We start from the raw sequence: 69,095 nt of genomic DNA on the forward strand, positions 1-69,095 counted from the left end.
CTAAACCTATGTCCCATCCCCCAGCCCCACCTCTGTGTGTGCTTCATTCCCCCTCCCCCCGTGCCAGGGGTCTATGTGCCCCCCATTCTCCCTGCTCAGCACCCAGAAGTCCCTGCTACCTTCCTTCCCCAGAGTGATTGGCTCATTGGCTGCTGATGCTACTCACCAGATCTAAATGGAAATTGGGCTTTCCCGTTTTCCAATTTCCCCCGCCCCCAAGTCAGTAGCGTTCTCTCAACTGTTGCCCAGCGTGTCCCCTGAAATTTGGGAATTGATCAGATGTGGTCTCAAAAAGTGATCACGATACAGACAAAGAGAAATGCCATCCGGTTGTCTTTTAGGCCTTTTACTTCACTTAGCCAATTAACTAACTTGTATAATTGGTTATTTTATATTCATTAATAGCTGCCAGTTATTGATTATTTGTGAGTCACTACTGGCTATTAGCTGTTTGTTATTTCGTACCCACCATTAGTTGTCAGTTGATTTCATAGTGACCATGTGGGGAGATGGAAAATAAAAGTTTTGTTGAAAAATGGAAAGCTGACAAAATCAGAATGTTTTCATGCCAATTTCCACTATCAAAGAACAGCCAAATGTTAGCATTTCTTGGGTTTCTCTCTGCACGTTTTTGGGTTCCACTCATTGTTTCTCAGGTTTCGATCTATGATTTTCAGCCTTTGGTTTTCAGTTCTCGTTCATTGTGTTTTGGTCCATGCTTGTCAGTTTTGTGGCTTTAGTTATCACCACTCCCATTTCATTTATTGGGTTTCATTCTTTGATTGTCAGATTTTGATCTCACTGGTTTGAGGGGAGCGGTTCATTATTGGTTTTCTGCTTTTTGTTTATTGGTTACAAGATTTCAGTGTTTGTTTACAGAGCTTCATTTATTAGTGTCTCTCTACTGATTACCGGCTTTTAATTTTTCTTGATATATTTGGAGTGTTTAAACTTTTTTTTCATTTCTGCTGTTCACTTATTGCTTCTTTATACTATTGGTTTCTGTCTTTGACTATTCATTTTCTAACTTTGACTTGGTTTTGTGACCTTGATCTGGTTTTCATACTTCAATTATTGGTTTTCTGTTTTGGCTATTGGTTTTCTGATTTTCATGACTACTTTTCTGGCTTTGATGATTGGACTTCTGCATTCAGTTATTGCTTTTCTGATATTGATTACTGGTTTTCTGTCTTTCACTTTGGGGTACAGTATTTTGACTTTGATATCTGGTTTTCTGACTTGCATTGCTGGTTTTGACTCTTTGACTACTGGTTTTCTTATTTCAAATACTTATTTTTTATTGTTGGCTTTCAGACGTTAATTCCCCATAAGTTGCTTTGATTACTGTTTTTCTGACTTTGATAAATGCTGGTTTTCTATTTTTGACCATTGGTTTCTGGCATTAATTATTAGTGTGTTGATTTTGTTAAGTGATTGTGTGATTTATTTCACTGCTTTTCTGGTTTCAATCATTGGTTTTCTGATTCCAATGACTAGTTTTCTTCTTTTCATTATTTCTTTTTGGTCTCCAATTGTTGGCTTGATGAGTTTGATTTTTGGCTTTCTGTGTCTTCTGTGACTGCTTTTCTAGAACCACTATTGGGTTTTCTGAATTCAGTTATTGCTTTTATATCTTTGATTACTGGTGTTGAGTTATTGTTGTTTGAAATGATGTTTTCTCTCTTCATTTTGTCAATTTTTCTCTCTTCAATGATCAGTTTCCACTGAATGTTGTCTGGGATCCCTTTAGTTTCAGTGGCATTTATTTCACTCATTTATTTTGCATTGCCAATCTTGATTGGTCACATGTGCGGGGATGGTTTGTTCAAGATGGAAAAATGTTGCTCGCTCTCTCTCTCTCTCTCTTTCTCTTTCTCTTTCTCTTTCTGCATCTCAGATGTTTATTCAGGTTGCGAAGGAGGTTGGAGGGACCTGCAATCTGGCCCCAATCCAGGTGGATCCTTGTTTCCCATCACCCCCCATATGAGGATATAATGCTTGTTCCACCCCCCACCAGTCCTGTTATCCCACCTGATTCTTACTATTCCTATTTACTGTCTCTATTGCCAGAGCACCTCAGAGCCCCCGTCCTAGACCCAGACCCCATTGTGTCAGATGCTGGACAAAGAAACAGCCAGTCCATTGTTCTCCCTCCACGCCCACGTCATGTCCAGGGTCTCAGTGTCCGTGGCTGGGTTGGACAACAGCTTCCAGCTCTGGTCTCCTCTCTGTGCCCCCAGCCCCAGTGTGACCCTTCTCCTGTGCTCTCTGTTGCAGCGCCTGGACCTGTTGGTGCGAGATTGGCAGCTCTCTGGAGCCTACGGCGCGGACGCGGGGCAGGAGTATCTTGGAGAAATCACACAGGTAATGATCAGATACCACGTGTGTTCATGGAAACAGCAAACTTTGGGGCGGAGCTGAATGTTTCCACAGCGGGTCTGATTCCCTGCTGACGGCCACAAATGTTGCTTTGACTCCCGCAGGACCTGGAGGTCTCTGCTGAGCAGCCCCTGGTGTTGGAAGCCCTGAGGGCGAGCGGCACCCGGTGCTATCTATTGCCCCACCCTGGCACTCAGTTCACCAGGAGCAGGGCAGGGACGCCAGATGGTAAGAGACCCTCATCTTCTCCCCTCTCAGGAAGCAGTGGCCATTGGGATTGGGGCCGGGGTCTTTGGCCTGATTGGGGGGGTTGGGCACTGGCCGTGGGCCTGGTTTGGACAGAAGATGGCCCAGAACAAGACAGGCACCAACACCCCAGGTCAGGGGAATGAGCTGGAGAGGAGGGCAGGGGGTTCAGATTTGGAGCCCCTGCTGCGGGAGGCAGATAGTGGGAAGAAACCATCACACCTCACTCTGGGTAAGGGTCTGTCCCAGCCGTCAGCACTGGGAACCTCTGTATGCAGGGGATAGATAGATATGAGGATGTTTGGGGATAGATAAAAACAAACTTACAACAGGTAATTTTGCGAGATTACAAAAGGACACAGAGGTTGACTGATTTACAGCCGGGTCACCGAGATCAGAATCCAGCCCAGATCCCATCGACCTCAGTAGATAAATAACATGGGCGTAGATCCTGTGCTCCGAGCCACCCCCTGCATCCCTCGGTCACAAGTTTTTTTGGTTTTCATTTTCAACAAGTGGAAGAAAAATTGATTTTCATACTTTATGTTTGTTTTAAATATTTTCTCCTCCCCTGATTCAGTGCGTGTGTAGAGGGGACAATTTGGGGGCATTTCCTCTCATTTCCCCACTGATTTTAAAACAATCCTAAGAGGTTAGGGAGGTTAGAACACCCCCAAATCCCAAACCAACAGTTTCAGTTTATTCGCACCCCAGATCCTCCTGCCATTAGCCAGTTGCAGTAGGCCAGGAGGGGGCACCACGACAGCCCCTGCAAAATGTCCTGATTGGGGCTCCCTGACCCCAGCCCCTGAGAGATAAGGGAACCCCCAGAGACCCAGCCGGAGAACCAGCCCCCTCCACAGGGGTGATGCTAATGTGGCCCTTGCTGTGATGTTGGGGGACTTCAACTATCCGGATATATGTTGGGAAAATAACACAGCGGGGCACAGACTATCCAACAAATTCTTGGACTGCATTGGAGACAACTTTTTATTCCAGAAGGTTGAAAAAGCTACTGGGGGGAAGCTGTTCTAGACTTGATTTTAACAAATAGGGAGGAACTCGTTGAGAATTTGAAAGTAGAAGGCAACCTGGGTGAAAGTGATCATGAAATCATAGAGTTTGCAATTCTAAGGAAGGGTAGAAGGGAGAACAGCAAAATAGAGACAATGGATTTCAGGAAGGCAGATTTTGGTAAGCTCAGAGAGCTGATAGGTAAGGTCCCATGGGAATCAAGACTGAGGGGAAAAACAACTGAGGAGAGTTGGCAGTTTTTCAAAGGGACACTATTAAGGGCCCAAAAGCAAGCTATTCCGCTGGTTAGGAAAGATAGAAAATGTGGCAAAAGACCACCTTGGCTTAACCACGAGATCTTGCATGATCTAAAAAATAAAAAGGAGTCATATAAAAAATGGAAACTAGGACAGATTACAAAGGATGAATATAGGCAAACAACACACAAACAACTTGCAGGGGCAAGATTAGAAAGGCAAAGGCACAAAATGAGCTCAAACTAGCTACGGGAATAAAGGGAAACAAGAAGACTTTTTATCAATACATTAGAAGCAAGAGGAAAACCAAAGACAGGGTAGGCCCACTGCTTAGTGAAGAGGGAGAAACAGTAACAGGAAACTTGGAAATGGCAGAGATGCTTAATGACTTCTTTGTTTCGGTCTTCACCGAGAAGTCTGAAGGAATGCCTAACATAGTGAATGCTAATGGGAAGGGGGTAGGTTTAGCAGATAAAATAAACAAAGAACAAGTTAAAAATCACTTAGAAAAGTTAGATGCCTGCAAGTCACCAGGGCCTGATGAAATGCATCCTAGAATACTCAAGGAGCTAATAGAGGAGGTATCTGAGCCTCTAGCTATTATCTTTGGAAAATCATGGGAGACGGGAGAGATTCCAGAAGACTGGAAAAGGGCAAATATAGTGCCCATCTATAAAAAGGGAAATAAAAACAACCCAGGAAACTACAGACCAGTTAGTTTAACTTCTGTGCCAGGGAAGATAATGGAGCAAGTAATTAAGGAAATCATCTGCAAACACTTGGAAGGTGGTAAGGTGATAGGGAACAGCCAGCATGGATTTGTGAAGAACAAATCATGCCAAACCAATCTGATAACTTTCTTTGATAGGATAACGAGCCTTGTGGATAAGGGTGAAGCTGTGGATGTGGTATACCTAGACTTTAGTAAGGCATTTGATACAGTCTCGCATGATATTCTTATCGATAAACTAGGCAAATACAATTTAGATGGGGCTACTATAAGGTGGGTGCATAACTGGCTGGATAACCGTACTCAGAGAGTTGTTATTAATGGTTCCCAATCCTGCTGGAAAGGCATAACGAGTGGGGTACCGCAGGGGGTCTGTTTTGGGACCGGCGCTGTTCAATATCTTCATCAACGACTTAGATATTGGCATAGAAAGTACGCTTATTAAGTTTGCGGATGATACCAAACTGGGAGGGATTGCAACTGCTTTGGAGGACAGGGTCATAATTCAAAATGATCTGGACAAATTGGAGAAATGGGCTGAGGTAAACAGGATGAAGTTTAACAAAGACAAATGCAAAGTGCTCCACCTAGGAAGGAAAAATCAGTTTCACACATACAGAATGGGAAGAGACTGTCTAGGAAGGAGTACGGCAGAAAGGGATCTAGGGCTTATAGTGGACCACAAGCTAAATATGAGTCAACAGTGTGATGCTGTTGCAAAAAAAGCAAACATGATTCTGGGATGTATTAACAGGTGTGTTGTGAGCAAGACACGAGAAGTCATTCTTCCGCTCTACTCTGCTCTGGTTAGGCCTCAGCTGGAGTATTGTGTCCAGTTCTGGGCACCGCATTTTAAAATAGATGTGGAGAAATTGGAGCGGGTCCAGAGAAGAGCAACAAGAATGATTAAAGGTCTTGAGAACATGACCTATGAAGGAAGGCTGAAAGAATTGGGTTTGTTTAGTTTGGAAAAGAGAAGACTGAGAGGGGACATGATAGCAGTTTTCAGGTATTTAAAAGGCTGTCATAAGGAGGAGGGAGAAAACTTGTTCACCTTAGCCTCTAAGGATAGAACCAGAAGCAATGGGTTTAAACTGCAGCAAGGGAGGTCTAGGTTGGACATTAGGAAAAAGTTCCTAACTGTTAGGGTGGTTAAACACTGGAATAAATTGCCTAGGGAGGTTGTGGAATCTCCATCTCTGGAGATATTTAAGAGTAGGTGTGACGTTATTGACATAAACTGGGATCGTCTAGATCATTGTTGCAACCAAGGTCCTGTAGTGGCACCCAAATCTTGTATGAAGGGGGTCAAATGGGGTGTCTAGGACAAGGTTATGGTTTACTGGTTATGATTATGCTGTCTATATGTGTGTATCAGTTTTGTAGTTAAAGTTATGAATATTGGCTCTATACTGTCTGTATGGCAAACTTATGCTGTGCTTCTGGGTGACATCCCAGACAAACTGAGATTAGCTCTGCCTAGCCTGCTTGATGGCCCATTAAGGACCATCAGCTGTACAATGGATCCCATTGAGAGAAGGCAGATACGCCTTGTAACTCAGCGAAGTATGCAGGGACTGGCCCATGTGACTCCAGACTCCATTTTGCTGTAAGGAGGTAACAAAGAGGTGTTCTTACTCCTGGAATAGACTATATAAGGCTGATGCCTCATCTCCATCTGGTCTTCAATCCTGCTTCACACCTCTGGAGGAACTTTGCTACAAGCTGAAGCTTTGAACAAAGGACTGAGGACCCATCCAGCGGGGGATGTATTCCAGAGACTTGATTTGAACCTGCAGTTTATTCCATCGCTGCTGCAAGCCTGAACCAAGAACTGTGCCATTACTGTATGTAATTGATTCCATTTAACCAATTCTAACTCTCATCTCTATCTTTTTCCTTTTATGAATAAACCTTTAGATTTTAGATTCTAAAGGATTGGCAACAGCGTGATTTGTGGGTAAGATCTGATTTGTATATTGACCTGGGTCTGGGGCTTGGTCCTTTGGGATCAGGAGAACCTTTTTCTTTACTGGGGTATTGGTTTTCATAACCCCATTTGTCCCCATAACAAGTGGCACTGGTGGTATTACTGGGAAACTGGGGTGTCTAAGGAGATTGCTTGTGAGACTTGCGGTTAGCCAGTGGGGTGAGACCGAAGTCCTAGTCTGGCTGGTTTGGTTTGCCTTAAAGGTGGAAAAAACCCCAGCCTTGGGCTGTAACTGCCCTGTTTGAGCAATTTGTCCTGAGTTGGCACTCTCAGTTGGGTTCCGCCAGAACCGCATTGTCACAGTGGCGTAGTCGTGCTTGGATCCACAGAACCAGGTCAATCAAGCTTTGGGTCAGAACCCCACGCTGTCCAAATTTGAATTTTGGGATTGAGAGTTTGTTGGTTAAAGAGCTGCTGCAATGGCTGAGCAAAGAGCATATGAGGGACTTGGCAAAAAAGCCCTGGAAAATTTGTGTTCAGAAAAGAGGATATGCTTTAGAAAGAAAGCTACAAATCAAGAACTGAGAAATCTGTTAATAGCCAGTGATCAGGGGGAAGAGCACAGCCCTTACCTGAGGCTGCAGAAGAGGCAGAAAAAATTAGGATGCAAAGGGTGACAAGTAAACTGCAATTTGAGCATGAACAGAAGCTAGCAGATCTTCGATTGCTGGAGAAGCAAAAAATAGCAGAATTAGAGAAAGAGGCTGCTGAGAGAGAGAAAGAGGCTGCTGAGAGAGAGAAAGAAGCTGATCAAAGAAAGAAGGAGGCTGATGAGAGAGAAGAGAGAGCTCGTAAGGGACGTCTAGAGCTGCTCGCTGCTGAACAGGAGACGGCCAGACTTCAGCTCCAAGTAATGGAAGAGCGGAGAAAGTCATCCCCACCTGGTACTCCACTTCCCCCCCGCCATGAGAAAAACTGGGAAAGGATGTGTCCCATTTACAATGATACTGAGGATATAGAGGAGTTTTTGTCTACCTTTGAACGCCTCTGCAATCTGTACCAGATCCCTGAGGGTCAGCGAATGCCTGTCCTGCTGACCAGACTGACTGGAAAAGCCAGGGAGGTGTTTAATGACTTGGGGGAACAAGAAGCCTTAGATTATGAGCGGTTTAAGGATTCTGTGTTAAGGCGGTTCAAGGTTACTCCTGAATCTTACAGAGTTAAGTTTAGAGAGTTTAAAATGTCTAAGGATTGTACTTTTGTAGAATGTGCTCATAAGCTGATGGGTTTTGTTAAAAAGTGGGTTATGGGAGCTAAGGCGCATGGGAGTTTTGAAAAACTGCTGGATTTAATAACTTTGGAACAGTTCTTAGACATTGTGCCTGACAATGTGAGAGCAGCTGTGTGTGACAGGGACCCTGAGTCAGTCCTACGGGCAGCAGAGATTGCGGATGCCCATACCCAAAACAGGGCTCGAGAAGGGTGTAAAACCCCCGGGAAAACTAATCACCATTCTCCCCAGTTCAAGAGGAGGGAAGGATTTAAAAATAAACCTGACTCTTCTAAAGGAGTTCAAGGGAGCCCCGAGGGTAGGAACTCACATCCCCAGCAGGTTACATGCTATCACTGTGGTATGCTGGGCCACATGAAACCAGACTGCCCGACACTGAAGGGCAGCCCAAAACCAGCAACCCCAAATGCCAGGGCCAATGCTAACCCTGTTGTTGTAAACTCACAGGCAAGCCACACAGAGCCCAGCATTGGTGCCCTGTGTGCAAATGCTGTTTCTGTGGTCTCGGAAGAATTCAACCTTAAAACTCACGTTAAAGCTAAATATGGGGGAAATAACGCAGAGTTTATTAGCAGTGCAGAAGTGAATGGAGTGAGGTGTATGGCATGGAGGGACACCGCAGCAGATATTACTCTGGTTAAAGCAAGTCTTGTCAGGAAGGAAGATTATTTGCCAGGTGAAGATGTAACTGTTGTAGCCTTATCTAAGTATTTTGTCAGGGTGCCTTTGGCTACAATCCACCTGAAATGGAAGGGATTGGAGGGCACCATGGTTGTGGGAGTAAAAGACATAATCCCTAAGGATATTATGATTGGAAATGATATTAAAGCTATGGTCAGTCAAGTTAATACAAACCAGGCACAGGAGAGGATTGATCCTAAGGTTGTGCCTATGGAGGGTTTCTCCAAAGGTTTGTCTTTGGAAAGTAGCTGTTTGGCTGTGAATGAAGTTTCTGAATGTCTATCTAATGTCTCAGAAGTAAATCTGGAATTAGATCAAGCGAAGGGAGAGGAGAACAAGAAGATTTTGGATAAGCCTAGGCAGTCTTGTGAGCTGATGGCTTTATCTAGTCAGCAGTTTGGGAAGGCAAGGAGAGTGGAAGATGAGTGTCCCTATACCTTATCTGTTTCCTGTGCGAAGAATAGTGACAGTGAAGGAAATGTGCCTGTGTCTGTCAGGGGTATTGACTTGCCTATGGAGGAAGCTACCCCAGTCTCCAAGCAGTTGTCTGTGAACAGCCCGGTGTGCTGGGACAAGGGAAATGAAATCCCAAACCGTATGTCTAGTAAAGGAAAATGCGTCTCCAACTCTTCTTTGTCTGTGGGGCAGACAGAAGGTGCCTTTCAGCCTGTGATGGTTGAGAATAGTGCAGTTGTCTCAGAGTTGGTTCTGGATTCAACTAAAGCCCAGGAAGGGAATGGTCCTAAGTTTGCATCTGCTGGGGAGAATGGCACCGTAACTAGGTTGCATCCAGTTAGTGTCTTAGCAAAATCCCAGAGATCAAACAATTCTGGTGCTTGTATTTTGCCTGTTGCTCATGTGTGGTTGGAGAAGGGTGTAACAACTCTGTCTGATCAGGGTGATACCCTAGCCAGGGCACAAGGAGAGCAGAAAGGTAATTTGGTTGTGGTACCTACGGACAGTTTAACAACTTGTAGCAAAAAGGAAAAAATTCCTAAGCTGGTGTGTGGCAAAGAGAAGGGAAGTATTTCTAACCTTTTATCTAGGAAGTCTATGGGTTCGCCTGAAAGGGGATTGTGTAGAGATCTGCCTGATGGGCCAAAGGTGATCCTGAATGCGAGTAAAACCCAGACAGAGTCTGTTGTTGCTCAGGAAAGTGTTCCTTTAGAGCAAGCCCTAGGTGAAGAGGGTAAGGGCAGAATTTCTGTGAGGGGTGAATTGCTGCTTAGAAAAGCTCCTGGAGAAAGGAATCCTCATGGTAATCTGGGCAAGCAGTTCCCTGCAACTGAAGGGTGTGAAAGTGATTTAATCAAGGAAGTTTCAGTTCCTAGCAGCCAAAAAGTGTCTGTTGTGAATGGATCCACTAACTTTCCTTGTAAAAGATCCAGTGTGGGTAGCTTTGAGAAGGTCTCAGAGGAAGTAAAAGTTGTTAAGGAATTGAGGCATCCCTATAACCAAGTGGTTGTGTGTGGCCAACTTGTTGGGGAGACAATGGTGTTGGAACAGGAATGTCTCCTTTCTGATTCTTTAAATGAGCAGTTTGTGCTTCAGGGTTTGAGGACAGATTTGGTTACTGATGTGTCAGAGCAGAGCAGTTTTATGGCTAAATGCTTGAGGATGCAGGGGAGAGCAAGCAAACTCTCACCCGCAGACTCTTTGGATTTGTGTAGTATCTCTTTAAGACAGAGTCCAGCCTTGAAAATGATAACAGGTACGAATATGAAAACTGGTGGACTGGCTCTGGTCTGGGGTAGTGCAAATTACTTGCCTGGCTGGGAAAGGAAGGACTTGCTAATAGCTGTTAGCAAAGAGGGCCCACCCCATCAGCCAGTGAATTCTGTTGAGCAAGAGAAATCAGGGTTTGATCCTGCAGGACAAGGAGGAAAGAGAAAACTGAATTTTGCAAAGGGAAGCCACAGGTTAACCCTAAAATGCCCAAACTCCAATGGTATTGAGCCAAAGGGGTGGCATGACAAACATGATGTAGATGGACACTTGCAATGAACTTGTTGTTATTGCTAAATTTTGTAATGAATGTGTTGCTATTGCCACAAACTGTAAAAATGTACAATGTGTCTAATCTTTTGGAGAATCCCTTGAACATGTTAAAAGGAATACATGAGAACACACGTTATGTTAAAAGGCCTTGTTACACTGGTGTTTCACAGGTAATGCCTATAAACAATATGGGAACTTTTCACAGGGAAAAGGACATTCCAGACCTAATGTGCTGTATGAAAAGGAAGACGGAGGCACACTACCATATTGCTTTCATGGCTAAATGCCAAGATTCCTGTACTATGAAGAACATTAATATCTGCATTTATTCGATGTTAATGGGGTTCCAAACATTTGCCCGAGCTGGTATGGATAAAGTAGCTGTTTTCTTTAGCTCTTGGCAAGATCACATGAGACATACAGGAACCATGCTGCCAGAGCAGATCCAATCCACTATTGTTCTAACTAAGTTTTACCTTGAGGTTGTAAAGAGGTTCACTCATGTGGTTGAACATGATTTTGATAAACCATTTCTGTTATACACTGGTATGGCTTCTAACCCAATACTAGCTGTAGTGAGACAGAACCCAGGATGGGGAGCTCTTGGGACGCAGTCAGTGATGTTTGTGTCATCCCTTCCTGCATCAATTTTGTGTTGGGGGTGTGACGTTATTGACATAAACTGGGATCGTCTAGATCATTGTTGCAACCAAGGTCCTGTAGTGGCACCCAAATCTTGTATGAAGGGGGTCAAATGGGGTGTCTGGGACAAGGTTATGGTTTACTGGTTATGATTATGCTGTCTATATGTGTGTATCAGTTTTGTAGTTAAAGTTATGAATATTGGCTCTATACTGTCTGTATGGCAAACTTATGCTGTGCTTCTGGGTGACATCCCAGACAAGCTGAGATTAGCTCTGCCTAGCCTGCTTGATGGCCCATTAAGGACCATCAGCTGTACAATGGATCCATTGAGAGAAGGCAGATATGCCTTGTAACTCAGGGAAGTATGCAGGAACTGGCCCATGTGACTCCAGACTCCATTTGGCTGTAAGGAGGTAACAAAGAGGTGTTCTTACTCCTGGAATAGACTATATAAGGCTGATGCCTCATCTCCATCTGGTCTTCAATCCTGCTTCACACCTCTGGAGGAACTTTGCTACAAGCTGAAGCTTTGAACAAAGGACTGAGGACCCATCCCAGTGGGGGATGTATTCCAGAGACTTGATTTGAACCTGCAGTTTATTCCATCGCTGCTGCAAGCCTGAACCAAGAACTGTGCCATTACTGTATGTAATTGATTCCATTTAACCAATTCTAACTCTCATCTCTATCTTTTTCCTTTTATGAATAAACCTTTAGATTTTAGATTCTAAAGGATTGGCAACAGCGTGATTTGTGGGTAAGATCTGATTTGTATATTGACCTGGGTCTGGGGCTTGGTCCTTTGGGATCAGGAGAACCTTTTTCTTTTACTGGGGTATTGGTTTTCATAACCATTTGTCCCCATAACAAGTGGCACTGGTGGTATTACTGGGAAACTGGGGTGTCTAAGGAGATTGCTTGTGAGACTTGCGGTTAGCCAGTGGGGTGAGACCGAAGTCCTAGTCTGGCTGGTTTGGTTTGCCTTAAAGGTGGAAAAAACCCCAGCCTTGGGCTGTAACTGCCCTGTTTGAGCAATTTGTCCTGAGTTGGCACTCTCAGTTGGGTTCCGCCAGAACCGCATTGTCACAGTAGGTTAGATAAATGTCTATCAGGGATGGTCTAGACAGTATTTGGTCCTGCCATGCGGGCAGGGGACTGGACTCGATGACCTCTCGAGGTCCCTTCCAGTCCTAGAATCTATGAATCTATGAATCATTAGGGGGCTGTCCCTGGCTCTGGGGGAATGTGGGGGGTCAGGGGGCAGTGGGGAGATGACAGTAGCGAGCAGAGCCCTGGAGGAATGTGGAAATGGTGAGTGGGGGGAGAGGGGTTCCCAGTTCAGAGATGGTTCCATCCCCATCCCCCACCCTTTTTCCCATCCCACCACAGATGGCAGCGATGATGGAGGAGGAAAAGAGAAAAGCAGTAGAAGCCTCCAGGAGGAAATATGAACAATTTGTGCAGCTGCTGGTGATCACAGAAGGGCTGCGGGTCGGGAGTGAGGGTCACCGGCAGAGCTGGGGGGGCGGAGGGGCAAGGATGGGATAGCACGGGGCTGTGGTGGGTCGGAATTGAAGGGGCTGTGGGTGCATGACATGGTGGTGCCCCCTGTGGCTGGGAAACACTAGAACCCGTCCCTAATGGCCAATCTCTCCCGCTCCCCACAGGACCGTAGCCACCAGAGCATGCGCCGCTGCCTGAGTGTGAAGCCTGCGGAAATGCAGCGATGCCTGGAGGGGAAACGCCAGGAGCTGCTGGAGCGCTGCCGGGCGGAGCTGCGGGGTGAGGACCCCCAGAAACAGGCGGCCCTGGAGGAGCTGAAGGAGGAGCTGGACAAGCAGATGGACGAGTTCCTGACAGCCCATGTGCAGCGCTTTAATGTGAAGAAGGCCGAGTGGTTGGGCCTGGCCATGGGTCGGGGGGTGGTTCCTGGCAGTGGTGGGTGTGGCTATCGGAGTAGGCATCAGGGCGAGTGTAGTTGTAGTGGAGCTGGAGGAAGCAGTGGCCATTGGGGTTCTGGCTGGGGGCTTTGGCCTGATGCGGGGGAGGGTTCGGCAGCTGGGTGGGCCCCAGTTTGGATGGTAGGTGGCCTCGAGCAAGACAGGCACCAACACCCTAGGTCAGGGGGATGAGCGGGAGAGCAGGGCAGGGTGTTCAGATCAGGAGCCCCTTCTGTGGAGGGACACACAGCGGGAAGGAACCATCACACCTCACTCGGGTAAAGGGTCTGTCCCAGCCCTCAGCACTGGGAACCTCTGTATTCAAGGGGATAGATAGGTAGATTGATAGATAGATAGATGGGGCGTGTGGGGATAGATAGATAGATAGATGGGGTGTGTGGCGATAGATAGATAGATAGATAGATAGATAGATAGATAGATAGATAGTGTTGGAGAATAACAGAGTTCTCACTTTTTGTTTGGGTACAGCAAGTCAGATACTTGATTTTCTCTAACAATTGCGTAGAGGGAGAGAGCTAAACAGGTCTCTCTAGTGGTAAACAGTTACAGCAAACCTTTATACCTTTCATTACAAACAATAATAAGCAACAGCTGCATTTCGTTTATACATAGGCCATCTTGATATCTTATTTTTCTCACTTGTTTTGACTCTAGTCTACATACAATATTTTCTACACATTATCTACACAAGATCGCAACAACTTCTCACACAGTTCTTTCCCACTCGCCTCACACAATCCTCGCGTCTACAAATCTCGCGTTATTAGGGTTACAGTTAGCCTGACTCTTGCTAACAAACTGTCATGCTTTGCAATCCCCTTCCTGTCAGTTTTTTCTCTGCTTCCACAACCCCCACTTTTGTACTACTAGTACAACCAATATTTTTCAATTTTTATTTGCATTAAGTTTTGGAATTTAGATTTTACATTGGATGCTTTAATCTTAGAGGGTTTGATTGGATGTAATGATAATGCATGATGAGCATGGACATGAAAGGTATTATTATTATTATGTTTTCTACAATAATAATAACATACTTTTACACTAGCTAACAACAATGCAAGCAATAACATTTTTATAGCGAGAATATGATGGGGTTGTTGTACATTTTTAGTTATAAAACATAATATATTATATTTAGTACATAAGGTGGACATTTTATAAGCTGTATGAAAGACATACTTTTTAACTTGATATATATTTTGAAGCATGTGAATTTGCTTCTGTACTTTAGAGATTTTTTGAACCTTTGGTAACAGTGAAAGCAAATTTTGAAATTGATTTTGGTATTAAACTAGTTTAATTAAAGGGTCTTTGGAACTTAAGGGCTATTTGCAAAACTTTATTTGCAGGCCAGTAGATAATATGATTGCTGCAGTGGTAGTGAGATTAAAATATATGTCGTGCAATGTGGTGGCATTAATATACACACAGTTATTATTAGCTTGGAAAAGTAAATGTTTTGTTAGGGTAGTTTTTTGTTTTTTATTTTTTTAGCAAACGTAATTATGAACAGTGACAACTTTTTTTGGTTTTAGTTTACGTATACACTGAAGCTGTGGGGGTTTTAACGGCCAAAATGTCCATTGACTTTCTAACTTTATTTAAATGTCAGGTGTAATTTTAGGAGCACTGACTAAAAATTGATTGGGCATACCAGGTAGTTTAATTTTTTAGATGTTTTGGTGAATTACCCAATTCCACATGCATTTTTTTCATGGACCCGGCAGGATTCGGTATGTGGGAGCCCACACCCCCCTAACCGGTTCATATGCTTGGAAGGAGCACTGAGAACGTCCGCACTTTCACCCAGAAAGTCTCCAAGTATGTTTTTATGGCCACAGATTAGATGGTACTTCTGATGTGTCTGTAAGGGCAGTGGGCCAAGCCTGATGCTCAAGATCATTTTGAATGGCCATTAGCTGGTTATTTAGGAAATTCTGAATTTTTGAACTTGCTAGATTTTACTGCAATGCCTTTTTAGCCTTAGTGATATTTAATATATCACTTTTAGACTCCGCACCCGAGACTCATGGAGTCTCTTTGTCGCTTTCTTTTACCAATAGACAAATTGCTCCCACTGAGTATCAGAGGCTTTTGGCGAAGCCAGGGTTTTTCTGAGATATGTAAGTTTATTTAAATTGAAGGTACCTTCTAGTGGCCATTGTTTAGATGGATTTGCACGCGTGTAAAGATTTCAATTCTCTAAATACCTGCAGGTTTTCGGACCATAATGTACGTACATGAAATAAGCTGGGGTACCCTTAGGGGGTGAGAGGGAATGCTTAGACTGTTCCCCACCCATTTTTTAATTACACACACAGGGAAGATGCCCTGTCCGCGCTAGCGGCTCAGAAATTAAGGATCACTCCTGTGACATAGTGGGTTATGGGAGCTAAGGCGCATGGGAGTTTTGAAAAATTGCTGGATTTAATAACTTTGGAACAGTTCTTAGACATTGTGCCTGACAATGTGAGAGCAGCTGTGTGTGACAGGGACCCTGAGTCAGTCCTACGGGCAGCAGAGATTGCGGATGCCCATACCCAAAACAGGGCTCGAGAAGGGTGTAAAACCCCGGGGAAAACTGATCACCATTCTCCCCAGTTCAAGAGGAGGGAAGGATTTAAAAATAAACCTGACTCTTCTAAAAGAGTTCAAGGGGGCCCAGAGGGTAGGAACTCACATCCCAGAACGGAACAGGTTACATGCTATCGCTGTGGTATGCTGGGCCACATGAGACCAGACTGCCCGACACTGAAGGGCAGCCCAAAACCAGCAACCCCAAATGCCACAGCCAATGCTAACCCTGTTGTTGTAAACTCACAGGCAAGCCACACAGAGCCCAGCATTGGTGCCCTGTGTGCAAATGCTGTTTCTGTTGTCTCTGAAGAATTTGACCTTAAAACTCACATTAAAGCTAAATATGGGGGAAATAACGCAGAGTTTATTAGCAGTGCCGAAGTGAATGGAGTGAGGTGTATGGCATGGAGGGACACCGCAGCAGATATTACTCTGGTTAAAGCAAGTCTTGTCAGGAAGGAAGATTATTTGCCAGGTGAAGATGTAACTGTTGTAGCCTTATCCAAGTATTTTGTCGGGGTGCCTTTGGCTAAAATCCACCTGAAATGGAAGGGATTGGAGGGCACCATGGTTGTGGGAGTAAAAGACATAATCCCTAAGGATATTATGATTGGAAATGATATTAAAGCTATGGTCAGTCAAGTTAATACAAACCAGGCACAAGAGAGGATTGATCCTAAGGTTATGCCTATGGAGGGTTTCTCCAAAAGTTTGTCTTTGGAAAGTAGCTGTTTGGCTGTGAATGAAGTTTCTGAATGTCTATCTAATGTCTCAGAAGTAAACCTGGAATTAGATCAAGCGAAGGGAGAGGAGAACAAGGAGATTTTGGATGAGCCTAGGCAGTCTTGTGAGCTGATGGCTTTATCTAGTCAGCAGTTTGGGAAGGCAAGGAGAGTGGAAGATGAGTGTCCCTATACCTTATCTGTTTCCTGTGCGAAGAATAGTGACAGTGAAGGAAATGTGCCTGTGTCTGTCAGGGGTATTGACTTGCCTATGGAGGAAGCTACCCCAGTCTCCAAGCAGTTGTCTGTGAACAGCCGGGTGTGCTGGGACAAGGGAAATGAAATCCCAAACTGTATGTCTAGTAAAGGAAAATGCGTCGCCAACTCTTTTTTGTCTGTGGAGCAGACAGAAGGTGCCTTTCGGCCTGTGATGGTTGAGAGTAATTTAGTTGTCTCAGAGTTGGTTCTGGATTTAACTAAAGCCCAGGAAGGGAATGGTCCTAAGTTTGCATCTGCTGGGGAGAATGGCACCGTAACTAGGTTGCATCCAGTTAGTGTCTTAGCAAAATCCCAGAGACCAGACAATTCTGGTGCTTGTATTTGGCCTGTTGCTCATGTGTGGTTGGAGAAGGGTGTAACAACTCTGTCTGATCAGGGTGATACCCTAGCCAGGGCACAAGGAGAGCAGAAAGGTAATTTGGTTGTGGTACCTACGGACAGTTTAACAACTTGTAGCAAAAAGGAAAAAATTCCTAAGCTTGTGTGTGGCAAAGAGAAGGGAAATATTTCTAACCTTTTATCAAGGAAGTCTATGGGTTCGCCTGAAAGGGGATTGTGTAGAGATCTGCCTGATGGGCCAAAGGTGATCCTGAATGTAAGTAAGACCCAGACAGAGTCTGTTGTTGCTCAGGAAAGTGTTCCTTTAGAGCAAGCCCTAGGTGAAGAGGGTAAGGGCAGAATTTCTGTGAGGGGTGAATTGCTGCTTAGAAAAGCTCCTGGAGAAAGGAATCCTCATGGTATTCGGTGCAAGCAGTTCCCTGCAACTGAAGGGTGTGAGAGTGATTTAATCAAGGAAGTTTCAGTTCCTAGCAGCCAAAAATTGTCTGTTGTGAATGGATCCACTGACTTTCCTTTTAAAAGATCCAGTGTGGGTAGCTTTGAGAAGGTCTCAGAGGAAGTAAAAGTTGTTAAGGAATTGAGGCAGCCCTATAACCAAGTGCCTGTGTGGGGCCAACCTGTTGGGGAGACAATGGTGTTGGAACAGGAATGTCTCCTTTCTGATTCTTTAAATGAGCAGTTTGTGCTTCAGGGTTTGAGGACAGATTTGGTTACTGATGTGTCAGAGCAGAGCAGTTTTATGGCTGAATGCTTGAGGATGCGGGGGAGAGCGAGCAAAGTCTCACCCGCAGACTCTTTGGATTTGTGTGGTATCTCTTTAAGGCAGAGTCCAGCCTTGGAAATGATAGCAGTTAAGGATGTGAAAACTGGTGGACTGGCTGTGGTCTGGGGTAGTGCAAATTACTTGCCTGGCTGGGAAAGGGAGGACTTGTGTAAGGGGACTGTTGCCCCCTTATTAACATTCAGTGGGGGTGTTTTGGTTGGCTAGCTCCCAGCACTAAAAGGGGAAGGGTCGAGGGCAAATCAGGAGCCTGAGACTGACAGTCCCCAGGAACCATGGGGAGAGGCCAATGCTCCAGATCAGCCTGATTGACAGGGCGGGCAGGCTAATCAGGGAGTCAGGAGGCCAGAGGGGGTCCCGTCCTCCGTGTGAACTGGAATGGCCTGAGTCAGACTGAGTGGGGCCGAGCTAAGGAGAGAGCAGGGGCCCAAGCTGAGCTGGAGAGCAGAACCGTGCCAGATCCAGAGCCAGAGACGCAGCCCAGGGAGAGCAGATCCTGTGCTGGGAGCAGAGGTGCAGCCGCAGAGCCAGAGACGCAGCCCAGGGAGAGCAGATCCTGTGCTGGGAGTGGAGCTGCAGCCACAGAGCCAGAGACGCAGCCCGGGGAGAGCAGATCCTGTGCTGGGAGCAGAGGTGCAGCCGCAGAGCCAGAGACGCAGCCCAGGGAGAGTAGATCCTGTGCTGGGAGTGGAGCTGCAGCCACAGAGCCAGAGACGCAGCCCAGGGAGAGCAGATCCTGTGCTGGGAGCAGAGCTGCAGCCGCAGAGCCAGGTGTGGTGAGCAAGTGGGGCCAGCCAAGGGGGAACCTGGTCAAAGGGCCCAGCACAGAAAGACACCCCCAGACAAGGGCCCTTGCAGGCAAGACCGGGAGGGGGACCTTAACCCTACGGGGGGCTGACGCTGGGAAGAAGGGTCCCACCACTCAAAGCCCGGAGGTGTGTGGCCACCACCATTGCAAGTGTCCAACCCGCAGCGTCTCTGCAGCACGGCCTGGGCCTGAGAAGGAGGCCTGGGACCTACAAGAAGCAGACTGTGACCTGCCCTGACATTCCAGAGACACTGGTTGTGATGTTCCCTGCCACAGAGCAGGGTGATGTGTTTTCCTTTAACCTTTCCCATTTTTCCTTGTTCTTTTCTTTAGATTAATTGTTAATTAAACAACTTGTATTTGCTTTAAATTGTATGGAATAATCAGTGGGTCAGGGAGGTGCCCAGTGTAAAGAGAGTACCCCGGAGTGGGGACACCCTAGCCCCTGTCCTAGGTGACCACAGCAGGGTTGGGGGTCGAGCCCCCCAGGAATCCTGGGCCCAGCCTTGTTGGGGTTACGAGGACTCAGCCAGACAGGAGAGTGGAAGGGGAGCCCTCAAGGGCAGGGAGGCCTCTGGGTAAAGGAAGTGGGAGCGGGGACTCAGATCCTTTCGCTTGCCCACCTCACCGGGGTAGTGCAGAAGTCAGGAAATTTCCCCACAATAGCGGGACCATTCCCCCGCTTACATAATTGGCGTCACGAACAGGATCCTATCCACAGGGTCCATCCCATTGGTTTTCTGGTTAAGTTCTAGTAGCATGGTCCGGGCCTAGTTGAGCACCCTACCATGGCTGGAATTGAAGAACTACGAACCCAGTTTGCTAAACTTCAGCGCAGATTATCAGACCAAGCGGAGGCATTACAGCAAGCTAGAACTGAACAGAGAGAAGCCTTATCGCTGGCCAAGGCAGTAATAGAGCAACAGACAGCAGAAGCTAAGAAACCCCCTACTATTTATGTCCCACGGGAGCGGAAGGTCACGGAGTTTGGTGGCTTCCCGACTAGACCAGGAGACATTACAGTAGAGGAGTGGGTCAAGTCTGTGAAGGCGGCTCTGCGTGTGCTAAGAGTACCTGAAGAAGATCATGTGGACTTCATAGAGGAGCACCTCAAGGGCCAGGCCAAGGCCACAGTAAAGTTCATGGCAGTGGCAGACAAAAAAAATGTGGAAAAGATATTTGAACTCCTCCTAGAAGTGTATGGGGACAAGGTACCTATTGGAACCCGACTAAAGGAGTTCTTTGAGAGAAAGCAGGAGCCCGGTGAAACTATCCGGGCATATGCATATGACCTCCAGGAGAAAATGAGCAGAGTGGAGCGGCGAGACCCTCAGCGAGTTCCAGACCCAGATACGGTTCTGAAAGAGCAGTTAGTGCTGGGGCTCCAGGATGATTCCCTCCGCCGTGAAATGAAAAGGAGGTTTAAGGAAGAGCCCAGTAAGAAGTTCCATGAACTCATGCAGGCTGCTATTATGTGGTCAGAAGAAGAGGAAGTTCCTGTGGCAGAGACAGCAAAGACTAACCCCCGTACACGAAGTGGCGGCCTTGTGAATGCAGCTGCTGGGGAAAAGGCCCTGCCCCAAACACAGCTAACATTGGAAAGCTTGAGTGAAGCTGTCCAAAAACTGGCGGTCCAGCAGGGGGAGATGCTGAAAGTGATGACTGAGGTGATGAAAGGAAAACCTCCCACTAATATGCCAAGATATCCAAGGGCCCCAGGATCCCGAAGATCTCCACTGAAGGACGAGCTGGGAAGATACATTTGTTATACTTGCGAAAGGCCAGGACATACTAGCCGAGATTGTACACTGAGAAGGAGACTGGAGTCCCAGGCGCCTGAAATTCAAAAGGCACCGGGAGCAAGCAGCCAACCATCAGAAGGCCAAGTGGGGACTGAAGGGTTTCTACGGCTGTCCCTAGGAAAAGGGCAGTGTGTCAGCAGCAAGGAAAAGGACCCTGATGATGTTAGTGTATTCAACGACTTCTGTGGCCGAGCTTTCGGGGACTGCTTGACAGTGGATATAACCATAGCAGGGGTGAGAACCCGCTGTTTGATAGACACTGGCTCAGAAGTCACCACTATTTCTGAATCATATTTCCGAAACTACTTAAAAGAGAGAGATCTGACCATGCATAATACCCGATTTGTACAGCTAACGGCAGCTAATGGACTTGCCATCCCTGTGGTGGGGTGTCTTGAAGCTGATGTAGGGTACATGGGTCGAACAATCCCTGGGAAATGCATTTTTATCCTAAAGGACACAGCTTCAGGAAAGACTTTAATGGAGAACAGAGTACCGGGAATTCTCGGGATGAATATTATAAGAGAGCTGAAAGAATTACTGTTGGTAGGAGAAGGAACCCTGGAGATGAACCGTCACGGGCAGCCTAGGAAGGACGCTACACTGAAGCGGGTACTAGCCCAAGTGGAGAGACATGGACGTTTCCCGGGTCCAACGGGACAAATTGGCTATGTTAAGGTGGCAGGGAGACAGAAGGTGGTTATACCTCCCTGGAGTGAGAAGATTATTGATGGGCGCTGCCGGGTGCCAAGCGACTTTGACGGATACAGAGTGCTTGTCGAGCCAACACCTGGGGCCAGTCTCCCTAATGGGCTCCTGGTTGCAAATGTACTTGCTAATGCCAGCAAAGGAAAAGTGCCAGTCAGGCTGTTAAACTCAAGTAAGAAGGCCATAAAATTGTACCCCCGAACCAGAGTGGCAGAGGTACACCGTCCTGAAGGAGTGGTGCCCCCATTGGGGGTGGCCTTGGAAGAAAATGGGGATGAGCTGCGGGTGATAGAAGTAAAAAAAGGCACACAGGTTACCACATCGCAAGCGGCACCTGATGGAGAGCTACCCATTCCAGTCCAAGTGGACCTCCAACAGCTAACCCCTACACAGGTTGGCCGTTTGCGGGCGCTACTGGAGAAACATCAAGAGGTCTTTTCCAGGGATGAGCGGGACTTTGGTTACACCACCACAGTGACACACCAAATAGCCACTGGAGATGCTGTCCCGATAAAACAGAGACACCGGCGGATCTCACCACGAGTGTTCCAGGAGGTAAAAAAACACATTCTGGACCTAGTGACTCAAGGTGTCCTTAAAGAAAGCCACAGTCCGTGGGCATCACCCGCAGTGATTGTAATAAAAAAAGATGGTGGGGTGCGATTTTGCTGTGACTACAGGAAACTGAATGAGGTAACGCACAAGGATGCCTACCCGCTACCCCGGGTGGAAGAGTCACTGGATGCATTAGGAAGTGCAAGAGTGTTTTCAACCCTCGATTTAACTTCTGGTTATTTCCAGGTTGCAGTGGAAGAACGAGACCGGGAAAAGACAGCAGTGACGACTCCGTTTGGGCTGTTTGAATGGACACGTATGCCATTCGGCTTGTGTAATGCACCTGCTACGTTCCAGAGACTAATGGAGGGGGTGTTAGGAGACTATATCTTAGACACTTTGCTGATATACCTGGACGATGTTATTGTGTTTTCCAAGGATTTTGAGAGTCATATGGAAAAATTGGACTTGGTTTTCACACGATTGAAGGAACATGGATTGAAGCTGAAGCCAAGTAAGTGCTGCCTCCTAAGTGAAAAAGTCAAATTCTTGGGCCATGTGATTTCAAAGGATGGAATCCAGGTAGATGAAGAGAAGACCAGGGCGCTGGAAAATTGGCCGGTCCCCAAGAATGCCAAGCAAGTGCGGCAGGCTCTAGGTTTCATGAGCTATTACAGACGATTTGTTCCAAAGTTTGCACACATTGCTGCACCACTATATGGACTAGTGGGCCAGCCTGCCCAAAGGAAGGGAAGGGATCAATGTTTTGTGTGGGATGATGCCTGTCAGACAGCTTTTGACAAATTAAGACATCGGCTGATGTCACCACCTGTGCTTGCATATCCTGACTTTAGCCTGCCATTTATAGTGACAACAGACGGGAGCCTGCACGGCCTAGGTGCGGTGCTCAGCCAGAAGCAAGAGGGGGCCGAGCGTGTGATCGCATATGCGAGCCGAGGGCTGAGGAGGTCAGAAAGAAATGACAAAAACTACAGTGCTTTTAAACTAGAACTGTTGGCCTTGAAGTGGGCTATCACTGAAAAATTTAAGGATTATTTAGTGTACTCTAAATTCACGGTAATCTCAGACCACAATCCACTCCGATACCTGGCAACGGCTAACTTAGGTGCAATTGAACACCGCTGGGTGGCCCAACTCGCTGAGTTCACTTTTGAAGTACAGTATAAACCTGGAAGGCAGAACATCAATGCTGACACCCTGTCTAGATTGCCTCTGGAGGAGGAGTCAGAAGAGGGCGAGGATCTGGAGAAAGACTTCCTAGTCATTCCTGCAGATGTTGTGCGTACGTGTTTGTGGCTAGAGAATCCAAAGCCCGAGGACGAAGTGACGGTAAAGGATGCAGTACAAAACCTGGTAAGAGGAGAGAGCGCAATAATCTCGGGGTACTCATGGGAGGAGATTCAAACTCTGCAACGAGAAGGTGATGTTGGACCTGTCTTAGTGGCAGTCATGAGCCAAACGAGGCCAGACCGGAGATTTGGGGCCAGATACCCCCAGTCTAAGAAGCTAGCCAGACAGTGGGAACGACTTAGATTACATCGTGGAGTGCTGTTCCGGGTAACATATCATCCCCGAGATGGTGAAGAAGTGTGGCAGTTAGTGGTGCCTGTGTCACTCCGCCGTCAAGTTTATGAAGCCAGGCATGATCATGGGGGGCATTTTGGAGACAGGAGCACTCTGGAGGTAATGAGGAGAAACTATTACTGGCCCACGATGGGTAGCGACGTGCAAGTGTGGATCCGTCAGTGCAAACGGTGTGCCTTAGCCAAGGATGTGTTTCCTCCCAACCGAGCCCCTTTGACCTGTACTAATGTGACTGCCCCAATGGAGGTCCTAGCGATGGATTACACACGGCTAGAGAGATCTTCAGAGGGGTATGAGAACATACTGGTTCTCACGGACATGTTCACCCGATTCACTGTTGCAGTTCCAACTAGAAACCAGACAGCGCGGACAACGGCTGAAGCCCTCATAAAACACTGGTTTGTGTACTATGGTTGTCCGGCACGGTTACACTCGGATCAGGGGAGGAATTTTGAATCAGAGGTGATATCTGAATTGTGTAAATTGTATGGCATAGCCAAAAGCCGAACAACACCCTATCACCCGCAAGGAAATGCTCAGTGCGAGAGATTTAACCGGACAATGCATGACATGCTAAGAACGCTCCCGCCAGAAAAGAAGCGAGCCTGGCAGGAACATCTTCCTGAGCTGGTGTTGGCCTATAACAGCCATGTCCATTCGTCGACAGGTTACGCTCCTTTTTATCTCATGTTTGGGAGGGATCCCAGGTTGCCATTGGATATTCTGGACAGAGAGGGCCCTGAGGAGGATGAGGTGACCAATTTGGATGACTGGGTCAAAGGTCACCATGACAGGCTGAAGATAGCCTGTGACGTTGCTCTCAATACAACTAAAGACACAGCCCGGAGTAGGAAAAGGACTTATGATCGCAAGTCCAGTGGGGCTCTCATCAGGCCTGGTGACCGTGTACTAGTTCGTAACCATAGACACCGGGGGCGTAATAAAATACAGGACAAATGGGAGTCAAATCCCCACATTGTAGTCGCTCACAACAATCCTGAGCTACCAGTTTACACCATCCGGCCTGAACGAGGAGGTCCTGAGAGAGTAGTACATAGGGACCAGTTGAAACATTGCACTCTTAGTCCAGACAGGGACCATAGGAGGCGTAGATCAGTACACCCCGAGGAGGCTGAAACCAATTGGGAAATGGTTCTAGTCCCACAAACCGAATATAGAGAGGGACCGAGTGGGGCAAACCCAAACCCTAACGAGAATGGCCAGATCCTTCAAACTGACCCAGTATTACCCGAGGATAGGGAAATAGAAAATATGGGTAACGAACCACCAGTCTTAAGAAGGTCCCAGAGGGCTAATAAGGGTGTACTTCCTGTTAGACTTAGAGATAATTATGTTATTGGTTCTATGTAGTGTTTTAATGAATATTGTTATGTATGGTATTAAGAAGTAGATGTGGAATGTTAAATATGTTAAATGTTCTTTTGATAATTGTTAATGGGTTGTTGATATACAATGACATGGGTTATGTTGTTACCATGGGGCCCGGATGTACCGGTGTGAATATTGTGGATGTGGCAGTATTTTAGCAAGGGGGAATGTAAGGGGACTGTTGCCCCCTTATTAACATTCAGTGGGGGTGTTTTGGTTGGCTAGCTCCCAGCACTAAAAGGGGAAGGGTCGAGGGCAAATCAGGAGCCTGAGACTGACAGTCCCCAGGAACCATGGGGAGAGGCCAATGCTCCAGATCAGCCTGATTGACAGGGCGGGCAGGCTAATCAGGGAGTCAGGAGGCCAGAGGGGGTCCCGTCCTCCGTGTGAACTGGAATGGCCTGAGTCAGACTGAGTGGGGCCGAGCTAAGGAGAGAGCAGGGGCCCAAGCTGAGCTGGAGAGCAGAACCGTGCCAGATCCAGAGCCAGAGACGCAGCCCAGGGAGAGCAGATCCTGTGCTGGGAGCAGAGGTGCAGCCGCAGAGCCAGAGACGCAGCCCAGGGAGAGCAGATCCTGTGCTGGGAGTGGAGCTGCAGCCACAGAGCCAGAGACGCAGCCCGGGGAGAGCAGATCCTGTGCTGGGAGCAGAGGTGCAGCCGCAGAGCCAGAGACGCAGCCCAGGGAGAGTAGATCCTGTGCTGGGAGTGGAGCTGCAGCCACAGAGCCAGAGACGCAGCCCAGGGAGAGCAGATCCTGTGCTGGGAGCAGAGCTGCAGCCGCAGAGCCAGGTGTGGTGAGCAAGTGGGGCCAGCCAAGGGGGAACCTGGTCAAAGGGCCCAGCACAGAAAGACACCCCCAGACAAGGGCCCTTGCAGGCAAGACCGGGAGGGGGACCTTAACCCTACGGGGGGCTGACGCTGGGAAGAAGGGTCCCACCACTCAAAGCCCGGAGGTGTGTGGCCACCACCATTGCAAGTGTCCAACCCGCAGCGTCTCTGCAGCACGGCCTGGGCCTGAGAAGGAGGCCTGGGACCTACAAGAAGCAGACTGTGACCTGCCCTGACATTCCAGAGACACTGGTTGTGATGTTCCCTGCCACAGAGCAGGGTGATGTGTTTTCCTTTAACCTTTCCCATTTTTCCTTGTTCTTTTCTTTAGATTAATTGTTAATTAAACAACTTGTATTTGCTTTAAATTGTATGGAATAATCAGTGGGTCAGGGAGGTGCCCAGTGTAAAGAGAGTACCCCGGAGTGGGGACACCCTAGCCCCTGTCCTAGGTGACCACAGCAGGGTTGGGGGTCGAGCCCCCCAGGAATCCTGGGCCCAGCCTTGTTGGGGTTACGAGGACTCAGCCAGACAGGAGAGTGGAAGGGGAGCCCTCAAGGGCAGGGAGGCCTCTGGGTAAAGGAAGTGGGAGCGGGGACTCAGATCCTTTCGCTTGCCCACCTCACCGGGGTAGTGCAGAAGTCAGGAAATTTCCCCACAATAGCGGGACCATTCCCCCGCTTACACTTGGTAATAGCTGTTAGCACAGAGGGCCCACCCCATCAGCCAGTGAATTCTGTTAAGCAAGAGAAATCAGGGTTTGATCCTGCAGGACAAGGAGGAAAGAGAAAACTGAATTTTGCAAAGGGAAGCCACAGGTTAACCCTAAAATGCCCAAACTCCAATGGTATTGAGCCAAAGGTGTGGCATGACAAACATGATTGTAGATGGACACTTGCAATGAACTTGTTGTTATTGCTAAATTTTGTAATGAATGTGTTGCTATTGCCACAAACTGTAAAAATATACAATGTGCCTAATCTTTTGGAGAATCCCTTGAACATGTTAAAAGGAATACATGAGAACACACGTTATGTTAAAAGGCCTTGTTACACTGGGGTTTCACAGTTAATGCCTATAAACAATATGGGAACTTTTCACAAGGGAAAAGGCATTCCAGACCTAATGTGCTGTATGAAAAGGAAGACTGAGGCACACTACCATATTGCTTTCATGGCTAAATGCCAAGATTCCTGTACTATGAAGAACATTAATATCTGCATTTATTCGATGTTAATTGGGTTCCAAACATTTGCCCGAGCTTGTATGGATAAAGTAGCTGTTTTCTTTAGCTCTTGGCAAGATCACATGACACATACAGGAACCATGCTGCCAGAGCAGATCCAATCCACTATTGTTCTAACTAAGTTTTACCTTGAGTTTGTAAAGAGGTTCAATCATGTGGTTGAACATGATTTTGATAAACCATTTCTGTTACACACTGGTATGGCTCCTACCCCAATACTAGCTGTAGTGAGACAGAACCCAGGATGGGGAGCTCTTGGGATGCAGTCAGTGATGTTTGTGTCATCCCTTCCTGCATCAATTTTGCGTTGGGGGTGTGACGTTATTGACATAAACTGGGACCGTCTAGATCATTGTTGCAACCAAGGTCCTGTAGTGGCACGCAAATCTTGTATAAAGGGGGTCAAATGAGGTGCCTAGGACAAGGTTATGGTTTACTGGTTATGATTATGCTGTCTATATGTGTGTATCAATTTTGTAGTTGAAGTTATAAATATTGGCTCTATACTGTCTGTATGGCAAACTTATGCTATGCTTCTGGGTGACATCCCAGACAAGCTGAGATTAGCTCTGCCTAGCCTGCTTGATGGCCCATTAAGGACCATCAGCTATACAATGGACCCATTGAGAGAAGGCAGATACGCCTTGTAACTCAGCAAAGTATACAGGGACTGGCCCATGTGACTCCAGACTCCATTTTGCTGTAATTTTCCACAGTAAGAACAAAGAGGTGTTCTTACACCTGGAAGAGACTATATAAGGCTGATGCCTCATCTCCATCTGGTCTTCAATCCTGCTTCTTACTTCTGGAGGAACTTTGCTACAAACTGAAGCTCTGAACAAAGGACTGAGGACCCATCCCGGCTGGGGATGTATTCCAGAGACTTGATTTGAACCTGCAGTTTATTCCATCGCTGCTGCAAGCCTGAACCAAGAACTTTGCCATTACTGTATGTAATTGATTCCATTTAACCAATTCTAACTCTCATCTCTGTCTTTTTCCTTTTATGAATAAACCTTTAGATTTTAGATTCTAAAGGATTGGCAACAGCGTGATTTGTGGGTAAGATCTGATTTGTATATTGACCTGGGTCTGGGGCTTGGTCCTTTGGGATCAGGAGAACCTTTTTCTTTTACTGGGGTATTGGTTTTCATAACCATTTGTCCCCATAACGAGTGGTACTGGTGGTAATACTGGGAAACTGGAGTGTCTAAGGAGATTGCTTGTGAGACTTGCGGTTAGCCAGTGGGATGAGACCGAAGTTTTAGTCTGGCTGGTATGGTTTGCCTTAGAGGTGGAAGAACCCCGGCCTTGGGCTGTAACTGCCCTGTTTGAGCAATTTGTCCTGAGTTGGCACTCTCGGTTGGGTCCCGCCAGAACCGCATTGTCACAACTCCCTAGAGAATACTCTCACAGGAGAGGCTAACGAGGATGACCACAACCCTCCTACACCTCCCTTCAGCAAAGAGCGTCGGCTAGTCTCAGAGAGACGGCGCCGCTCATTCTCTTTGCATCCAGCGAGATGATCAGACTGTCAGTGGCTCACACAGAGAGGAAAGGGGAGGGAAGATGGGTTCACACACTCCTAGACCCAGGTAGCTTCCTTGCCGGACGATGCCAGGCCGAGTCAGCCCACCGTGAGTCAGATCTCCTAAAAGATCCTCTAGTTACCGGGCTTGTGTTAGAGTAGTTCTGGTCACGAGCCAAAAGACTTCGCAGAGTACTCTGGGCATCTTCTGGTAACTCTCAATTCGCACTGGTGTTTACACACACACACACACACACACACACACACACACACACACACACACACACACACACACACCCACCCAAGGCCTCTATTTCCAAATACCACGATGCATCTGTACCTTATGTCCAGACTCAATACACTATGAGGCGGTAACAACCCCTCTTGAGGCGGTAACAACCCCTCAGCACAGGTGCATACCTATGCATTTTTTATATGCATATGGGGGCGGCCAAACTAACAGGTCCCAGAACCACATACAACTACCTTATTGGGGGCGGCAAAACAATGCCCCAGAACCGCTCTGCATCAGATCTTGCTGCACAGTCAATAAGTTTGGATGGCGTGAGCCCAACAGGGACAGACGGCTCCACGGACAGTCCTTCCTTGACACCCCAATAGAGATTTTAAAAGGTCTCTTACCTCTATTGTGGCGCCATGGGGTTCGAAGGGGAACGATCCGTAGCAGCTGCCGGTACCTCTGCAGGCGTTGTCATCCCGGACGAGCCCCCAAATTCATAGAATCATAGAATATCAGAGTTGGAAGGGACCTCAAGAGGTCATCTAGTCCAACCCCCTGCTCAAAGCAGGACCAATTCCCAGCTAAATCATCCCAGCCAGGGCTTTGTCAAGCCGGGCCTTAAAAACCTCCAAGGAAGGAGACTCCACCACCTCCCTAGGTAACGCATTCCAGTGTTTCACCACCCTCCTAGTGAAATAGTTTTTCCTGATTTCCAACCTGGACCTCCCCCACTGCAACTTGAGACCATTGCTCCTTGTTCTGTCGTCTGCCACCACTGAGAACAGCCGAGCTCCATCCTCTTTGGAACCCCCCTTCAGGTAGTTGAAGGCTGCTATCAAATCCCCCCTCATTCTTCTTTTCTGGAGACTAAACAATCCCAGTTCCCTCAGCCTCTCCTCATAAGTCATGTGCTCCAGACCCCTAATCATTTTTGTTGCCCTCCGCTGGACTCTTTCCAATTTTTCCACATCCTTCTTGTAGTGTGGGGCCCAAAACTGGACACAGTATTCCAGATGAGGCCTCACCAATGTCGAATAAAGGGGAACGATCACGTTCCTCGATCTGCTGGCAATGCCCCTACTTATACAGCCCAAAATGCCGTTAGCCTTCTTGGCAACAAGAGCACACTGTTGACTCATATCTAGCTTCTCGTCCACTGTGTCCCCTAGGTCCTTTTCTGCAGAACTGCTACCTAGCCATTCGGTCCCTAGTCTGTAGCAGTGCATGGGATTCTTCCGTCCTAAGTGCAGGACTCTGCACTTGTCCTTGTTGAACCTCATCAGGTTTTTTTCAGCCCAATCCTCTAATTTGTCTAGGTCCCTCTGTATCCGATCCCTACCCTCTAGTGTATCTACCATGCCTCCTAGTTTAGTGTCATCTGCAAACTTGCTGAGAGTGCAGTCCACACCATCCTCCAGATCATTAATAAAGATATTAAACAAAACCGGCCCCAGGACCGACCCTTGGGGCACTCCACTTGAAACCGGCTGCCAACTAGACATGGAGCCATTGATCACTACCCGTTGAGCCCGACGATCTAGCCAGCTTTCTATCCACCTTACAGTCCATTCATCCAGCCCATACTTCTTTAACTTGGCGGCAAGAATACTGTGGGAGACCGTATCAAAAGCTTTGCTAAAGTCAAGGAATAACACATCCACTGCTTTCCCCTCATCCACAGAGCCAGTTATCTCATCATAGAAGGCAATTAGGTTAGTCAGGCACGACTTCCCCTTCGTGAATCCATGCTGACTGTTCCTGATCACTTTCCTCTCCTCTAAATGTTTCATAATTGATTCCTTGAGGACCTGCTCCATGATTTTTCCAGGGACTGAGGTGAGGCTGACTGGCCTGTAGTTCCCCGGATCCTCCTTCTTCCCTTTTTTAAAGATGGGCACTACATTAGCCTTTTTCCAGTCATCTGGGACCTCCCCCGATCGCCATGAGTTTTCAAAAATAATGGCTAATGGCTCTGCAATCTCACCCGCCAACTCCTTTAGCACCCTCGGATGCAGCGCATCCGGCCCCATGGACTTGTGCACGTCCAGTTTTTCTAAATAGTCCCGAAACACTTCTTTCTCCACAGAGGGTTGGTCACCTTCTCCCCATGCTGTACTGCCCAGTGCAGCAATCTGGGAGCTGACCTTGTGCGTGAAGACAGAGGCAAAAAAATCATTGAGTACATTAGCTTTTTCCACATCCTCGGTCACTAGGTTGCCTCCCTTATTCAGTAAGGGGCCCACACTTTCCTTGATTTTCTTCTTGTTGCTAACATACCTGAAGAAACCCTTCTTGTTACTCTTAACATCTCTTGCTAACTGCAACTCCAAGTGTGATTTGGCCTTCCTGATTTCACTCCTGCACGCCTGAGCAATATTTTTATACTCCTCCCTGGTCATTTGTCCAATCTTCCACTTCTTGTAAGCTTCTTTTTTGCGTTTAAGATCAGCAAGGATTTCACTGTTTAGCCAAGCTGGTCGCCTGCCATATTTACTATTCTTTCTACACATCGGGATGGTTTGTTCCTGCAACCTCAATAAGGATTCTTTAAAATACAGCCAGCTCTCCCTGGACCCCTTTGCCCTTCATGTTATTCTCCCAGGGGATCCTGCCCATCTGTTCCCTGAGGGAGTCAAAGTCTGCTTTTCTGAAGTCCAGGGTCCGTATTCTGCTGCTCTCCTTTCTTCCTTGTGTCAGGATCCTGAACTCGACCATCTCATGGTCACTGCCTCCCAGGTTCCCATCCACTTTTGCTTCCCCTACTAGTTCTTCCCTGTTTGTGAGCAGCAGGTCAAGAAAAGCTTTGCCCCTAGTTGGTTCCTCCAGCACTTGCACCAGGAAATTGTCCCCTACACTTTCCAAAAATTTCCTGGATTGCCTGTGCACCGCTGTATTGCTCTCCCAGCGGATATCAGGGTGATTAAAGTCTCCCATGAGAACCAGGGCCTGCGATCTAGCAACTTCTGCTAGTTGCCAGAAGAAAGCCTCATCCACCTCATCCCCCTGGTCTGGTGGTCTATAGCAGACTCCAACCACGACATCACCCTTGTTGCTCCCACTTCTCAACTTTATCCAGAGACTCTCAGGTTTTTCTGTAGTTTCATACCGGAGCTCTGAGCAGTCATACTCCTCTCTTATATACAACGCAACTCCCCCACCTTTTCTGCCCTGCCTGTCCTTCCTGAACAGTTTATATCCATCCATGACAGTACTCCAGTCATGTGAGTTGTCCCACCAAGTCTCTGTTATTCCAATCACATCATAGTTCCCTGACTGTGCCAGGACTTCCAGTTCTCCCTGCTTGTTTCCCAGGCTTCTTGCATTTGTGTATAGGCACTTAAGATAACTCCTTGATCGTCCCTCTTTCTCAGCATGAGACAGGAGTCCTCCCCTGCGCTCTCCTGCTTGTGCTTCCTCCCAGGATCCCATTTCCCCACTTACCTCAGGGCTTTGGTCTCCTTCCCCCGGTGAACCTAGTTTAAAGCCCTCCTCACTAGGTTAGCCAGCCTGCTGGTGAAGATGCTCTTCCCTCTCTTCGTGGAGAGGGGGAGCCCATCTCTGCCTAGCACTCCTTCTTCTTGGAACACCATCCCATGGTCGAAGAATCAAAGCCTTCTCTCCGACACCACCTGCGTAGCCATTCGTTGACTTCCACGATTCGACGGTCTCTACCCCGGCCTTTTCCTTGCACAGGGAGGATGGACGAGAACACCACTTGTGCCTCAAATCCTTTATCCTTCTTCCCAGAGCCACGTAGTCTGCAGTGATCCGCTCAAGATAGATGGATGGATAGATAGATAGATGATGAGGTGTGTGGGGATAGATAGATAGAGGGGGTGTGTGGGGATAGATAGATAGATAGATAGATCGATAGATAGAGGGGGTGTGTGGGGATAGATAGATAGATAGATTAGATAGAGGTGGTGTATTAGGAAGAATGGGGAGAAGGTGAGTGTCCAAAAGGACACATAGGTTGATTGATTTACAGCGGGGTCACCGAGATCAGAATCCAGCCCTGACCCCATCGACGTCAGTCAATAAATAACCCGGTCCTGGCCCCTGCGCCCCGAGCTACCCCCTGCATCGCTCAGTGACAAATTTCATTGGCTTTCATTTTCAACAAGTAGGAGAAAAATTGATTTTCATATTTTGTGTTTGTTTTAAAGATTTTCTCCTCCCCTGATACAGTCCGTATGTGTAGAGGGGACAATTTTGGGTGATTCCCCTCATTTCCCCACTGATTTGAAAACAATACAAAGGGGTTAGGGAGGTCTGAAAGCCCAAATCCCAGTCCGACAGTTTTCAGTTCATTCTCAGCCCAGGTCCACCCGCCATTGGCCAATTGCACTAGGGGGCCAGGAGGGGGCACCACAAAGGGGGCACCAGTGGGGCACCAGTGGGGGGGTGACAGCAGCAAGCAGGGTCCTGGAGGAATTAGGAGAAGGTGGTGAGTGGGGGAAGGGGGGCTCCCAGTTCAGAGGGGATCCCATCCCCACCCCTACCCTTTTCCCTCTCCCACCACAGATGGCGGAGATGGCAGAGATGAGAGAGAAGGCAAACAGAAAAGCAGTAGAAGCTGCCAGGAGGGAATATGAACAATTTGTGCAGCAGCTGGTGAGTGCAGAGGGGCTGCGGGTCGGGAGTGAGGGGCACCGACAGGACTGACGGGGGGCAGGGCTGGGCTAGCAGGGGGCTGTAGGTTGGAGTTGAGGGGGCTACAGGTGTGTGAGGCAGAAGTTCCCCCTGTGGCTGGGTAATGCTAGTTCCCGTCCCTCATGGACGATCTCGCCCCCCTCCCGGCAGGACCGTGGCCACCAGAGCATGAGCAGCTGTCTGAGAGTGAAGCCCCTGGAGATGAAGCGACGCCAGGAGGGGAAACGCCAGGAGCTGCTGGAGCGCTGCCGGGGGGAGCTGCGGGGCGAGGACCCCCAGAAACAGGCGGCCTTGGAGGAGCTGAAGCAGGAGCTGGACAAGCAGATGGACGAGTTCCTGTCGGCCTACGGGCAGCGCTTTAAAGTGAAGAAGGCCGAGTGGTTGGGCCTGTACATTGGGCCATCGCCAGCTGCCAACTCGCGCCGGGCACGGGCTCCCCCCCACTGGCCCGCGCACCTGCCAATCAGCAAACGGCTCCGGCCCATTGGCTGCCCCTTCAGGAGATGGGACGGGGGAAGCAAGAGATTCTGGGACTTGTAGTTTTATGTACCCAGTGGAGGAGAAGGGGGAGCTGTGGCGCTTATGGGGGGGGTCTAGTGGTTGGACCAGAGCCCTGGGGTAGCAGGGGGCTCCGGGGGCTATTTAAAGTGCCGGGGCTCCAGCTACCTCTGCTGCCTCGGTCCTCTAAATAGCCGCGAGAGCCCCGCAGCTTCCCCAGGGCTCCGGCAGCTATTTAAAGGGCCAAGGTGGTAGAAGCAGGGGGGCCCCTGCCCTACCTGCAGCCAGCCCCTGCTGCACCCCCTGCCCTGCCTCCAGCCCCGCACCCCCTGCCCCCACCAGCCCGTCTCCAGCCAGCCCCTGCCTGCAGCCAGCCCCGCACCCGCTGCCTGCAGCCAGCCCCTGCTGCACCCCCTGCAACAGTGAGAATGATTCACCACAGGAACAAGCTACCAAGGAAAGTGGTGAATTCGCCCTCTCTTGCTGTCATTTAATGAAGACTAGATGCCTTTCTGGAATGTGTTTGCCCCCAAAGTAGCTATGGTGTCATACAGGAGGCCTGTGACATGCAGGGGGTCAGATTACATGCTCTAATGGTCTCTTCTGGCCATCAAGTCTACTAATTTCTGAAAAACTGAGTGTAGCATTGGGAGCAGCGTCTGAGGTTTTACTGTCTAGTCGGCTTGCTTCCTAGAATGAACACGCCTTGAGTGGGGTGATCCACAGGGAGTAGCTCAAAGCTCCCAGGTGCCTGGCCAGGGGCAGGACATTAGCACAGCAAGGGAGGGGCGTGGCAGTGACATCACAAAGGCTTTTTGCAGGACCTCAGACTATTGGTCAAAGGTGGTGACCTCACAGAGAGATGCTGACATCAGCCAGGCAGGACAGAGGCGAGTGGCCCGGGAAACCTCAGAGACTCCTGTGGCTTTGCTTCAGCAAGTCTCTGTCTCGAGGTCTCTCTTTGAGGACTGAGAGAACATTCGAGTTCACGCACGTGAGCGGCAGGAGGAACCTCTGTTGAATTTTCTCCTTCCCTTTTAGTGATTTGTACTAGAAAGCAGACGTCCCTGTGTAGAAGGTAAGAGCCTCCTCGAGGTTTGAAACCTGTTCAGTCTGATCCATCGGGTGAGAGTTGAATTCTAGGCATGGAAAACACGAGCCTAAGGAGGCAGAATTTTATTCCGCACCTGGGATTTTGTCCCTTAGAATCACTGGGGACATTGGGGTTTGTCCTTTTTGTTTCACCTTTTCCTCCAGCCCTCCCTCCTTTCTTTTCTTCTCTTGCTTCTTTTGTCCTTTCCCCTGTTCCCCTCCCCAACACCAGGGTGTGTGTGTTTGTGTGTCGCGGGGGAGTGCTCTGCAGCTCCCACGGTGGGAGGTCCACCCGAAAATGTGGGGCTGAAATAGTGCCCCGGCAGTGATCCCCACCAGTAGCGTAGCTAAGGGCGGTGCAGGGGAAGCAGCCACTTCCCCTCAGCACATTTTCCAAAAGTGGCGCCTTAGTCAGGGGTTACCATGGCGCCAGCGGGCGGGGCCCACGCTCTGCTCTGAAGCTTGGCCTGCCCGGCCGGCGCTGACCTCCTGCACGCAAATTCAAGATCCGATGGTTAGTTTGAAAATCAGGGCTCTTGGGTCCTATTCCCAACTCTGCCACTGACTGGCTGTGTGACCTAAGACAAGTCAATTCTCCTTTCTCAACCTTAGCTTCTCCCTCTTTCAAGTAGGGATAATAATGATCCGCTCCTACTTACCTCACAGTGGGTGGAGGATGGAGATCCATTGGAGAGTGTCACTAGGAGGAGTGCATAATATGAGGTGTCCTATCACATTTACTCAGATCAGAGTGTGACATAATAGAATAGCTGAAATAGTTGATTTTATTTGTATTTTTTTATTTTGAAATTGATAAGAGCAGCAACTACTTAGCTCAGACTGAAGCATCTTATCTAATTTTCGAGATCTAAGTGTCTCCTCTTGGTGTGCGAGGAGACAATTTAACACACTGTGACAAACAGGAGATGCTTTTGTTTTGCAAGAAAATCTTTTTGCAAAGAACTTTCATCCCACTTGTTATGAGTTCAAGAAACAAACTGGTTTAGTCTGAATGGGATTTTCTGACAGAAACGGTTTCAATGAAATTTCCCCACCATCTTGATTCCAGGGCTCTATCCCTGCCCAGGGGTGAAAGGAACTTAAAGGATTTACCATTACGCCGGAGTCCTGAGCGGGGGTGTAGCCTCAACCGGAAGAGGTGGGGCCTTTCAAGATTTAAAGGCCCAGGGGCTCCGGCTGTGGCTGGGAGCCCCAGGGCCTTTAAATCACCCCGGAGCTACCAGTTGCAGAGGCGGCTGGGAGCCGCGGGGTTCAAGGGCGAATTAAAGGGCCCGGGGCTCCAGCCACCGCGGAGCTCTGGGCCCTTTAAATCACCGCGGGAGACCGGCTGCCGGAGCTCCAGCGGCGCTTTAAAGGGCCCAGGGCTCCCCACAGCGGCTGGAGCCCTGGGCCCTTTAAATCTCCGCCGCGGAAGCCGGTCCAGTCCGGCATGGCGTACTGGCTCTTGCCGCTCCGCTGTACCGGACCGGACTGGTTTACTTTCCCCTCTGCCGTGCTTCTGGGCGGTTTGTTGTCCATTAGAACAGGAGTCAGGACTGGTGGCTTCTCTTTCTGGCTCTGCCACCGCCTTGCTGTCTAGGCGCGGTGCTCGGCAGGGGCTGGGGCCGGGGGCGCGGGGCCGGGGGCTGGCGCGGTGCTGGGCCAGCGGTACGGGCACTTGGCCGGGGGCTGGCGCAGTGCTCGGATGAGGGCCGGGGCCGGGGGCGGTGCTGGGCCGGGGCCCGGGGCCGGCGCAGTGCTGGGCCGGGGGCCGGGCCGGGGGCCGGCGCGGTGCTCAGCCGGGGGCCGGGGCCGGTGCGGTGCTCGGCCGGGGGCCAGTGCGGTGCTGGGCCGGGTGCCGGGCCAGAGGCCGGCGCAGTGCTCGGCCGGGGGCCGGCGCAGTGCTGGGCCGGCGGTGCGGGCACTTGGCCGGAGGCTGGCGTGGTGCTCGGCCGGGGGCCGGAGGCCGGCGCGGTGCTGGTCCGGGGGCCGGGCCAGTAGCCGGTGTGGTGCTCAGCCAGGGGCCGGGGCCGGCATGGTGCTGGACAGGGGACGGCGCGGTGCTGCACCGGGGGCCGGGCCGGGGGCCGGCGCAGTGCTCGGCCGGGGGCCGGCGCGGAGCTGGGCCGGCGGTGCGAGCACTTGGCTGGGGGCCAGCGCGGTGCTCGGCTGCGAGCCGGGCGGGGGCCGGCGCGGTGCTCGGCCGGGGGCCGGCGCGGAGCTATGCCGGTGTGACGTTATTGATATAATCTGGGACCATATAGATCATTGTTGCAACCAAGGTCCTGTAGTGGCACGCAAATCTTGTATAAAGGGGGTCAAATGGGGTGTCTAAGACAAGGTTATGGTTTACTGGTTATGATTATGCTGTCTATATGTGTGTATCACTTTTGTAGTTGAAGTTATGAATATTGGCTCTATACTGTCTGTATTTCAAACTTAGGCTATGCTGCTGGGTGACATCCCAGACAAACTGGTGTTAGCTCTGCCTAGCCTGTTTGATGGCCCATTAAGGACCATCAGCTATACAATGGACCCATTGAGAGAAGGCAGATACGCCTTGTAACTCAGCAAAGTATGCAGGGACTGGCCCATGTGACTCCAGACTCCATGTTGCTGTAACTTTCCACAGTAAGAACAAAGAGGTGTGCTTACACCTGGAAAAGACTATATAAGGCGGATGCCTCATCTCCATCTTGTCTTCAATCCTGCTTCATACCTCTGGAGGAACTTTGCTACAAGCTGAAGCTTTGAACAAAGGACTGAGGACCCATCCCAGCGGGGGATGTATTCCAGAGACTTGATTTGAACCTGCAGTTTATTCCATCGCTGCTGCAAGCCTGAACCAAGAACTTTGCCATTACTGTATGTAATTGACTCCATTTAACCAATTCTAACTCTCATCTCTATCTTTTTCCTTTTATGAATAAACCTTTAGATTTTAGATTCTAAAGGATTGGCAGTAGCGTGATTTGTGGGTAAGATCTGATTTGTATATTGACCTGGGTCTGGGGCTTGGTCCTTTGGGATCAGGAGAACCTTTTTCTTTTACTGGGATATTGGTTTTATAACCATTTGTCCCCATAACGTGTGGCACTGGTGGTAATACTGGGAAACTGGAGTGTCTAAGGAGATTGCTTGTGAGACTTGCGGTTAGCCAGTGGGGTGAGACCGAAGTCTTAGTCTGGCTGGTTTGGTTTGCCTTAGAGGTGGAAAAACCCCGGCCTTGGGCTGTAACTGCCCTATTTTAGCAATTTGTCCTGAGTTGGCACTCTCAGTTGGGTTCCGCCAGAACCGCATTGTCACAGTGGCGTAGTCGTGCTTGGATCCACAGAACCAGGTCAATTAAGCTTTGGATCAGAACCCCATGTTATCCAAATTTGAATTTTGGGATTGAGAGTTTGGTTGGTTAAAGAGCAGTTGCAATGGGTGAGCAAAGAGCATATGAGGGCCTTGACAAAAAAGCCCTGAAAGATTTGTGTTCAGAAAAGGGGATAAGCTTTAGAAAGAAAGCTACAAATCAAGAACTGAGAGATCTGTTAATGGCCAGTGATCAGAAGGCAGAAGCAATTGAAAAGCAAAAGGCAGCAAGTAAACTTCAACTTGAACATGAACAAAGACTGGCAGAAATTCGATTGCAGGAACTAGAAGCTGAGGCAAAAGTGCAAAGATTTCAGCTCCAAGTCAAAAAAGCAAGGGAAGAAAAGCAGAAATTGTATCCTCTTGAAAGTCCGGTTTATAACAATGTTGGTATGTTGTATAACTCTGAGCAGTTGTCTGGGTGTAACCAAATGTACCCCAATTCTGCCACCTTTTATGTAAATGCTTTTACTGTGTGTTCAGTAAAGGGTGACTCCATAACTGGTGCCAATGCTCTGTATGGGAGTGGTAATGAAAGATTCACAGAGAATGTAAAAGTCAATGGTAAAAGCTGTGTAGGGCAAATTATGGCTTCTAACATCACTCTTGTTAAAGCAGATCTTGTCAAAGAGGAAGATTATTTACCAAATCAGAGTGTGAATGTTGTAGTCCTCTATGAGTTTACTGTCCGTGTGCCTTTAGCCAGAATCCACCTTGAATGGAATGGTGCTAAGCATGAGGTTATAGCTGGTGTAAGGAAGTTATTGCCTAAGGATCTTTTGATTGGGGAAAATGTTAAAGCTTTGTTCAGTCCAGGTGGTCAGTCACAGGACAGGAATGATCTTAAACCTGTGTCTATTGTGGGCAATGATTTGCCTGGGGAGGGTTGCTCCAAAGGTTTGTCTGAGAAGAGCTATTTGTCGGTAAATGAAGTTTCTGAATGTCGGTCTAGTGTCTCAAAAGTGAATCTGGAGTTAAATCAAGAGCAGCAAAATCTTATTGGGCAGGAAAATGTTTCTCTGGAGCAGACTAAAGAGAATGGTCAGGTGGAAGCCCTAGCTGAGGAAGGAAAGGGTGGATTTTTGATGGGTGATGCTTTGGTGGCTAATACAGCTGGTAAAAGTGAATCTGAAAAGGGTAACTGTAATTTGCTGGCAGTGGCTCAGTGTAGTAAAAAGAGCAGTTTGTCTGCTGGGAGTGGCAAGGTGCCTGGTAAGGAAGCTGCCCCACTCTCCCAGTCTTTGTCTGTAATCAGCCCTGTGTGCTGGGACAAAGGAGAGGAAGGCAGGAAAAGTTTGGAGGAGCCTGGGCAGCCTTGTGAGCTGATGGCTTTGTCTAGTCAGCAGTTTGGGAAGGCAGGGATAGTGGAAGATAAATGTCCCTATACCTTACCTGTTTCCCGTGTGGAGAATAGTGACAGTGAAGGAAATGTGCCTGTGTCTGTCAGGGGTATTGACTTGCCTATGGAGGAAGCTACCTCAGTCTCCAAGCAGTTGTCTGTGAACGGCCCTGTGTGCTGGGACAAGGGAAATGAAATCCCGAGCTATGTGTCTGGTAAAAAAGGGGTCTCCAGCTCTTCTTTGTCTGTGGAGCAGACAGAAGGTGCCTTTCAGCCTGTGATGGTTGAGGTTAGTGCAGTTGTCTCAAAGTTGGTTCTAAATTCAGCTAAAGCCCAGGAAGGGAATGGTCCTAAGTCTGTGTCTGCTGGGGAGAATGGCACTGTAACTAAGTTGCATACAGTTAGTGTCTTAGCAAAATCCCAGAGACCAGACAATTCTGGTGCTTGTATTTTGCCTATTGCTAGTGTGTGGTTGGTAAAGGGTGTAGCAACACTGTCTAATCAGGGTAATACCCTAGCCGGGGCACACGGAGAGCATGCAGGTGATTTGGTTGTGTTATCTACTGATGGTGTGGAAACTTGTAGCAAGAAGGAAAGGATTCCTAAACTTGTGTGTGGCAAAGGAAAGGAAAATGTTTCTAACCTTTCATCTAGGAAGTCTATGGGTTTGCCTGAAAGGGGATTGTGTAGAAATCTGCCTGATGGGCCAAAGGAGATCCTGGATGTAAGTAAGACCCAGAAAAAGTCTGTTGTTGCTCAGGAAAGTGTTCCTTTAAAGCAAGCCCTAGGTGAAGAGGGTAAGGGCAGAATTTCTGTGAGGGGTGATTTGCTGCTTAAAAAAGCTCCTGGGGAAAGGAATCCTCATGGTAATTTGTGCAAGCAGTTCCCTGCAAATGAAGGGTGTGAGAGTAATTTAATCAAGGAAGTTTCAGTTCCTAACAGCCAGAAATTTTCTGTTGTGAATGGATCCACTGACTTTCCTTTCGAAAGATCCAGTGTGGGTAGCTTTGAGAAGGTCTCAGATGGAGTAAGAGCTGTTAAGAAAGTTGAGCAGCCCTATAACCAAGTGGCTGTGTGTGGCCAGCTTGTTGGGAAGACAATGGTGTTGAAACAGGAATGTCTCCATTCTAATTCTTTAAGTGAGCAGTCTGTGCTTCAGGGTCTGAGGACAGATTTGGTTACTGGTGTTTCAAAGCAGAACAGTTTTATGGCTAAATGCTTGAGGATGCAGGGGAGAGCAAGCAAACTCTCACCCTCAGACTCTTTGGATTTGTGTGGTATCTCTTTAAGACAGAGTCCAGCCTTGGAAATGATAACAGTTAAGGATATGAAAACTGGTGGACTGGCTTCTGTCTGTGGTAATGCAAATTACTTGTCTGGCTGGGAGGGGAAGGACTTGCTAATAGCTGTTAGCACAGAGAGCCCACCCCATCAGCCAGTAGATTCTGTTAAGCAAGAAAAATCAGGGTGTGATCCTGCAGGACAAGGAGGAAAGAGAAAACTGAATTTTGCAAAGGAAAGCCACAGGTTAACCCTAAAATGCATAAACTCCAATGGTATGGAGCCAAAGGTGTGGCATGACAACCATGATTGTAGATGGACACTTGCAATGGATTTGTTGTTAATGCTAATGGTAATTTTGTAACTGATGTGTTGCTATTACCAAGAACTGTAAGAATGTACAATGTTCCTAATCTGTTGGAAAATCCCTTGAACATGTTAAAAGGAATACATGAGAACACACTTTATGTTAAAAGGCCTTGCTATACTAATGTTTCATAGTTGATGCCTGTAAACAGTATTGGAACTTTTCACAGGAGAAAAGACATTCCAGACCTAATGTACTGTATGAGAAGGGAAACTAAGGCACACTACCATATTGCCTTCATGGCTAAATGCCAAGATTCCTGTACTATGAACATCATTAATATCTGCATTTATTTGATGTTAATTGGGTTCCAAACATTTGCCCGAGCTTGTATGAATAAAGTAGCTGTTTTCTTTAGCTCTTGGCAAGGTCACATGAGACATACAGGAACCATGCTGCAAGAGCAGATCCAATCCACTATTGTTCTAACCAAGTTTTACCTTGTTTGTAAAGAGGTTCAATCATGTTGTTGAACACAATTTTGATAAACCATTTCGGTTGTTCTTTAGCCAGCTAAGCCATAGTGCCTAACCCCGATACTAGCCATAGTGAGATAAACCCAAGGATGGGGAGCTCTTGGGATGCAGTCAGAGATGTTTGTGTCATCCCTTCCTGCATCAATTTTGCGTTGGGGGTGTGACGTTATTGATATAATCTGGGACCATATAGATCATTGTTGCAACCAAGGTCCTGTAGTGGCACGCAAATCTTGTATAAAGGGGGTCAAATGGGGTGTCTAAGACAAGGTTATGGTTTACTGGTTATGATTATGCTGTCTATATGTGTGTATCACTTTTGTAGTTGAAGTTATGAATATTGGCTCTATACTGTCTGTATTTCAAACTTAGGCTATGCTGCTGGGTGACATCCCAGACACACTGGTGTTAGCTCTGCCTAGCCTGTTTGATGGCCCATTAAGGACCATCAGCTATACAATGGACCCATTGAGAGAAGGCAGATACGCCTTGTAACTCAGCAAAGTATGCAGGGACTGGCCCATGTGACTCCAGACTCCATGTTGCTGTAACTTTCCACAGTAAGAACAAAGAGGTGTGCTTACACCTGGAAAAGACTATATAAGGCGGATGCCTCATCTCCATCTTGTCTTCAATCCTGCTTCATACCTCTGGAGGAACTTTGCTACAAGCTGAAGCTTTGAACAAAGGACTGAGGACCCATCCCAGCGGGGGATGTATTCCAGAGACTTGATTTGAACCTGCAGTTTATTCCATCGCTGCTGCAAGCCTGAACCAAGAACTTTGCCATTACTGTATGTAATTGACTCCATTTAACCAATTCTAACTCTCATCTCTATCTTTTTCCTTTTATGAATAAACCTTTAGATTTTAGATTCTAAAGGATTGGCAGTAGCGTGATTTGTGGGTAAGATCTGATTTGTATATTGACCTGGGTCTGGGGCTTGGTCCTTTGGGATCAGGAGAACCTTTTTCTTTTACTGGGATATTGGTTTTATAACCATTTGTCCCCATAACGTGTGGCACTGGTGGTAATACTGGGAAACTGGAGTGTCTAAGGAGATTGCTTGTGAGACTTGCGGTTAGCCAGTGGGGTGAGACCGAAGTCTTAGTCTGGCTGGTTTGGTTTGCCTTAGAGGTGGAAAAACCCCGGCCTTGGGCTGTAACTGCCCTATTTTAGCAATTTGTCCTGAGTTGGCACTCTCAGTTGGGTTCCGCCAGAACCGCATTGTCACAGCCGGCGGTTCGGGCACTTGGCTGGGGGCCAGCACGGTGCTCGGCCGGGGGCCGGGCCGGGGGCGCGGGCACTTGGCCAGGGGCCGGTGCGGTGCTGGGCCGGTGCCGGCGCGGTGCTGGACTGGGGGCCGTGCCGGGGGCGCGGGGCCGGGGGCCGGCGCGGTGCTGGGCCGACGGTGCAGACACTTGGCTGGGGGCTGGCGCGGTGCTCAGCCGGGAGCCATGCCGGGGGCCGGTGTGGTGCTCGGCCGGGAGCCGTGCCGGGGGCTGGCGCGGTGCTCGGCCGGGGGCCGGTGCGGTGCTGGCCGGGGGACCGGTGCGGTGCTCGGCCGGGGGCGGGGGCACTTGGCCGGGGGGCCGGCGTGGTGTTCGGCCGGAGCTGGGGCCGGGTGCGCAGGCACTTGTCCGGGGGCCGGGGGCCGGTGCCGGCGCGGTGCTGGGCCGTGGGCCGGGCCGTGGGCCGGCACGGTGCTCGGCCAGGGGCCGGCGCGGTGCTGGGCCAGCGGTGTGGACACTTGGCTGGGGGCTGGCGCGGTGCTCGGCAGGGAGCCGTGCCGGGGGCTGGCGCGGTGCACGGCCGGGGGCCAGTGCGGTGCTGCGCCGGGGGCCGTGCCGGGGGCGCGGGGCCGGGGGGCCGGCGCGGTGCTGGGCCGGCGGTGTGGACACTTGGCTGGGGCCTGGCGCGGTGCTCGGCAGGGAGCCGTGCCGGGGGCTGGCGCGGTGCTTGGCCGGGGGCCAGTGCGGTGCTGCGCCGGGGGCCGTGCCGGGGGCGCGGGGCCGGGGGGCCGGCGCGGTGCTGGGCCGGCGGTGTGGACACTTGGCTGGGGCCTGGCGCGGTGCTCGGCAGGGAGCCGTGCCGGGGGCTGGCGCGGTGCTGGGCCGGGTGCCGGGCCAGAGGCCGGCGCAGTGCTCGGCCGGGGGCCGGCGCAGTGCTGGGCTGGCGGTGCGGGCACTTGGCCGGGGGCCGGCGCGGTGCTGGGCCGGCGGTGCGGGCACTTGGCCGGAGGCTGGCGTGGTGCTCGGCCGGGGGCCGGAGGCCGGCGCGGTGCTGGTCCGGGGGCCGGGCCAGTAGCCGGTGTGGTGCTCAGCCAGGGGCCGGGGCCGGCATGGTGCTGGACAGGGGACGGCGCGGTGCTGCACCGGGGGCCGGGGCCGGCGTGGTTCTTGGCCGAGCAATTCTCCCAGCACTTTCCAATAGTGGGAAAGTATGAAATCCCCGTTTGACTGCTGGGGACAGAGCCAGAGAGCGGGGAGCAACTTGCCCAAAGTCCCACAGGAAAAGGAAAACAACCAGCAGTGGAACCAACAGGAAACCCAGCAATGGAACTCTGGAGTCCTGGTTCTCAGTCCCCTGGTCCAGTCACTCCAGCGGAGCACACTCCCTCTCAAAGCCGGGGGAGTGGACATGGGGGCCTGGTTGTAATTGCCAGCTGTGGGAGGGAGTGTGCAGCAGTGGTTAGCGAAGGGGCCTGGAAAGAAGGCCTGCTGGGTCCCATCCATTCTTCTGACACTTGGTGTGACCCTGTGCCAGTAGCTTCCCCTCCCAGGCCTGGTTCTCATCAGTGGGGTTGGGGTCGCAGTCCCAACAGCCCAGGGGGGTTGGGAGGCTCCAGGAAGGTGTGTAAAGTGCAGGGATGTCGGGATCCCAGAGGCGCTGTCACCCCTGCACTAGGGCGGTGTTCTGCACCCCCTGCTGCTGGCCGAGTTTCTCTGTCCCTTGGCAATAAGACAGACTCTTGTTTTCACAGCCAGCCGATCGCCCCGTGCCATCACCCTGCCTGCTTCCTGGGCAGGGACCTCCTCAGCTCACCACCACCCTCTCCAGCCTGCCTTGGGCTTGGAGAGTGAGGAGAAGGGCGAGGGACGACCCTGAACATCCTCCAACCATCTCTCCGTCACCAGAGCAAGTGAGTGGCATTAGGGTTCCTCGGGGGCGTCCCCTGTCTGTCTGGGGAGAGGCAGAAAGAGGGGGAGAGAATCTCTCCCAAAGGAGATTGGATTTGCAAACAGCCCCCAGGACCCCCTCGCTCTCAGACCGGGAAAGGGCTTCTCCAGAGCCGTCTCCAGTGTGTTTGGCAAGGTCCCAGCAATGGGGCTCCCAGCCCTTCCCTTGTGGGAGACTGTTCCCCAGGCTGAGAGTCTGTGAGCTGGGCCAGACCCAGTGAGCTGCTGAGCATGGAAATCAATGGGAACCGAGGGGGCCCTGGCCTTGCTATGCCTAGGGACTTTGAAGTGGGGAATGGTTTCCCAGGAGAAGTCCAGACTCCTGGGTTCAGGGCCAGGTTTAGCAAGTGCGGGGCCCGATTCCTGGGGCGGCACTTCGGATTGCTGGCTGGGGGAGGTGGCCCCGCGGGGCTGCCACACTCTGGACGGCGCTCTGGCCAGGAATGCAGCGCCACGGGGCTTGCCGCGGTCCGGCCGGCGGTCTGGCCGGGGTCGTGGAGCTGCAGGGCTGTTGCGGTCCGGCTGGGGCTGCGGGGCCACGGGGCTGGCCGGAGCTGCAGCCAGGGTCGCAGGGCCATGGGGCAGCCATGTTCTGGCCGGAGCTCCAGCCGGGCTCGCGGAGCTGCCGTGCTCCGCCGGAGCTCCAGCCGGGGTCACGGGGTCACAGGGCTGCCGCGCTCCGGCCTGGGTCGCGGGGCCACGGGGCTGCCACGCTCCGCCGGAGCTCCAGCCGGGAGAGTGGGGCCGCGGGGCTGCCGCGCTCCGGCCGGCGCTCTGGCCAGGGGAGCGGGGCCCCCGAAGACGAATGCCGCTGGGGTGAGTGCGAGAGGCCCTCTTATGCACGGGGCCCAATTCTGGGGAATCGGGCAAATCGGCCTAAAGCCTGCCCTGCCTGGGTTCTGTTCCTTCTCTAGCCTGGGCGGAGGGTGGGGGCGTGTGAGTGTGGTCTGGGGTGGCAGGAGGGAGCTGCTTGTCCAAAGTGACCAGTGTCTTTGTGACTGACCCCAGCGTTCGAAAAGGACGAGACTCCCCAGTTCTTGCAGCCCCAGCGATGACGAGGGGGAGCGTTGAGGGGGAGCAGATCATACAATGAACTCCTGCCAGTGCGGGTAGCTTGCCCTCCCTGCACCCCTGTGGGGGGAGCAGGAGCTGCTCTGGCTGGGGCAGGGATGGGGAGGGACCAAACAGGCTGGTTAGTGAGAGGCTGCCTTGACCCCAGACTCATGCCTGCTTCCCCCTGGGTTCCAGGATGGCCAGGCTCCTGAGGATGTTCGGGAAGAAGGCTGTGCAGGTGGCCCCAGAGCCTGAGGGAAGCAGACAACATCTTCCCCAGGAGCGAAGCGGCCTCTCCGTCCCCGCTGGAGGGGAAGAAGCTTCCAGCCGCGCCAGGAGGTGGAAGCGCCCAGCCTTCTGGCGGAGGAAACCCACTCCCGGCACAGGCGCCGAGGTGGGAGCATCACCTCCCAGGCCAAAATGGAGCTGGGCCAGGCTGCGGCTGGGCAGGCAGGACCCAGCCCAGGGGCGGAACCGGGCAGGGTGGCTCTGGGGCTTGTTGTTGTGTGGGCAGCAGCGGCCCCAGGCGCCCAGCCCCAACTTCCAACAGGGGCCATCGCCCTGCCCGGTCAGTGAGGACCTTCCAGCCTCCTCAGGGCAGGAGGTGGAGGATCCCTCTGCCAGCCCCAGCAGCTCGGGCCGCTCCCCATCCGACAGCAGCAGCGCCTGCGACTCGGCTAGCAGCGTGGCCGACGGACGCTTCTGCTTTGTTCTAGGTGAGGATCCAGGCTGGGCTCGGGGAGGGGTGAGGAGGGGGCTGTGAACACCCTGGGCCCAGGCCCTCAAGCAGTGCTATGGGGGCGGGTCTCCAGCCCAGGTGTCTGGCCTGAGCCATGTGAACTCCACGGACACTAGATGCTGCCACTTTGGTCCTTGGTGCTCCATTGGGCGGGGCTGGGGGGAGGCACCTCCAAGGGAGTCCAGGACAGTGGGGAGGATCTCTTTGCTATGGGCTCCTGAAGGAGTTGGGGGCTGATGCCATCACTGAGAGGGGGGAGTGTGGGGCCCAATCTGCCCTATGTCCCGGAGGTGGGAAGGGGACACATTGTCCCACCATGCCCCTGTCCTTCCCCCGAGTGGCAGCAGCAGTCACCTTGTCCCCTTCTCTCCCTGGTGCAGCGTCCGCCAGGGACTCCGAGGACGACGAGGAGAAAGAAGACCGGGTAGACTTGGTAACAGAGGAGGCTGCTCTCATGAACATCCGAGAGCAGCTCCATGCCCGAGAAAAGGTACAAACGTTCCCCAGCTGTGCTGGAACTGAGATTCTCCTGCTCCTTCCCAGCATCCCGACCCCCTGCAGAAGGTCTTGGCTCTAATGGGGACCTTTCTCCTTCATGATCTGGGACCCCCAAGATGGGGGTGTTTGTCACACACCAGCCGGGGTCTCCTCCCCCCACAGGCACTGTCCCAGTTCCTGACCCTGATTGTGGAGGAGTCGTGGGTGATTTGAACAATAGGCAGGTCCCCACTATCCCCCATTCAGGCCTATGTCCTGCAGCTGGTGTGGCTGGGGCAGGGAGGTCCCTGGCTAACTGGCTCTCTCTCCCCTAACCCCACTCCTGGTGGGCGCAGGACGAGGCGCAGCAGCTCGAGTTCCTGCACGCCATCTACCCCGCGTGCCTCGCTGCCCAGCAGAGAGGGGACTACACAATGGAGCCACACTGCTCGAAGGCGGCTGTGGTGGAGAGGATTGTGGTGAGTAAGACACGGCGCCCGGGAGCTGGAGGGTGGACAGAGACATGGGAGGGGCAGGGGTCTCCCCGGGCCGAGGGTTGGGGGATGGCTGGTGCTGGAGGGCAGCTGAGGGCAGGGATTGCTGGGGCTGAAGATTGGGGAGAGGAGACGGGAGAACTAGTGGGCAGGAATCGGAGGAGCGGGAGGCAGCTGGGGGGATCCTGCTGGCTGTGTAATCTCCTCCTTGGGGAGTGTCAGTGAGGCCCGAATCTCACCCGCTCCTTTGTCTCCTTTGCGTCTCACAGGAGCTCATTGAGGAGATTCCTCCTAACTCTCCACCTGACGCCGTCCTGGCCAACTCCCTCATTGCTGTGGCCAACCTCAGGTACCGAGACCCTCCCGCCCGGTTCTCCTAACCCCGGTGCTGCTCAGGCCCATGGCTGGGAGTCACTGCCCCTCCCACTCCCAGCTCACCCCTCAAGGGGGGCTCCTCTGGCAGAGGTGGCAGGAAGGGTCACTCCCTCTCCTGGCTGCTCTTTTCTTTTCACTCCAGTCACATTGCAATGGCTTTGGGGAGAGGCTGACTCCCAGGATCAGATACAGGAGAGGCAGCAGGGTCCAGGGAACAGGCGCCATTCCTGCCCTGCCACTGTCGGTCTGGGAAACCTTGGCCTTATCATTCCCTGGCTCAGTGCCTCAGTTGCCATTCTCGCCAGCCTCTGCCTATTTCCCTGCAGTTTCACGTCCGTGTTGGTGCCAGTCCCACCCCCGCACTGCACAGTCTAATACCGGCTCCTCTCTCTTGCCAGCACCATAACACCTGCCCTGGAGCCGGAGCTGGAGACCCACCTCCTCCGAGCCACTCTGCACGCCGTCTTCACCCTGGGCACGCAGACGGACATCAACCAAGTCCAGGTAGATCAGCCAGCTGTTATCCTGCCCGAATCCTTGCTAATTGCCTGCAGTGGGATGTGAATGAGAGAGGCCAGGATATGTGTTTGGGGGTCTCACCAGTGCTTCCCAGAGACCCCTCTTCCCATCCTGTGGCAGGTGTAGCCCCACTTTCCCTAACTCTGACCCATGGCTCTCCCTTGCTTTGCAGGATCTGCATAGGGTCATACCAGACCTCCTGGACGCCATGCTGGGGAACCTGCTGGCAAAGACCCCAGACACGGACAAGCTCCACTACATCTTGCAGGTGAGTCTGGTGAGAGGGTGGGGGCAATTTTACCTTAACTCTTAGATCCATTTTCCAGTCTGTCCTCCTAGCTGGGCCCCCAGTGGCCATCCTTGGTCAGGGCAGTCAGTGCAATGCAGGGTCAGGCCTTTCCTCCTTGAAGGACAGAGGAAGGAGCTGGGACTTCAAGCCAGAGCTCTGCCTGCTTGTGTTGAGCACTGACCACAGGGCCCCCGGCTGGCTTGAGGAGTGAGAGTCTGAACCCCTCCTGGGAGATCCAGAAGATGGTCCTCAGAGAAGAGCCACAGCCTCATTCCTGGAGAAACAGGAGGGCCCCAGAGAATCAGCCCTTGTCTCTGACGGGCCCCGAGATTCCTGGGGGGATTGTGCTCACACTCAGTCCCTTCACCCAGCCAAGGACTTGAGAGCCAGGGAGGGGGGAGGGGTCTGTCTCCTTCCTGGGGAGCTGTTCAGGAATCAGGTGTTCAGGGAGGATGGGACCAGCCCCAACACTGAGCATTGTCCCAATCTAGAGAGACAATGACAAGTTGTGACCTGCAGGATACAAGCATCGTCCTGGGGGCAAGAGTCCCCTTCTAAAGCTCTGCAGTCAATGAATCTGATATTCCACCCTCACCGCATGCAATGTCTCAGCCCCCTTGGGATGGGGGGGCCATTAGCACTACACATGCACCCCCTCATCAATCCTGAGCTGCCTCCTTTCCCCACAGCACATTAACTACTGGACCGTGTCCAGGGTGCCACGAGAGAGAGCCAGGGCCATCAGGAGCAGCGCAGCCCTGCTCACGTCCGTCATCTCCCTCCCTGACTTTGACGTAAGTGGCCTCTGAGCCCAGCTTCCTGACTCCAGGCGTAGGTGGGCTGGATCCAACGGGCTGGAGGATCTGCTGCTGCAGGGGCTGTGGGCTAGGAGTGTTCCTCTTGGGGAGGCAGAGTCAGAGCAGAGAATGAGCCTGGCTTGAGACAAGTTCTTCTTGTCCTGGTTAAGTGAAGACTCTCGCTTGTAAGGAGACCATGCTCCAGGTTCTTGCCTTCTTGTCATCCTGGAGCAGCTGGGGAAGCAAATCCTCCTGGAGGGCCCTGCCCACATCCCTGTTCTCCGGGCTCCCTTGCGGGCAGAGATAACTAAGGATCCAGCTCTAGCTCCTGTCCTCTAGCATCTCCTGCAGAGGGGTTGAGGGGAAGGAGAGTCCTGGCCCAGGCGGGGACTGGGAGCTGACAGGAAAATGCTGATGGAGTCCCCTCTCCCTCTCCCTTCCATTAGAACTCAGCCGAATTCCCCAGGATGGGCCACCACGTGGCACAGCTGGCTCTGTTCGTAGGTGACCCAGACGAGGACATCAGCCAGCAGGCCAGGGAGGGGGTTTACCGGCTCTACCAGCTCCTGCTGCGCCAGAGGGGTAAGGAACCCGGCTAGACGAGTGAGACTGGGACCCCAGCCAATTTCTCTCCGAGTGACCCCGGCTGGCGGATCAGTCTCTCTCTATCTCTTTCTGTGTTCTCCACTACCCCCGCAGTTCTGTTGGGCTCTGCCCACTGTGCAGCCACATATGGGATTGGAAGGACACAAGCCCTGCAACCAGAATGACCAATGTGTATGTGTCTCTCTCTTTCCCAGACCTGAACATCCATGAGGTCGAATACCTTTGGTGCTGGGACTGGCACCAGGACAACAGGCTCCTCGGCTATAAGAACACAGCCAGGGTGGGGGAGGTAAGGACGCTCTGCCAGGGCATGGCACAGCTCTGCAGGGCAGGTGACTGCCTCCTGGAGCCACGCAACAGAGTTGCCGTTCTAGGCCAGGATTTGGAGCCTGGTTCAGGGCAATCTGCTGAAGCCTCACATCTGGTTGGTTTCAGGTTTTTGCCAAATTGTTCTCGGAGGGGCAGAGAAGCTTCTTCCTGCAGACAACAGTGCTGGCCATGCACGACCCCCAGCTGCGTGTCAGCCAGGCTGGGCTGCTCCTCACTTACTCCCTCCTGGGGCAAGCCGAGCAGCTGATGGGGAGCAAGGTGAGCAGCTGCATTAGACTCAGGAGATTGGGGCGGGGCCCAGGCCTCATTCCCATCCTCTGGCCATTCGCCGGCCTGGCAGCAAGGCGACCGGTGGGGAATGAGAGTGAGAGCAGGTGCTCCTGGGAAGGGAGATGAATTCACCTCCATGAGCAGGAGGGAGCCAGCTTGTTCCCGGAGCAGCTCCAGCCCAGCTCGTTAGCAAGGCTAATGATTGACAAGCATTGCCTCAGCACGGACTTCTGTTCTTGGGAAGGGCAGCAGAGTCCTCTACGTGCCCTCTGCGTGCCTCTCCTGTCACCCGTGCCACCACCCAGAGTTGTTCCCATCACTGGCAGCCTGGGAGGCCAAGGACTGAGGGGTGATGGCAACTAAGCGGGCAGTTCTGAGGCACATGGGCGGGGGAAGCTCGTCCTGCTGCCGGCAGGGCTGGACTCGCTCTAGAGAGAACGGGAGGATTCAGTCAGCAGGGGCTGCTGATCTGCCCCATTCACCAGGGCTGCCATCCTGCGGCTTCAGCCTCAGTGGCTGGGATGACTTGGGGAAAGGTCTCAAGCTGCCCACATCCCACTTCACTGCTGCCAGAATCCCTCCGCCCCGCTAGAGCCCCCTCCCTGCCCAACCTGGGTGGGGGTGGAGGAGAGGGGTCAGAGAACTTGAGCTGTGGATTGGAGGTGGAACAGCTGTCAGGGGCACTGGGTGGGAGGTGGCAGGAGCTCCCCTACAAGGAGGTTGTTGGCACTGGAGGTCCCTTAAAAGGAAAACAAGACTCCATTCTGGGGGTCAGGAGGGGGACTTCATCCCTCAGAGGTGCGCGGGTGCTGGGTGGAATTGCTGCTGGTCCCAGGTGCCCTTAATTCCCCCTGATTCCACGGGGGCATCTGAGTCTCTGACAGGTCCTCGTTCCCTTGCAGCAGGAGGTCGTCACGGCCAACATAATGAATCAACTTCACATCATCCGGCACTTGCGCCAAGTGCCGGAGGCGCTGCAGGAATTCTGCCTCCAAGGCCACCAGCAACTCCTACTCCCTCTAAACGGGGAGTGTAGTGAGACTGAGTGGCCTCCCTCCGAGCAGGAGAGCGAGGGCCCCTCTACACGCCCCTTGGAGGGCAGAGCCTATATCACCCCACCCACCTTGCCTGTTGGCTGGCCACCGAGGCCTCTGGTAGACGCTGTTGCAACTGAGCGGCCTCCCTCCGAGCAGGAGAGCGAGGGCCCCTCTACACGCCCCTTGGACGGCAGAGCCTATATCGCCCCACCCCCCTCGCCTGTTGGCTGGCCACCGGGGCCTCTGGTAGACGCTGTTGCAACTGAGCGGCCTCCCTCCGAGCGGGAGAGCGAGGGCTGCCCTACACGCCCCTTGGAGGGCGGAGCCTATATCGCCCCGCCCCCCTCGCCATAAGGACCGGGGCGTGGGGTCGGAAATATAAAAGGCCGGCCCTTCACCACAGTTGGGGGACAGCCCGCAACAGAGGAGGACACTTGGCCTGTTCTCCAGAGTCCCCTAACCCTAACCCCAGACATGGACGAGGACTGGCCCGGAGTACCCGCTGCGGTTTACCCCAAGGAGCCGGAAGAGGCCTGGAGGCCGCAGATACCAAACCCCGGGGAGGCAGGAAGTAGCCCAGGGGCAGCCCGGGAGCTGCTGGCTGCAGAGCCCGGCGCGGCTCAGTCGGCGTGTTGCGGCTGGATCCCCGCCGACGCAGGGGCAACCAATCCTGCCCCTGCCAGCACCTTGGGCTGGGACGCGGGGGAGGAGGGTGGGACCGCGTCCCCCTGCCACTCCACCCCGGGTGGCTGACCCCCTACACGGTGCAAGGGGGCTCTAGGCCAGGACAGGAACTGTTTGTTGGCTGGCCACCGGGTCCCCACCCAGGCCAGGGCCCGCCCTTGAAGTCTGGTTGTTTGTGGGGTGCTTGGGCCCCGCCCAGACCTGAGCCACCCCCGATACAGTGTGTTGAGGGGCTGACCACTTGAGCGACCTCAGCCCAGCAGCGCCGGCTCTACCATTTTTGCTGCCCCAAGCAAAAAAAAAAAAAATACAACAGCACTCGGACTGCCAAAGTGAGCAAAAAGAAAACCAAAAAACTCCCAACCACTTGGACTGCTGCCACCCGAACTGCCGAAGCAGAAAAAAAACCAACAACAACAAAGCTCGGACTGCCGCCACCCGAACTGCTGAAGTGCAAAAAACAAAAAAGTCGCCCGGCCTGTGCTGCCCCAAGAATGGACGGAATGCCGCCCCAGGCATGTGCTTCCTCCGCTGGTGCCTGGAGCCAGCCCCGCAGCCCAGGCCACAGCCTGGTTGCGACAGCTGATCGCTGAGGTGGGGCGGCTGCTCCACCCCCATGCAAGAGGGCGCTAGAGTAGGCCAGAGCGGCTGCAGAGGCTGGTAGCCAATCAGAGAAGGGCCAACTGAGAGCCAATCAGGGCCGAGATTAGAGCCAGCCAATCAGGACTAAGCTAGGCCCTATATAAAGGCTGCCCAGGTGAGCAGCAGGCAGTATCCCCCAGACCTTGATGGGAGAAGGTCTGTCTTCAGAGCAGTAGACCAGCATCTCCAAAAGAGCAGTGCTGGGCAGGCTGAAGGGAGCATACTACAGCTCCGGCCCAAGACCTGCCAGACTGCGGGCCCTGATAGAAAGGGCCTAGAGGGCCAAGAGGAGAAGTGGCCCAGGGACAGTTGGACAAGGGGAGAGCAGGGAGACTGCCACTAGAGGATCCCTGGGTTTGGACCCAGGATAGTTGGTGGGCCTGGGTCCCCCAGTTCCCTCTTGTACTGCACCTGGCCATGTGGTGGCTGAGTCAAACTGCAACCTCCCTTGAGACAAGGGGCTAGACTTTGGGGGTTTTGGTTGGCCGCTGAGGCATGTGCAAGGACTGTTGCTAACCTGCTTCCTCCTCCCCGCCGGAAGGAGATGAGGATGGATTAGGGGGCACTGCTGGAGGGAAGTGGCCTGAAGAAGGACACCATCAAGCGGACTAGGCAGATTGTGCCACATGGAGAGTCCAAAATGGTGGAGAAAAGAGACTTCTATTGGAGGGCCTGGGTGGCTCGGCTTGCCGAACAGCAGAGGGAGTTGTTCTGGCTGCTGGGGAGGTCGGCACCCAGACCAAACAAGAGATCCGTCACCGAGGGCGAGAGGCCAGGAACGCTGAACTGCTTCGCCTGTAGGTGACAGGGACACTAAAGGAGGGAGTGTCCCTCCTGGGATGGGGCAGAGAGACCCCACCTAGAAAAGGCACCCCCTGTGAGAGTAACAGGGGGGCCCCCAGCTTGTTGGGTCTGTGGGGAGCCAGGGCACCTGAAGAGAGAGTGCCCCTACAGGACTCCCAAGGCCCAGGCCAGCCCAGAAGGAAGGGCTAGGGCCCAAACAAGCAGGAGTAGGGATGTGGCAGGGGGAAGACCCAGAAAGTGCTTCCACTGCCACCAACGGGGACATCTAAAGAGGCACTGCCCCCTGAGGCAGAAAGGGGGAGTGTCTGAGACAAGGGCTCGGTCAGAGACTAGCCACAGAGAAGAGGTGGTGAAGACGGAGGCCCCTAGAGAGAAAGGGGCTGGGGCAGAGAGGCCCCACCGAAATGAGGGAACCCACATAGGAGCCAGGAGGGCCCATGTGGGAACCCAAACAGAAGTAGGAACCCACGTAGGACCAGGGCGTTCAACAGTGCGAACCCAGACCCTACAGCTGGGAAGCTGCTGACTCCAGACTTTGGCGGGCCTGTGAGAGGAAAGGGATGCCCTGCAGGCCCCACTACGAAGGAAGCTGGGGTTATAGGGACCCCTTTCCTCCCCTCCCCCGTGAGCATTTTTTAAGGGGGAGGGTTTGTGGTGGGACGGCTGCCCCACCCCCATGTGAGAGGGAACTAGAGTAGGCCAGAATGGCTGTGCAAGCCGTCTTCCAATCAGGGAAGGGCCTACTGAGAGCCAATCAGGGCCGAGATTAGAGCCAGCCAATCAGGGCTAGGCTAGGCCCTATATAATGGCTGCCCAGGAGAGCAGCAGGTAGTGTGTCCCAGAATTTCATGGGGGAAGGTCTGTCTCCAGAGCAGGAGACCAGCATCTCGGGCTGGGCAGTACTGCATCTGGCCATCCGATGGCCGAGACAAATTGTAACCGGCCCTTGAGACAAGGGGCTAGACTTTGGGGGTTGCAGTTGGCCATCAAGGCAGGTGCAAGGCCTGTTGCTAACCCCTGCCCCTGGAATGGGGTGAGGATGGACTAGTGGGCACTGCTGGAGGCAGTGTCAAGCGGTGAGCAACGCGGCTCCAGATGCCAAGGGAGGACAAGAGACGGATGGGACGCTGCCAGCAGAGGGCGTTCCCCATGGACTGAGCTCATTCCCAGAGCGACCAGCGGGAGGCGCCATGCTGGTGAGTCCCAACCCTGTCAAAACCGCCCAGCCCTATTGTGGGCCCACTGCTACCCTGCAGACTCTGGTCAGGACCAGACTGGGCCAGCTGGAGTGGCCCTCTTCCTCTGATTGGGAGAGTGAGAAGGGGAAATGGAGCCTCCTGGCACTCACAGAAACTCTCTCCCCTCTCTGTGGAGCAGGGTTCTTCCCTCTGCCCCCCAAATTCCTTCATATGGGGCAGGACCTCTTTCCCTTGCACCCACTCCCCTCCTCCCTATCCTTGGTCTACCCCCGCTCATTCCCGCTGCGCCCAGGCAGAGCTCTCCCTGCCCCATATGGTGCAGAAAAGCCCTTGTGTCAGGGCCACAGCCCCACTGGGGCTCGGAAAGCTCCACTTTTGAGGAGGTGGGGGTGGGACAGAGGCTCAGGGCTAGCTTCACCTTCTGCCCTTTATTCTCCCCTTGGCCCTTCTATGGGGTCTCTGGGTGTCACAGGAATAGGAGCCTCCTTCCAGCTGTCTTTCAGGCCCTGGGATCTGGCACAGCCTCCCAGACGGGCGCTTCCTGTAGCTGAGCCACGTCAGGGAGCAGTGGGGACAGGTCACCTCGTCCCAGCAATGCCGGCTCTCAAAGAGGCTTAGATGGAAGACCCCAGTCCCTCATGGAGGTAAGAGCCATTTACTTCTTGGGGCGTGTGGGTCTCTTGGGGGAGAAATGGCATCCCCGATGCATAGCCTGTCTGGGAGCTTTCCCTGTCCCTGGATCCCAGCCCTGGTACAGAGCACTATTTCTCATCATGATATCCTCATTTTATTCTCAGAGGCAGTGTCCAGGATCCTGGAGACTGTTTCCTGCTGCAGGAGGTTTGAGCAGGGAGAGATCACTCACTGTCACGACCCAGGGGTCTCCAACCCGGGTCTGCAGGGTTCATGGGAGCAGCCACACTCCAACCCTCCACCTGGAAGCCTGCTGAAAATTGCTTACCTCGGACCCATGAAGTTCAGCCCCAGTTTGAGGCTCCACTCCTGAGGTCCTATTGGAGGAGTCCCAGGAAAGCTCACTGGCCCCCTGGCCCTACGTAAGACAGCAGCAGGAACACGAAGCTGACTGAACACCAGGCCTCCTCCCGGTTCTGGACTGTGCGCTGCCTGGTTCTGCTGCCGCTCCCCTGGCTTGATTTCCTGGCATCTGAGTTGTGGTGGTGATCGCAAGTTTGTCTTTTGCTGCTCATCTTCCAGTATCCTGACCTGGCTGACTCTCCACTCCTGTCATGTGAGTGTGGACTCTGGCTCTGACCAGTAGGTCTGGCTGCCCTTGACCCAGCCATGACATTGACTTTGGTACAACTTCTCCATTGCCCCTTTCTGATCTCCAGGAAGATACACCAGTCCCTTGGCTCCCAAAGTCCCAGTTGCCCGCTATTCATGGGCTGAGGGGTAGTGCTTGTATCGCCCCACCCCAGCTGCTTTTCCTAGGGGAATCTCCCTAGAGCAGAAGAGAAATCTGCTCTTTTCTTAGGATCAGTCCCACTCTGGCCTCAGCTCGGCTACTTTGTTTACCTGGGGTCAGGCACCACTTTTGAAGCCCTTAGCGTGGGGGTGGAGGTGGGAGCAGAGGCTGAAGCTCCAGCAGTTTCCACCAAAGAACACCCCCCTGTCTTTCTATGCTCCGGCTAGGGCTCCCCATCCATCCTGGAGCTGAACACCAGATGGGAGCTGATGGATTGTCCTAGAGAAATAGCCCCGCAGGCCGCGTGTTGGAGACCCCTGGCCTAGACAGACACTCAGATATTTCCATCAGCCTGCTCAATGGCAAATGCAGCCACCCAAAGAAGGGAAGAAGAATGGAAGTGAAAGAGTAAAGCTGGACCATCCGCTGAGCTGCTGCAATCCAGCGAGCAGAGCCGGGGAGAGAAGAGGGAGAACTCGAAGGTGGCTGGCGGCAGTAGGGAGGAGAAGCAGTTTGGGAGCCAGGAGAGAAGAAATAAATAGTTAATGACAAATGCTGCCGGCTTTCTCTTGTGTGGTGAAGGGTTGAAAAGGGGTCTCTTTACTATCAGGCTAAACTTTAAAATAGCTGTGTATGGGCGAGGGGGGTGTCTATAAAGTTAAGAGGTCAGTCTAGGGGCTTGAAGTCCCAGATTCTGGGGCTATTGCAACTCCCTCAGGTGGCAGCAGTAGTGAGCGCTTGTCCTCCTTTTCTGGACTAGCCACCAGATAAAGGACACGATACATGTGGCCAAGGAAAGACAGAGGCAGTGTTGCCTGTTAACATGGCTCTGGTGGGGGAGCACGGCAGGTTACTTTGGACTAGGTAGGAACCACATGTCTCCAAACCTGCACCTCCCGAGGCTCCAGAGACTTCGCTCCCGATCCCAGAGCGTCCTCAGAGTCCTACAGCGCCAGATGGAATCTGGCCTCTCCCCCCACCTCAGCAGTCCAGAAAAAGTTATTTGTAGACATGTTCTGTGTCCTCTCCTGCAACACTCCCCTCTTGGCGACTAATGCAGTCACAGAGTCAGGCTCGGATATTAGGAAACACTATTTCACTAGGAGGGTGGTGAAGCACTGGAATGGGTTCCCTAGGGAGGTGGTGGAATCTCCATCCTTAGAGGTTTTTAAGGTCAGGCCTGACAAAGCCCTGGCCGGGATGATTTAGTTGGGGATTGGTCCTGCTTTGAGCAGGGGGTTGGACTAAATGACCTTCTGAGGTCTCTTCCAACCCTGACATTCTATGATGTCTCTGTCCCTCTTTTATACTCTCTTTCAGTTGCTAGAAAGATCGTTGCTGTGTCATGGGGGTCAGGCAAGCCCATTGGTCAGGCAGTACCCTACTGACTAAGTGCCCTCTCCAAGGAGTCTCTCAGAGTGGATTCTTCCTGATGGGCCATCAACACCTTTCTGGCCCTCCTTTGTTTCTACTGTAAAGCTGGCTGTGGGCGTCTCCCAACCTCACAACATATTTCAGAAACGTACAGAAAGCATAACTTCCCATACAATGACAGCACATCCCATCCAACAGGTTATTAATGTTCAACAGATCCAGACATTTTACATCCCACCTCACAAGGCATGCATAATACAAAACATCTCATAATCATATCAGTGTCGAATACTGTGTGCTACTGAGGGATACAGGGTTCCAGAGTGTCAGTGGATCATGGCCAATGGCAGTAAAAGCCCAAAGGAGATGCTCCCGTGGAACAGCCTTTGGCGACAGCAAGGTCCCCACTGAGAACTTCAGTGCGACTCTGCAGCTGTTACCCACCTGTCCCACCCCAGCATCAGCTGCAACTCAGTGCTTTTTGAGTGGCTTCATGCTGGCTGCATGCATAGACAGCAGATAAAATCTGCTAAATCTTTTCTTTCCCAGAAAGAGCCATTCCCATGTTTCTTTCGATTTCCACCCGCGTCAGACAGGAAACAAACCCAGTGCAGAGTGGAGGGTGTCACGGCCGTGATGCACTCTGAGAAAACCCAACAGCATTCACAGCTGGCTGTGTAACTTTTCATTGTCTGATCACTGCCTTCCTGCCTCCCAGCCTGAGATCCAAAGTGAAGATGTGGGGTGTTGAGAAGTGGCTTGCCATTAGTAGGGTTCAGAGTTAGCACCACATTGAGATGGACTGAGGCCAGCTCGCGCCCCCCCCCCCCGCCCCCCACCCCCCCGATAGCTGTTGTGTGAGGCCCACTACAGACTGGGGCAGACGTTAGTTTTTTCTGGAACAGCCTTCTAAGAGGAGCAGTGAGGGCAAAAAACCTAACTGGCTTCAAGACTGAGCTTGATAAGTTTATGGAGGGGATGGGATGACCAGACTGCCCACCATGGCATGTAGCCGATCTGTAACTGCTAGCAGCAAAAATCTCCAACAGGCGGTGATGGGACACTAGATGGGGAGGGCTCTGAGTTACTACAGAGAATTCTTTCTCAAGTGTCTGGCTGCTGGGTCTCCCCCACAAGCTCAGGGTCTAACTGATCGCCATATTTGGGACTAGGAAGGAATTTCTCCCAGGTCAGATTGGCAGAGACCTGAGGGGAGGGGTCGCCTTCCTCTGCAGCACGTGGCACAGGTCACTTGCAGGTTTAAACTAGTGTCAATGGTAGATTCTCTGTAACTTGAAGTCTTTAAACCACGACGGGAGGACTTCAGTAACTCAGCCAGAGGTTTGGGGTCTATTACAGCAGTGGGTGGTGAGGTTCTGTGGCCTTCAATGTACAGGAGGTCAGACTAGATGACCTTCTGACCTTAACGTCTATGAGTCTTATTGAGTGGTTCACCCTTAATCTAAAGAACCAAAACCTGGGAAATACCAGACAGGAGACCATCAAACAGGAGTAAAAAGCAGTAAAAAGCCTCAGCAAAGAGCTCCAGGATACATAGCAGGGCTCATGTGGCAGTGAGTTCCAAAGACAAAAGGACCCATTCATAAGATCATGTTATCTGAAGAAGCCACCCCAGAGACAGCTGCATCTCAGCGCTGGGCGAGCCATCCCCATATAGTGTTGCTGTGCTGCTGTTCCTCAGCTGTTCCACCCCAGAGGTGACTGCATCTCAGCCCCAGGTGACCATTACCCAGCAGTGGAAAGAGTTCAATATTTGCTAAGGGTTTTTGTTTTCAGTTCTAAGAAATGCCTCATTTCTAAGAAGAGGCAGTTGGGATGTCATTTCTGGAGAGGCAGTGGTCACATCCAGAAATTCACTAGGGGGGTGTATCTCTGGCCAAGCTGTCCGGCCCCCCAAGTTGATCACAGTTCCTGGCACTTTCAGTGCCTTTTAAAGCACGTGCACTTCCAGACCCTGCTGCTCCAAAGAGCCCGTGGGGGGATCTGAGGAATGAAGATTCTCTGCACCCTCCAGTTTCTGTCACTTGCTTTTCCAGCCTGGCCCCATCTCTCCGGGCCTCTCTGTGCTCCCCTCCCACACGCACTCTGCCTCCCACCCCCTCGCACTACAATGTGAGAGCAGGGCCGCCCCACCCACCTTCAAATCCCCGCCAGCTAGGCTGCTGGAAGGATAAGACACAGGGAGTTACGCTTTTGTTTCTCAGACAAAATTTTGCCTGCACAGAGAGAAGCGGAGATTTGGCCGGCTAAAAGCAAGAGGCTGAGGTCGTGTGGAGGGTGTTTGCCCCAATCTAGCCCATCCCCCCCCCAAGGAGCAGGATTGTCCCCCCCACTCTATCCCCCTCCCCCCTCCCCCGCCAAGGGGCAGGATCGTCCCCTCTGCTTAGGGTTACCATATTTCAGCAAGCAAAAAAGAGGACGGGAGGAGCCCCGCCCTAGCCCCGCCCCTGCCCCTCCCACTTCCCGCCCCCCCAGAACCCCCAACCCTCCCCCCGTTCCTTGTCCCCTGACTGCCCCCTCCTGGGACCCCTGCCCCTAACTGCCCCCCAGGACTCCACTCCCTATCTAAGCCTCCCTGCCTCTTGTCCCCTGACTGCCCCAACCCTTATCCACACCCCCACCCCCAGACAGACCCCTGGGACTCCCACGCCCCATCCAACCACTCCCCACCCCCTGACAGCCCCCCCCAGAACTCCCAACCTATCTAAACCCCTCTGCTCCCTGTCCCCTGACTGCTCCGATCCCTCTCCCCACTCCTGCCCCCTGACAGCTCCCCCCCAGAACTCCCAGCCCCCCACCCCCCTCCGCTCCTTGTCCCCTGACTGCCGCTCCTGGGACCCCTGCTCCTAACTGCCCTCCAGAACCCCACCCCCTACCTAAGACTCCCTGTACCTTGTCCCCTAACTGCCCCCTCCTAAGACCCCCCCCAACTGCCCCCCAGGATCCTACCCCCTACCTGTACCCTGACTGCCCAAAACTTTCTCCACTACCCCCAAAAAGCCCCCCCCCGTTTCTTGACTGCCCCCTCCAGAACCTCCCTGCCCCTTCTCCTGCCCCCTGGCCCCCTTACCCTGCTGCTCAGAACAGGGTGTTGGGCTCTGTGCGAGCCGGACACGTGTCTGCGCTCCCCAGCACAACAAAACCCGGTCCCTGGCCCTGCACAGTGCTGCTGGACCGGGCTGCAGGGGAGAGCTGCCGGCTCAGAATGCAGGGCGGATCCGGCTCCTCTACAGCTGCTCCGGAGTCCAGCCCGGGACTTTCCTGCAGCCCTCCCAGCTGCTCGCTCTGCTCTGCCGGGGGAGGGGGGAAATCCCGGACATTTTGAGTTATTTACAAATTCCCCCCGGACGCTATTTTTAGCACAAAAAGGAGGACATGTCCGGGTAAATCCGGACGAATGGTAACCCTACCTCTGCTCTATTCCCCCAGGTTGCAGGATTGTACCCCCGCAGTCTATTCCCCACCCATGGGGCAGGATCGTCCCTGCTTGTTCCCCATGTTTCACCCTCCCTAACTGTGCTAGGGCATTGCCAAGTCACATGATAAGTCCTGGCTCTCTGTGGGGCGGAAATTCCCTGCAGCTGGGGGTGGCGGGGTGGGACAGGGTCAGTTCGGACCTTGCCCTCTGTCCAGCAGAAAGATAGGCTCAGACAGCGGCTAATCTACCCCCAACGCTATGTCTGGCTCATGGCGTGATTTGAAACACTGTCAAACTCTGACCAGTTCAACCAGCTAAAACCCGGGCAAACCCTTGGGCCTGTGGAATCCCCTAGAACAGTGGCTTGTTTTGCGTTAGCCGCGATCGGGACATTTACAGGCACAAGCTAATCTATGGAAGGAGAGCCGGCCCCTCAGATGTTCACCCCCCCACACACACACACACACAAAAACGAGGGGTTCTATATATTTGCTTGCCGGTCTTTGGAGACGCTTTTCCAGCCCTTGCCACAAAGACCAGCAAGCAAATATATAGAACCCCTCTTTTTTAGGGGGCTGGCTGATAGATTTCGTCCAAAGAGGGAGGGAAACAAAATTCCCATTTTCTATCTTGATGGGGGGGGGAGGGAGTGTCCACTTAGGATGAAAAAACGAATTGGGCTGGCCCTGGTGCTTGCTCAGGAGACATCACTGATGGTAGGACAGATAGAGCCGGTCCCCTTTGGGGCCCATCGGTGGCTGGGAGGGATCCCAGGGTGGGAAACTGGGGAGTCTCCAGCAGAAAAAGAGGAGACTTTTGTGCTCCAGGACTAGAGCCCAGCGTTAGGGGAGTGGGGTTGGGCCAGGGCATGTTCTATCCCCTTTCTGTGCCTCAGTTTCCCCCACCCAATGCCCAGGGCTCTGTGGGGGTGAGAGGGTGAATTTGCTCTCACGCCAGCTGGAGGAAAGCTCGGCCAGTCAGCACCCAGCTCACTGCATGATGAGAAGGAAGCTATTTCCTTGTTAGGCCCTGAGCGTGGCCTTTCCTAAGGCCGAGCTCGGTGCCTCCCGGACTCGGGCTCCAGGAGCCCTTGTGTCTCCCCAGCTGCCCTCGGCAGCGAGTCTGACTGAGATCCAACTCCTCTCAGAGGCTTGTGCCCCTGCTGGGCGTGGCACTGCCAGTGATTAACCCCTGGCACATGGCGTCTGCCAGGCCGTAGGCAGCAGAGAAAAGTCCAGTGTCACCAACAGCCCCAGCGCTAGGGTAGGCTGGGCACAAGCCAACAACACGTGCTGTGATACAGCCAAAGAGCGTCGGCCATGCTCCCAGCCCGGTGGGGGGTGGGGGAGTGGGTGTCTCTCCAGGGACGCAGAGACGCTGACAGAGTGCAGGGGGCCATGGGGGATAATCAGCTGGACGTGAGCCCCCGTGCGACACTGTGGTCAAAGGCGCTAAGGATGCCCAAACAGGGGAATCGCGCATAGGAGCAGAGAGGTCAGTTTACCTCTGGATTTGGCGCTGGGGCGACCGCTGCTGGGGTCCTGTGTCCAGTTCCGGAGCAGTCCAAGAAGGATGTGAATATATTGGAGAGGGGGCAGAGGGGGGCCACGCGAATGGTTAAAGGATTATAAAACGTGGCCTGGAGTGATAGACCCCAGGAGCTCAAGCTATTTAGCTTTCCAAAGAGAAGCTCCCTCCTCCCAGGGTGACTTGCTCCAGTCTAGAAGCACCTACGCGGGGATCAAATATTTAATAATGGGCTCTTCAGGCTAGCAGAGAAAGCTCTAACGTGACCACATGGCTGGAAGTTGAAGCTGGACACATTCAGCCTGGAAAGAAGATATCCGTGTTTACCAGGGAGGGGAATTAACCATGGGAACAATGTACCAAGGAGTGCGGTGGATTCTCCCTCGAGGTGGGATGTGTTTCTAAGAGATCTGCTCTCGTTCAAACAGGAATTAACTGGGGGCAGTTCTCTGGTCTGTTATCCAGGAGCTCAGCCTTGGTCCCTCCTGGCCTGGGAATCTACCAATCTCCGCCATGACTTCTTGGAATCCGTCTTCTCGCTCTGGTGCTGCCCGGTGGACAGGGACACAAAGTGGGCAGGTAAACTGAGTCACACAGCTTGTTCACAGAAATATTCCCATGTTCTCTCGCTCCTCCCCAGACTCTGCTGCCAGGAAGGGGCACACCTGGGCTAGAGATCAGCCGTCCTCCAGCAGAGCCCTACTGCTCCGGGTGCCAGGTCCTGACCCAGTAGGTTTCCCCCACTCAGTGGGTCTAGAGAGATGGATCAACTCCGGGAGGACGTCACCTGCTCCATCTGCCTGGATGTCTTGGACGACCCCGTCTCCATCGAGTGCAGCCACAACTTCTGCCAGGGCTGCCTCGTGGCTCACTGGCGCGGGGTCTCGGCCCAGGGCTACCAGTGCCCCGAGTGCCGGACTCCCTGCTCCAGGGACAGGATGACCCCAGACACGTGGCTGAGAGCCCTGGTGAAGAAAATCACAGAGCCCCTGCGGGAAGAGATGGAGCTGGTGAGACCAGACAGGCTGAATCAGGGGAAAGGGGCGCAGGGCGGGGACTGGCTGGATCAGGGGGTGGGGAATGGGACACGGGGCCTTTCCTCTCTAGGGGGCGCAACCTCTGATTTGGAGGGCAGGGGACTGGATGGCTCACGAGGGGTGGAAATGGCTCAAGAGGATCTGATCTGAGGGGCAGGGACTAGTTGGTTCAGGGGATGGGAATGGGGCACGGGGCTCTCATCCAGAAGCAGGGATTGGCTGGCTCTGGGATGGGGTCCGAGCTCTGACCCTGCTCTGTCCCTGCAGCAGGGGCCGGGGGCTCAGCCAGAGCCGGGGCGCCCGGTGCAGCTGGTTCGTCTGGATGACAAAGGCAGCCTGATCCTGTACGAGGAGGCCCTGAGCCTCTGCCTGGAGCAGGGTGGGGTGGGGGACGCCCCCGTCTGCCTGGTGTCCATCATCAGGGAGCAGCGCCGGGGAAAATCCTTCCTGATGAACTTCCAGCTGCGCCGGCTCCAGAGCCCGGTGAGTGGGGACAGGAGCCCCAGCTATAGCCCCATGGCCTGAACCAGAGACCCCACCCACCCCAGCCAGGGCCCTGCCCCTTGCAACACAAACCCCACCCACCTCGGCAAGGGCCCCCTCCCCCTCCACGACTGGCCATGCCCCTTACAGCAAAGGTCCCCTCTCCCCAGGCAGGGCCCTCCCGCTGTACCAGGCCCAGGGCAGAGCAACTGAGGCCCCACCCTGCAGCCATGGCCCCTCCCCGTGCACCACAGGCCCCACCCTCTGGTCGTGGCCCCTCCCCCTGCACCACAGACCCCATCCTTCAATCAGGGCCCCTCCCCCTGCAGCACAGGCCCCACCCTCCAGCCATGGCCCCTCCCCATGTACCACTGGTCCCATCCTCCAGCTGTAACCCCACCCCCAGACCTTTAGAATTCCACCTCCTCCCCCAGTGTCCCACCACCCTGCCCCCTGAAAATGCCAGACCCAATCCCCGTTCCCTTCTGACCTTGCCCTGGTCACCCCCTACAGGAGGCTGTGGATGCGTCATGGATGGGCTGAGACGACGAGGCCCTGGGGGGGGGTTGAGTGTCGCAATGGGACAGCGACCGTGACGAGGGGCGTGTGGATGTGGGACCAGCCCCTCTGGGTCCAAGCCCAGGGGAGGAGGGTGAGTGGGGCAGGGAAGCCGGCAGGGGAATGGGGGATGCGGCAGTAGGGGAGGGGAATGAGGGTGATGTGGGGGGAAGATTCTAAGGGGAGCAGGGGACTGGAATAGTGGGGGGGGGGGAATGGGGGAGTCTGGAGGGGGTAAAGTCCTGTGCAGGGGCAGGGGGACGGGAGGGACTGGAGGAGGGGGGGAAAGAAATGGGCAGATGGGGATAAGGTCCCAGCCCTGTAGTTCCCTACAGACTCCCTGGACCTGCAGCGCCGCATGGAGACCAGCATCAAGCTCTCTGTGTTGGGCATATTGCTCAGCTCCTACTGGGTGGGGGAGCTGTGCTGCGGGGGATTGGACTGAGGGCTCTGCAGGGGGTGCCGTGCTGTGGGGAGCGGGGTGAGGGGGCCAGCAGGGGGGCTGTGCTGCGGTGGGGTGAGGTGTGGGGTTGGCAGGGGGGCTCACCTTTTCTTATTATTATTTTCCAGATCTTTAACATTTCCAGTACGTTTAAGCAGGCGGAGGCAGATTATTTGGAGGTGGGTGGGGCAGAGGATACACACAGCTCTACTGACACGGACCTGCCAGCCAGGTCTCTGCTGGGGGGACCCAAGATCCTGGGTGATGTAGGGATTGGAGGGGGGCAGTCTAGAGGCTGTTATTGATGTTTAGAAAGTCCCAGAGATCTTGCCCCAGGCTGGGATTCGAGCAATGAGTCTGAACAGTAATACGTGAGCAGTAATTAATCAAATATTAGTGACTGTCATATTTCTGGTTCTTTATCATGACCTGGTGGCTATTTGTCATTAACCGATTAGCTCTGGTTCTCACTGCTGAGTGCTGGACCTGCTGGGGGGCTGGTGGAGAAGAGACTTTTGTGTCCCGGTTCACTCCCCTAAGTGATCTGAAATGCTCCTGCAGACTCAGGTCTCCGGGAGGGTCAGGTAGCCTTGTGGTAGCTTTGGTGACCCAGAGCTGAGGTGGGTGGAACCAGGGCTGATGAGGGGGGGAACCGGTACAAATTACCGGGACCTGGCGGTCCGAAAGGGGGCCCAGGACCCAGCGGTCCGGAACGGGGTCTGGAGCCCAGGTTTCCCCCCTTCTCGTCGGCCCTGTTTAGCCGATCCGCCCTTGCTGATCGCCCTTCCCCGCCCTCTCAGTGGCCCTGGCACCGTGCCACCATGGAGCAAGGGGTAGCCCAGATACAGATGCCCCCAGAAATCAGCATTTCTCACAGAACGTGCCCAGCCAGAATGTCGTGCTCAGCCAAACCAGGGCCAGCAGAGTTAAGGGAAATGCCCGCCCAACCGTACCTCGGCCTTCTTGGGCTTGCGCTCCAATATACCTGTGGCACCCAGCCCTGCTCTCTGCCTGTGCCCCATATGGGGCAGGAGCCACCTGCACATGCCCTGCACCCAGACACTGAGTCTGGATGGGCAGGAGCCAGCCCTGGGCACCATGCATCGCTCTGCGTTAGTTAAGGGTTTGTGATGGGAAAAATGTTCCATTGGAATCTTCCCAACCAGCCCTAACCCTAAACCTATGTCCCATCCCCCAGCCCCACCTCTGTGTGTGCTTCATTCCCCCTCCCCCCGTGCCAGGGGTCTATGTGCCCCCCATTCTCCCTGCTCAGCACCCAGAAGTCCCTGCTACCTTCCTTCCCCAGAGTGATTGGCTCATTGGCTGCTGATGCTACTCACCAGATCTAAATGGAAATTGGGCTTTCCCGTTTTCCAATTTCCCCCGCCCCCAAGTCAGTAGCGTTCTCTCAACTGTTGCCCAGCGTGTCCCCTGAAATTTGGGAATTGATCAGATGTGGTCTCAAAAAGTGATCACGATACAGACAAAGAGAAATGCCATCCGGTTGTCTTTTAGGCCTTTTACTTCACTTAGCCAATTAACTAACTTGTATAATTGGTTATTTTATATTCATTAATAGCTGCCAGTTATTGATTATTTGTGAGTCACTACTGGCTATTAGCTGTTTGTTATTTCGTACCCACCATTAGTTGTCAGTTGATTTCATAGTGACCATGTGGGGAGATGGAAAATAAAAGTTTTGTTGAAAAATGGAAAGCTGACAAAATCAGAATGTTTTCATGCCAATTTCCACTATCAAAGAACAGCCAAATGTTAGCATTTCTTGGGTTTCTCTCTGCACGTTTTTGGGTTCCACTCATTGTTTCTCAGGTTTCGATCTATGATTTTCAGCCTTTGGTTTTCAGTTCTCGTTCATTGTGTTTTGGTCCATGCTTGTCAGTTTTGTGGCTTTAGTTATCACCACTCCCATTTCATTTATTGGGTTTCATTCTTTGATTGTCAGATTTTGATCTCACTGGTTTGAGGGGAGCGGTTCATTATTGGTTTTCTGCTTTTTGTTTATTGGTTACAAGATTTCAGTGTTTGTTTACAGAGCTTCATTTATTAGTGTCTCTCTACTGATTACCGGCTTTTAATTTTTCTTGATATATTTGGAGTGTTTAAACTTTTTTTTCATTTCTGCTGTTCACTTATTGCTTCTTTATACTATTGGTTTCTGTCTTTGACTATTCATTTTCTAACTTTGACTTGGTTTTGTGACCTTGATCTGGTTTTCATACTTCAATTATTGGTTTTCTGTTTTGGCTATTGGTTTTCTGATTTTCATGACTACTTTTCTGGCTTTGATGATTGGACTTCTGCATTCAGTTATTGCTTTTCTGATATTGATTACTGGTTTTCTGTCTTTCACTTTGGGGTACAGTATTTTGACTTTGATATCTGGTTTTCTGACTTGCATTGCTGGTTTTGACTCTTTGACTACTGGTTTTCTTATTTCAAATACTTATTTTTTATTGTTGGCTTTCAGACGTTAATTCCCCATAAGTTGCTTTGATTACTGTTTTTCTGACTTTGATAAATGCTGGTTTTCTATTTTTGACCATTGGTTTCTGGCATTAATTATTAGTGTGTTGATTTTGTTAAGTGATTGTGTGATTTATTTCACTGCTTTTCTGGTTTCAATCATTGGTTTTCTGATTCCAATGACTAGTTTTCTTCTTTTCATTATTTCTTTTTGGTCTCCAATTGTTGGCTTGATGAGTTTGATTTTTGGCTTTCTGTGTCTTCTGTGACTGCTTTTCTAGAACCACTATTGGGTTTTCTGAATTCAGTTATTGCTTTTATATCTTTGATTACTGGTGTTGAGTTATTGTTGTTTGAAATGATGTTTTCTCTCTTCATTTTGTCAATTTTTCTCTCTTCAATGATCAGTTTCCACTGAATGTTGTCTGGGATCCCTTTAGTTTCAGTGGCATTTATTTCACTCATTTATTTTGCATTGCCAATCTTGATTGGTCACATGTGCGGGGATGGTTTGTTCAAGATGGAAAAATGTTGCTCGCTCTCTCTCTCTCTCTCTTTCTCTTTCTCTTTCTGCATCTCAGATGTTTATTCAGGTTGCGAAGGAGGTTGGAGGGACCTGCAATCTGGCCCCAATCCAGGTGGATCCTTGTTTCCCATCACCCCCCATATGAGGATATAATGCTTGTTCCACCCCCCACCAGTCCTGTTATCCCACCTGATTCTTACTATTCCTATTTACTGTCTCTATTGCCAGAGCACCTCAGAGCCCCCGTCCTAGACCCAGACCCCATTGTGCCAGATGCTGGACAAAGAAACAGCCAGTCCATTGTTCTCCCTCCACACCCACGTCATGTCCAGGGTCTCAGTGTCCGTGGCTGGGTTGGACAACAGCTTCCAGCTCTGGTCTCCTCTCTGTGCCCCCAGCCCCAGTGTGACCCTTCTCCTGTGCTCTCTGTTGCAGCGCCTGGACCTGTTGGTGCGAGATTGGCAGCTCTCTGGAGCCTACGGCGCGGACGCGGGGCAGGAGTATCTTGGAGAAATCACACAGGTAATGATCAGATACCACGTGTGTTCATGGAAACAGCAAACTTTGGGGCGGAGCTGAACGTTTCCACAGCGGGTCTGATTCCCTGCTGACGGCCACAAATGTTGCTTTGACTCCCGCAGGACCTGGAGGTCTCTGCTGAGCAGCCCCTGGTGTTGGAAGCCCTGAGGGCGAGC

At 52.1% G+C, this 69,095-nt stretch overlaps 4 protein-coding genes and 2 long non-coding RNA genes across 6 annotated transcripts; all 6 read left to right on the forward strand.

Moving 5' to 3' along the window:
- The first annotated feature begins 1,879 nt into the window (after window positions 1-1,879).
- On the forward strand, window positions 1,880-2,618 carry LOC135977989 (uncharacterized). Its single transcript, XR_010595428.1, has 3 exons — window positions 1,880-1,954; window positions 2,278-2,364; window positions 2,484-2,618. It is a non-coding gene; the product is annotated as an uncharacterized LOC135977989 (long non-coding RNA).
- Window positions 2,619-17,977: 15,359 nt separating this feature from the next.
- On the forward strand, window positions 17,978-24,737 carry LOC135977994 (uncharacterized). Its single transcript, XM_065579117.1, has one exon. The coding sequence runs from the start codon at window positions 19,430-19,432 to the stop codon at window positions 24,680-24,682; it is 5,253 nt and encodes a 1,750-aa protein (XP_065435189.1). The 5' UTR covers window positions 17,978-19,429; the 3' UTR covers window positions 24,683-24,737.
- A 7,677-nt stretch (window positions 24,738-32,414) lies between these two features.
- On the forward strand, window positions 32,415-43,138 carry LOC135977997 (RING finger protein 112-like). The gene is made up of 3 exons (XM_065579120.1): window positions 32,415-33,157; window positions 33,347-37,015; window positions 42,847-43,138. Exons 1-2 carry the CDS (start codon window positions 33,068-33,070, stop codon window positions 33,734-33,736), a joined length of 480 nt encoding a protein of 159 aa, XP_065435192.1. The 5' UTR covers window positions 32,415-33,067; the 3' UTR covers window positions 33,737-37,015; window positions 42,847-43,138.
- Window positions 43,139-50,337: 7,199 nt separating this feature from the next.
- Window positions 50,338-52,729, forward strand: LOC135977996 (formin-2-like). The gene is made up of 3 exons (XM_065579119.1): window positions 50,338-50,427; window positions 50,574-50,726; window positions 51,641-52,729. The coding sequence occupies exons 2-3, from the start codon at window positions 50,637-50,639 to the stop codon at window positions 52,127-52,129; spliced, it is 579 nt and encodes a 192-aa protein (XP_065435191.1). The 5' UTR covers window positions 50,338-50,427; window positions 50,574-50,636; the 3' UTR covers window positions 52,130-52,729.
- A 29-nt stretch (window positions 52,730-52,758) lies between these two features.
- LOC135977998 (uncharacterized) lies at window positions 52,759-57,083 on the forward strand. The gene is made up of 3 exons (XR_010595430.1): window positions 52,759-55,101; window positions 55,577-55,748; window positions 55,902-57,083. It is a non-coding gene; the product is annotated as an uncharacterized LOC135977998 (long non-coding RNA).
- Window positions 57,084-63,052: 5,969 nt separating this feature from the next.
- On the forward strand, window positions 63,053-64,432 carry LOC135977990 (RING finger protein 112-like). The gene is made up of 2 exons (XM_065579113.1): window positions 63,053-63,880; window positions 64,175-64,432. Exons 1-2 carry the CDS (start codon window positions 63,632-63,634, stop codon window positions 64,430-64,432), a joined length of 507 nt encoding a protein of 168 aa, XP_065435185.1. The 5' UTR covers window positions 63,053-63,631.
- Window positions 64,433-69,095: the final 4,663 nt, after the last annotated feature.

The sequence above is a fragment of the Chrysemys picta genome, unplaced genomic scaffold (genome assembly GCF_011386835.1).
Source record: "Chrysemys picta bellii isolate R12L10 unplaced genomic scaffold, ASM1138683v2 scaf94, whole genome shotgun sequence".
In the NCBI taxonomy this organism is placed as follows: Eukaryota; Metazoa; Chordata; order Testudines; family Emydidae; genus Chrysemys; species Chrysemys picta.

Excerpts from the sequence above, each read along its gene's own strand:
- LOC135977996 (XM_065579119.1), top strand. The coding sequence starts at position 50,637 with ATGCACGACCCCCAGCTGCGTGTCAGCCAGGCTGGGCTGCTCCTCACT. Across the intron at positions 50,727-51,640 it reads AGCAGCTGATGGGGAGCAAG|CAGGAGGTCGTCACGGCCAA; the intron begins GTGAGCAGCTGC and ends GTTCCCTTGCAG.
- LOC135977997 (XM_065579120.1), top strand. The coding sequence starts at position 33,068 with ATGGCGGAGATGGCAGAGATGAGAGAGAAGGCAAACAGAAAAGCAGTA. Across the intron at positions 33,158-33,346 it reads AACAATTTGTGCAGCAGCTG|GACCGTGGCCACCAGAGCAT; the intron begins GTGAGTGCAGAG and ends CCCTCCCGGCAG.
- LOC135977994 (XM_065579117.1), top strand. The coding sequence starts at position 19,430 with ATGGCTGGAATTGAAGAACTACGAACCCAGTTTGCTAAACTTCAGCGC.
- LOC135977990 (XM_065579113.1), top strand. The coding sequence starts at position 63,632 with ATGGATCAACTCCGGGAGGACGTCACCTGCTCCATCTGCCTGGATGTC. Across the intron at positions 63,881-64,174 it reads TGCGGGAAGAGATGGAGCTG|CAGGGGCCGGGGGCTCAGCC; the intron begins GTGAGACCAGAC and ends CTGTCCCTGCAG.